Source organism: Coregonus lavaretus (genome assembly GCF_964263955.1).
Source record: "Coregonus lavaretus genome assembly, chromosome: 25".
Classification (NCBI taxonomy): domain Eukaryota; kingdom Metazoa; phylum Chordata; class Actinopteri; order Salmoniformes; family Salmonidae; genus Coregonus; species Coregonus lavaretus.
The window spans coordinates 5989342-6061430 of NC_140012.1; the positions used below are offsets into that span (position 1 = coordinate 5989342).

A 72089-nucleotide genomic window follows, 5' to 3' on the forward strand; every position below is an offset into this window, starting at 1 on the left:
GTATCCAAGTGTTTTTTTTTTCTCTCTCTCTCTCTCTCTCTCTCTCTCTCTCTCTCTCTCTCTCTCTCGCTCTCTCTCTCTAACTCGCCATCTTTTGTAACAAGTGTCATATTGTGTTAGTCCGCTAGGGACCCGTTTTCATTGTATTAAGTTTCTAATCCCTACCTATACCGTGTACGTGTTTGTATCTTGTGTTATCATTTTAAATTAGTTCGTAAATAAATAATGAAATCAATTTGTGTGGTACGGAATGATCAGTAAGACCCGGGTTCGTGCAGACTTAAAGAGTCTACGACTTTCAGAATGAGACTGATATGAGGTAAATGATTAATAAATGACTGCTAAATGTTAAGAGATATCTAGATATCTTTAGAGTTAATTTGGGAAACAGTAACTCGTTTAACAACTTTTCCCATGATGCCCCAAATTCCTAATGAGTTAATTGTTACATTATTAATTTAATCTAGTAACAATTAAACATAGTAGGTAATTATTCGATTAATAATAGTCATCACAATAATGAAAGTCAGGTCACGACAGTAGTGATAAATACAATAACTACACTATACATGTAATGGATATAATAATGGAAGAAGAGTGCCACTGAATAGAATGCTATGAATGGATGACAGTGAAGAAAACAATAGCAGTGCGCAGGAACAATACAAAGGAGAGCAAAGGGACTGTATAAATACACTGCAACAGTGAATGGCAGGCTATTACATAGTAACAGGAAATAGCAAAGGACTGTATGAAATGGAAAACAAATAGATAATAGGAAATGCTGTCTAATTGTTGCAGACAATGATATAAGTAATAACACAATAGTAATGAGATGGAGAAACGAAGCAACACCAGCTATACAAGCACACAATGCAACAATAACAGCAATAAGAACAAATAACAAACGTATATTATTTCACACACCCCAAAGCCATAAATCCAACCACTCTCTCACAATGAATGAACTGGGAAGGAAGAATACCATCCAAGAGGGGATATACCCCTGTGAGAGCATGGGCTGGGCTGGCTGTCCAATCACAACCCAGAAGCAATGCATGCTCAGGGCATGGGCAGGGGTGAGGCACATGGCTACTCCCTGATTGGCTGGGCTGCAATCTAGTGATTTATCACATGATGAGCGAGAGGGGTAAGGATGGGTGAGACCTAGACAACGCGCCACCAGCCAAAGTAGGTAAACAAGTTGTAATTTCTCCCAACGTCCAAGAGGGGGAATTCTTTACAATTGTTTTTAAAATGGGCATGTAGACCAACAAATTGACACATCTTGATTTTAGATGTAAAAAAATTATCCACAAGTAAAACGTAGACAGTTTCACAGTTAAAAATAAAACAGATCTGATCCCTACACAGGCTCAAGGGGAGCCTGGGAGTGCATGCCATCTTCCGGCGCCAGTACTCCGTGCAAGTCTTCAGATCTAAAATCCTTCAGTCCCAAAAAAGTTTCTGCCGCAGCCACAATAATGTCCAGTTTCTTTGACTTATTTTAGACTTGAGCCATACAGTTTATAACTGTGGCAGTGAACACCACAAACTCCACTTTTTTAACACACAGGGTATCTTTTGACTGGCAGCAAACATTTACTACAGGCTGTGGTGTGTCCACTACCATATCTTCACTAGCGTCACTTGTTTTCTCAACTCTTTTAATCGCCTCCACATAGGAGATTCAAATGACCGGTCTATCTTTTGCCACCTCAATCTCTTTCACCCTCAATCTCCGGCACTCCAGGAACTCGGGATCATGATCCCCACCACAATTGCAACTCCACCATCGTCTACACACCGTTCTTCAGTATACTCCGTCCGTCTGCACACACTTGAAACATGGCCAAATCTTTTACAATTTTTACACTGCAGTGGTTTGGGGATGAATGTCACGACTTCCACCGAGGCTGCCTCCCCTCCTTGTTCGGGCAGGCTTCGGTGTTCGTCGTCACCGGCTTACTAACCACTGCCACTCCCATTATCATCACTCCACTTGTCTTGTCTTGTTAATCACACACACCTGGTTCTCATCCCCTCATTAGTCTGTGTATAAGTGTTCCCTCTGCTCCCTTATCTGTGTGGGTGATTGTTCCATGTGAGAGTAGAGTAGCTCGGTTGAGCTACTCTCTTATTGTATTGCCGGGGTAGATTTATTTTCCCCTATGCTTGTATATCGTTTGGAGTATTTCCGTACCGTGATTGCCAGGGTAGAGAGTTTCCCCTGTGCCTATGTTTGTATGTCGCTATCCAGCGCAACTGTGACGGAAAGGAATAAACTCTGTATTCGGTGATTTACCCTCCTGCGCCTGACTCCTTCTTTCACACTCATCACAATGAAAGCTCTTACAGTGTATATTTCATAATCAAGCTTCACATGAGTAGGTCGGTGCTCTTTATAAAAACAAACAACAGGACCGACAGACTTTCTTATTTTTCTCCATTCAACCTGAACATCCATCGTCACCCCTGAGAAGACTCCTTTGATGGGTGCTCTGCTCCGAAGTTCAAAGCACGATACTTCTGTTGTCCGGATTCTTTTGAGGCCCACTGCAATCTTCCTCTGTTCTTCAGAAATACAATGAATCAAAATAAGAACACTCCTGGTCACTCTGATAGACTCCACTTTTCCCAGCGCATACTTCACAATTTCCGACACCTCAAACGGGCTCCCACATATGCATCCTTACTCAACAAATGCATCCCAACAAGAAATGATTCATTATCGTTCATACACGTATCCTCCACTCCAATTTTAGACAATTTCCTTTTTGTTAAATTTTTTACACTACCATTCAGGACGTTCATCTTCACCAACTTTGCTCGACGCGCTGTTTGATTTGAACTCAGCATCCACTTCCGCCATCTCTTCATTGTTATTTGGTCCTCAAACTTGAACTCGAGATATGCCATTTCGAAAAATGTGGCGTCTTTCGCTCTCTCTCTCTCTCTCTCTCTCTCTCACACACACCCAGGACCTGTCTTATTGATATTATCTGAATAGATGCTGATGATCCCAGACACACTCCCTCTCAAGCTGACACAACATCAGTGGAGTAAACAAGTCTCATATACTGTCAGCACAGCTAAGTGTCTACGCCAAATGTATAACACACCTCTTCAGACGGCATCTAAGCTCTCCATATATAGTAGTACACCCTTACCTTAACCATAACCGTAATCATAACCCTTACCTAACCCTAGCCTTAACAGTTTAAAATGTCAACTTCAATGGGGTGATGTCAGAATTGGACATTACAAGGATCCCTGATAGCACTAAACCATAGAATTAGGAATTAGAATACTAGAATGGACATTAAACTTCTTATGACGGGATACATTTCAGCCATTTTGGTCAGGGAGTTGGTCAACCATAGTTTGCCAGTGCTGTGATAAGATATTGTGTAAAATAATGCACTGAATGTTTATTTATTTATTATTATAGATCAGCTTTAATGTTGCAGATAGATTGTGGCTTCCATCAATGCAATTGTCTGCATTATTTCCAATCCCCAATATATTTCCCATGCAAATATACACTACCGGTCAAAAGTTTTAGAACACCTACTCATTCAAGGGTTTTTCTTTATTTGTACTATTTTCTGCATTGTAGAATAATAGTGAAGACATCAAAACTATGAAATAACACATATGGAATCATGTAGTAACCAAACAAATCAAAATGTATTTTATACTTGAGATTCTTCAAATAACCACCCTTTGTCCAGGCAAAATAAATAGTGGGGGTATGCCGTACCGGTAAACGTGAGCCTATCACAATTAACACAACATGCCAAGAAAACTGTAGGCTATTACACCATTATTTTACATGACCACATATCAGCAGCATGGCAAAATGAACGAATTGACTTGAAACCACTCCAAATTGCGTTGTGGTTTGAAGAGCACTTACATTTTGCCAAGGCGGAGATGAGTGCCCGAGATCGGGACCACTTACATATGGACAAGGCGGAGATGAGGGGCCCACATGCAGACAGCAGTGGACACATAAATTCAGGCTACAAGTGTAGGCCTAATGACAATCGCAGAATGTCATTACGATACACGTAGGTGTTTTGTAACAGATGTCTCTTTCTATTCATCAAAGTGCACTGTTTGGATGGTGGAATTATTTTGGCCTTCTAGGCGTCACTGACCTGGTTCATTACCACCAATCCCGGACTGTCTTGTCTCATTACGCACACCTGGTTCCCATTCCCCCTGATTAGTATGTGTATATATGTGCCCTCTGTTCCCCATTGTCCTTGTCGATTATTGTCCCATGTCCGCTGGTCTCGTGAGTACATTGTATTACAGTTTACATGCCGAGTAATTGTGCACTTGTTATTACGGGTCTCGTCCCGTGTATTATTTAGAGGTTTACACCTCACTCTTTTGTTTGGGTTACAGCCCTGTGTTGTACAGTTGAAGTCGGAAGTTTACATACACTTAGGTTTTCAACCAGTCCACAAATGTCTTGTTAACAAACTATGGTTTTGGCAAGTCGGTTAGGACATCTACTTTGTGCATGACACAAGTAATTTTTCCAACAATTGTTTACAGACAGATAATTTCACTTATTCACTGTATCACAATTCCAGTGGGTCAGAAGTTTACATACACTAAGTTGACTGTGCCTTTAAACAGCTTGGAAAATTCCAGGAAATGATGTCATGGCTTTAGAAGCTTCTGATAGGCTAATTGACAACTGGAGGTGTCCCTGTGGATGTATTTCAAGGCCTACCTTCAAACTCAGTGCCTCTTCGCTTGACATCATGGGAAAATCAAAAGAAATCAGCCAAGACCTCAGAAAAAAAATTGTAGACCTCCACAAGTCTGGTTCATCCTTGGGAGCAATTTCCAAACGCCTGAAGGTACCACGTTCATCTGTACAAACAATAGTACGCAAGTATAAACACCATGGGACCACGCAGCCGTCATACCACTCAGGAAGGAGACGCGTTCTGTCTCCTAGAGATGAACGTACTTTGGTGCGAAGAGTGCAAATCAATCCCAGAACAACAGCAAAGGACCTTGTGAAGATGCTGGAGGAAACAGGTATAAAAGTATCTATATCCACAGTAAAAACTAGTCCGATATCAACATAACCTGAAAGGCCGCTCAGCAAGGAAGAAGCCACTGCTCCAAAACCACCATAAAAAAGCCAGACTACGGTTTGCAACTGCACATGGGGACAAAGATCATACTTTTTGGAGAAATGTCCTCTGGTCTGATGAAACAAAAATAGAACTGTTTGGCCATAATGACCATCGTTATGTTTGGAGGAAAAAGGGGGTAGCTTGCAAGCCGAAGAACACCATCCAACCATGAAGCACAGGGGTGGCAGCATCATGCTATGGGGGTGCTTTGCTGCAGGAGGGCCTGGTGCACTTCACAAAATAGATGGCATCATGAGGAAGGAAAATGATGTGGATATATTGAAGCAACATCTCAAGACATCAGTCAGGAAGTTAAAGCTTGGTCGCAAATGGGTCTTCCAAATGGACAATGACCCTACTTCCAAAGTTGTGGCAAAATGGCTTAACGACAACAAAGTCAAGGTATTGGAGTGGCCATCACAAAGCCCTGACCTCAATCCTAAAGAAAATGTGGAAGAAATAATAAATCTTGACAGCTTAACCCTGGAGAGGTACACTGTTAAAATCCACAGAGCTAAGGTCATTATAATATCCACCTGGTTCTCAGCTATCACATTTAGATCCTCTGTGTGATAGCTGAGGTCCTCTGTAGCTCAGCTGGTAGAGCACAGCGCTTGTAACGCCAAGGTAGTGGGTTCGATCCCCGGGACCACCCATACACAAAAAAAATGTATGCACGCATGACTGTAAGTCGCTTTGGATAAAAGCGTCTGCTAAATGGCATATTATTATTATTATATTATTTAGAACATCCAAAATAAGGAGAGGAGTCTATCCACTCATGACCAAATACCGAACTTTTTAAATCTCATCCGTAGTTAAGGACATGATTTTGATTTGGCATAATATGCAGTATATACAGAATATATTTGTGGCTGTATTATTCGTTTTGTCTTTTAGTTTTGTTATTGTCTTGTGTTGTCAATTTGTACAGTATGTCTGTATGTATGCTGTCAATGTGTTATTATTAGAAAAACGTACGATTTGTTTATTTTTTTCTAAATAAAGCAAAACAGTGAGACAGTACTCGCTTTTATAGTTGACTTTGCTCAACAAGAAAACAAGTTTGAGAACAGAGAGAAAGGAGTCCACCCCTGTAATCGGGAGGAAGAGATGACACACAAAAGTGAAAACTAGAGCAGTGAAAGTCTGGTGTCTGAAAAAAGAGGAGAGAGCGAGAGAGAGAGATTCAGATTCGTTCAAATTGACTTATTTGACCCACACCGCTCCCTGTTGTCAGCCCACAGTATTTGACCTTCAACATGATTTATGACAACCCGGTTCCCACGGTAACCCTGAGGAAACTCTCAGCCTCATTGCTTCTTGCCCAATTCCCAGAGAGTGTGAGAAGTCTTGAACCTCTCAAAAGGTGACAACATCTAACCGATGATATCAACTAACTGTCTTTTCAATACATATTCCTTGAACAGGAAAAGACTGCAACAGAATACCCTGATGGCACTGATATTGTTTCAAGATATAGGCAAGTCATATTCTTTGCACTGTCATAGTTGTTACCTAGACTGATGCTCCTTTTTCTTTCCTCTTCCGTGGCCTGATCCTGTCCTAGATTTGTGTGTAACCAGCTTATCTTTGACACCCTGTAGGCCTAGGCTGTCTTAGTTCTGGAGCAGTGGGTCTTGAGTGGAACAAATGCCCAGCCTGAGGGGGATATGATGACGAAGAATTCCCAACAGTTCAACTACTCTACTCATCAACCGTTCTGATCCGTGATTTCTGATGATGCTCTCAAAGGGCTAGTGGAGGACTATGCTCTAAGGTTGATAAGGTTATCCCTGTTATTCCAATCCTATTCCACCAATCCAATCTATTTGATTTGACAAAGATGATTGGATGCTTGCCTGTTGTTAAACATGGAAACACCAACCAGTAGCCTAAATTAATTGAAAATCATGCCCCAAATGTTACCTAATATGGACAGTTGGCATAAGCTTCTGAATTATGCAACAGTCATTGGTGTAGTAGACTGCTCCTATTAAGTAAAATTGGAAGGCAGGCGCTAGGACCCAGTGCACGTTAGAGCGCGCTTCTGCTGCCAGAAGATGGAGACGAGACGGGAGGGAACAAGAGAAAGAGGGGAAGCAAGAGAATTTACTCCGCCCAAATCTGTCCTCGTGAGATAAGACATTTTTGTATGGAGGTCTATGAGAGAGTGTCGAATTACGTGAAGCTTATTTGATCGAATAGAAGTTTCATAATGTTTAGGCTGTTACCAATGTAATGATGTAAGTGGATGCACGTGGCATTCTAGCAACTTTAAGAAAAACTACTTAGTTGTTCCTGTTGTTCACGCATGTATCCACACTCATTGGCTAGAATGGTCCCACCTGATCTCGCCTGCCTTCAATCATTGAGGACATGTATTTCCATTGTTAGAGCGTTCCCTCGGCTATCTTGTAGGCTAAATATAACAGATCATCTTCGGGAACAATGAAAGAGCTGGCTGGTAGTGCTACAGAGAGATGGGGAACAGTTGTGAAAGGGAGAGTAAAAAACAAATCACAGATTCCCTTGCTTGGAGTAACAGACAATACCAGCCTGACGCAAAGGGGAGAAATGGAGACAATGTGAATAGATGCAGATAGAGAGTCGGGTCATTTTCCACACAGGCTGAAAAGTATGCTGGAAATAAATGAATTTGGTGTGATGCTGAATTGGGTCATGCAGACCCCAAGAAAAGCGAAACACACACACACCCGCCTCCCGTTGCCTTGCAGGCTGAGCGAATAATCCAAAACAGAAGAGCGCCTTTACGCACGGAACCAAACGGAGAATTACCAACACAGACGAGAAAACAAGACACAAAGACGGACCTCAATTCAGTTCACACTGTAGGCTATACTTTTTTCAGATAAGATAACACAGCAGAATTGTGCTTTTATTATAAACTGTCATATTATTGACTCATTCGTTAATGTTGAAATATTATTCATTTAATTTAAATCAGAATAGGTCAAAAACAGGACATCTCGTCGACCAGACCCCAGTGAATCAACCGGTCAGTTGAAGATTGCAGGTGCTCCTTGCACGGCGCGAATGCAGGACCACGGAGAAGAGAGACAGGTCGCCAGCAGGTGAGTTTAGTTTCAACATCTGATCGGATTATCACACATAGATCCTTTGAAAGTTACACCATTAACATAGGCTATCCATACATCTTGTAAGATATGATGCAATGGCAACTTAAATCATAAACGCGATGAACCGTTATTTATTGGTCAGTATAGGGTTTGTTTGTTTGTTTGCAGGCCTTGTAGGCCTATGGTGCTTTAGGCTATATGCATCATAGAAAAAGATCCCTAATGTTTTGCTGAAAAAAGTGCATATTTTTTGTGTAGTCTGAGGATTTCCAGTGGACTTGATTGCAATTTGTGGAATATTCATTCAGCACATTGGGGTCATTAGGGCTATTTCCCATAGATTTTAGGAACCATTTTCACTAGACTTTCACTATTCACCATGCAATGTGTTTTCTTTGAGGAAAAGGTGACATCTTCAAGATAGCTTTAAGGGGCAAGGGTATGAGGTCAGGTCAGGGGTCAATGTAAAAATGGTCTCTTCTGAACAAATCTCACAGTGACAACAACGCCATCCTTTTCATCTCAGAAAAATTATTAATCTATAAAATTACCTATTTCCTTTTTTAAATATATTTTTATACACAAATCAGATTTGATGAGCACAGACAGACATTCAAGGTAGACTGGCTATTCAGTATATTCTCCAGGTGAACTTGAATGTGTATTTCTCTCTAGGTGAATGTGATTTAGTTTTCCAACCACACATTTCCATAGTGCCTGTACATTTTAATCAGGCAGGATATCCTTTACCGGGCAGCACTCTGCATCTGTTATTCAGCACCATTATACACAAATAGATCAACAAAGTGGGCACTCAGGAGGCATCATAAAGTGAGTGTACACTCTAGTCAGTGGCGTTAATACCTCACTAGTAATGCCCTGTAATGCATTGAAATGAGTGTCTGACTCTATTGAACAAAAAACAATAAAAGCAGCAAGCCTTCTACGGAGTAATGGACTCTAAATGAAACATGATGACAGTGAAGAGTTGGACATTCATTTAATTCATTTAATACTTCCTTTCCTTGACCGTGCATGGCAATAACAGTACCATACTTTGTTTAACCCTTTACACATGTGGAAATTGGCCTATATGGATAGGGCCACATTTAAATGTTTCTAACAGAAGAAATCTAAAAAGCATATGCATGACCATGGTAGCAATTGAAAGAGAACACTTTGGAGATTATGGAGAAATTATCAGACCAAAAGGTGAGGACACAACAGTTCACCTGACACAAGACTGAATTCAAACATTAAACTGTTGATTTTATGTGCATTTTACATTTACTGTACTTTTCGCAGCATTTGTCAATAATGAAATCTGAAAATACTCTGGAAAGATTCAGTAACATAATAACAATATTCATGGGAATTTTGGGGTAGGTGCAACATAAGAAAAACGAATTACAAAGGTTTGAGTGAGAGGCCTAACTGGTGCCTCCAAGTGGACACATACCTGTCCAAACTGTGCACAGTTTCCTTTGTAATTTCAATACACTTTTATGACTCAAGGAAAGCGCCTTCAACTATAAAGGTGCTTTTTTGAGCTCTCCTAGCCTTGCCGTTGAGGAACTGAAGCAAGCAAACGTATAGTTTTTTGTTTGGAACACAGCCCTGAGTCCCCACCATCACACAATTACTGTTGTTTATGCAATCCCCCCAAAAACATTATATAATAAATCTCAATCTGGGTCAGGGGGGCTTCATTTGAAAGCTTATTCTATTGTCAACATGACTAGCTAAGTTATAGAATATGATCTTACAGTGTTAGGCTTTCACAAGGCACTTCAAACAAACATTGTAATTTTGGTGCGCACAGAATGGAGTCATGAGTGCAAATTTCTTCATAATACGACAAACATACGCTCATTCTGTTTAGGACAACCCAGGGTATGACGCATGTCATCCTTGTAACTGTAAATCAAACATAGTGATCATAAATGTTGATATTGTAAATTACATGAGTTTTGAAATATGGAAATGGGAAGTGCACATTTGGACTCACGGGTGTGTGGTTTGCTTGTATGACATCAAAGCGGTATTTATTATAATCCTCAACTTCTCATCTTTCAGAAAACATCGACTCCTCTCGATTTACAGCATTCCCCTCACTCGGACAGCAAAACATTTGCAAAAGTAGCACAATTAGCGGAAGGAATGGGGCATCTTTTTGTTCTGCGTGGTACACACGTTTAGAACAGCTGTCAGTTGAATCCCATACAGCGCTGTAAAGTGAAGAGCCTGAGCTCTGACATCACATATAGTATGTTACTGTACAGCCACTGAGTTCCAATTTAGGTGCTTATCAGTGACCAAATCTACAACTTTCAACCCGTATACGGGATGACAGGTTGAGTGAGTGTGAAAGGCTACAGATGTCCTCCAGCGATTTATTTTCTTTTTCTTTCACTTTTACTGTTGAAAAGTGATATCCCAAGTATAAATACAGTAAAGTACACACACTAAGGGGGATTTTTTTTTTAGCAAAATAGTGTATTTTTTTGGACACAACTGCAAACTTCAAGTAGCAGGGCATTCAAGGAGTTGGTCTGATGGGAATCCGTGATGTCATCGGCCTCCCCCTTGCTTGAGGAACAATAGAGGAGCAATAGAAATAAGAGGAAAGGCCCACCCTCTCACTTGTGCCATGTCATGACATACCTGGACCACCTATAGACCTTTTCAACTGTCAAAACAATAAAACATTCTATACGCATGCGCAACTAAGAGGTTCCCCAGTAAACATCCGGCGCTGCACTGCACCATAATTGCTAGTTGGCTAGATTGCACAAAATTACAAGTTCGTATTTCTTGATTCAACCAAAAAAACGGAACGACTTACAGTATGTACACACATTGACTTGTTAACTAGTACAACTAGTATTGCTTTAGAGCCCTAATAAAACAAGGTAGATTGGTCCTACTGCTGTTAAAATGTACAAAAGTATATCTGAAATGTAGCCATACACATCAACAGGCGTCGTTTTATATAATAACACAAGAAAGATATGAAGCCCCACTACTACATACAAGTCTATCCGAAATGCAGCCATAGCTGCCGTAGGTCTACACATAATTTGCGCCTACCAACACGCACAGATCAGCTCGACAGGATGAGCACCACATAGGCTATCAAAGATTCTTACAGGCTTCATAGCTTAAGCTTCAATAGATAGAACAAAGGCTACTTTTCGGTCGAATTTCTGACACTATGCAATGAGCGTAACCTACATTAAGCCAAGCCACCACTTCTCCAGGTGCGCAATATTTTCTGTGGTAGCAAACTAAATCAAACTAAGCGCATATTCTATATTCATAGCTGATGTGAAATGTCCTACATGACAGATAAGAGTAAATGCCCATTCAGAGAGCAACACACACACACGCTGTAGCAAGAGAGCAGGGAGGGGGCGAAAAAGTAGGCTGTGTTGTTTTCATAGGCTACTGTAAAGTGATGTCAATACTATCACACAATGACCGTGTGTAATGCAATTAATGATAACAGGGTGAAAATGTGCCTACTTCATTTAGTAGGCTACACACGGTATTGGTCCTATACTTCTGCGACATACAAAATGTACACAAATGTAGGCCTATCTGAAATGCAGCCATATACACAACAACTGTCATTGGGTAAGTGTCAATACAAATCTGCGCTGGCTCCTCCTCACCGAAATCGTCAGGTGTTAGTGGCTGGGGTAACGGAGGTGCAGGTGCTTGTTGTCTCGATCTTGTTGGTCAGCAGGCGGCGTGGGGGATGGGCAGGAATTGCACTTGCTGCTAGGCTCCTCAACCTTGGTGGTCAGGCTAGCATTTACATTTTACATTTTAATCATTTAGCAGACGCTCTTATCCAGAGCGATTTACAGTTAGTGAATGCATACGTTGTTTTTTTTTGTTTTTTTCATACTGGCCCCTTGTGGGAAACGAACCGACATCCCTGCCGGCCAAACCCTCCCCTACCTAGCAGGCTGCTCGGTTTGCTCGGCATTGGTCTCAACATGGTGTTCCTCAGTTTGTTTGCTCTTGGCAGTGCGGATATCCATGCTGAACAAAACTTAGCCAACTAGCTATAATTATTCAGTGCGCCACTACCAAAACTTAACAAAGCTAGCTGTAGCTGTCTGCAAAAGTGAACATCTTTCCCCTCTCTGTGAGAAAAAACCCACCCTGGGATCCAATAAGCTTCCTAAACAAAGTAATAAAGGCGATACCTTATGACATTGCATGGCTAGGTGCCCAATCAGAATGCATTTAGGGATTTTAACTACTAAATGTTACATTATTACATCCCCCCCACAGATCACGAGCGCACACCGGCATATAGCCTCTGTCCCGGTCTGCGCTAATGGCTGGCCCAACGGCGCTACATTGGCAAAACCGGGCATGGTAATTCATTTACCATTTGTTATGTTTATGGGGAAACAAAACTGGGGGGAGCACACATTTTATCTTGGGTGTCCATGCCCGGCTTTGCCACCCCGTAGAGCTGGCCCTGCAGTTTAGGCAGGAGAGCATCCAGGAGAGAGAAGTCAGCGCAGCGTCAGGTGTTCCTCAGTGGGCTACAACAGTGGGAGGCCTGATCAACGATGAGACAGCCTATAGGGAGGAGGTCAGAAACCTGGCAGTGTAGTGTCAGGACAACAACCTCTCCCTCAAATGTGAGCAAGACAAAGGAGCTAATCGTGGACTACAGGAAAAGGAGGGCCAAACACGCCCCCATTCACATCGACGGGGCTGTAGTGGAACAGGTCGAGAGTTTTAAGTTCCTTGCTGTCCACATCACCAACAAACTATTGCTGTGATGTGACTTACTTTAATGTATGACTGTTATTTATCGAATCACCTAACTATGTTTAATTGTCACTCGATTAAATTAATAATGTAACAATTAACTCATTAGGAATTTGGGGCACCACGGAAGAAGTTGTTTAACGAGTTACCATCTCCCGAATTAAACTCTTAGAAGATATATATGTTATATATCGATAACAGTCACTTATTAAATAATTACCTCTTATCAGTCTCATTCTGAACGTCGCATAGTCCTTGAACCTGCAAGAACCCTAACCTTATTGATGAATCAGCAATACACAAATGGGCTTAATTATTTTTATAAGTAAATTTTATGGTTAGGTTTTCAATATATCACAAACTGTTTTTTCATATTGGTTATTGATTTGGACACTTAAAAACTCTGTTTTGACATTGGGTTATTTATCTATGTCTTGTTAACAGAAAGCAGCAAAAGCATCATTTTCAATTTAAGTTTCAAGAATATAAATTTAACTTTCAACATTTATTTCCAAAGTTATGTTTAATTTTTTTAACCTTTATTTAACTAGGCAAGTCAGTTAAGAACAAATTCTTATTTACAATGACGGCCTACACCAGCCAAACCCGGACAACGCTGGGCCAATTGTGCGCTGCCCTATGGGACTCCCAATCACGGCCGGTTGTGATACAGCCTGGAATCGAACCAGGGGGTCTGTAGTGATGCCTCAAGCACTAAGATGCAGTGCCTTAGACCGCTGCGCCACTCGGGAGCCCGAGTTATTGTACTTAATCAGATAAAAACCGCTGAATGAGTCCAAAAACGTGCTGTGATTGATTTACTTTTAGGATATACCAGAAATATACCAGAAATCACCAAGATAGGCTAGCTGCAAAGTAAAAATTGGCTATATTGTCAAAGTTCAGGAAAACAAAAATGTGCTTTTTGTTAGGGTTAGACATTAGACCTATGCACTGTTACTGTAACATTATTTTTGTAGTCCTACAACCAACTTTAACAGTAAACCAATAGCATGTAACCAATTGGAGATATACTGTACCCTTCAATGTCTCTTCAGGACTTGGGACTTTCATTGGGACCTTAATCCGCAGACATTGTTTAGCAGCTTTCACAGGTCTCTGTATCTGAGGTTAGGAAACAAAGAAATTAGACCAGGACTTGCTTATTATTCTGAAGCGATATACATTTGATATTTCGCTGCAATTGTGTTTTCGTATAGTGATAGCTAGTTCTCTCTTTGGGACTGGAAATCTGTTCATTATCTAGCTAGCTTAGCTACTAGCAAGGTAGCTAACATTGCTTTTTTAGCAGATAAAGCTATCTTTGTGTCATAAAAAAATTATTGGATGGCTGTCTATCGTATTTATATGTAGCGAGCTAGATAACGTTACCTAGAATAGATGGTTAACTTGATAAACAACTTACCCATGTGCTACACATTATTGTGGTGCCACCACCTCCTGCTGCTAACGTTCCTATCCATGAAGGTACTTCATCCCGCTGCGATGCTTCTTTAGAAATCTATCAACTTTAATTTTGAAAAATAGATTTGTTCCCGGTCGTAAGGATCATCCCACCCTCGATTAATATGGTCAATATACAAATGCTGACCTTGAGAAAACAACTAGACTAAATTAACTAGCTTAGCTAGCTAGTTATTTACAGCCACAACGGAACAGCTGTTATTTACAAACACACCGATAGTTATTTGGGTTTCAGGGTTCACTTGTGCTCCTCGTCAAAAAGCCTTTAAGAAGTTGTATTGAGATGTGCATTTGTTAAGTAGATCAGGTGTTAAACGAGGTGAAAAGGAGACTGGAGTGCCACTTTAAGTGTTCACTAGCAGCTTTGTAAAGCCAATATGCAACTGTACTGTATGAATGAATCAAAACACAGTTTCACCCTCTATACCGGAAAACTGTTCAGTCCCATACTGTATTATTCATGGTAGCCTATCATACAATGGAGCATACTATACTGTCAACATTATGCACACCACTGCCCTGTTTGGCAATTGACACTCAGTGCACTGAGCAGTACTGTATATCTACTGTAGCCTATGTCCTGTGTAGTGTGTAGACAGGGGGCAGGTTGGACACGAGAGAGCTGGTAGGATGGTACAGCATGACACACTTTGGTGGCAGGTAAAGCGATATACTTACAGTGTAGCTGCATGGATAGGCATGATATTAGATCAGCCCCCGGCGGCATCTGCAGCGGCTGCATTCCATTCGGAATCGACAAGGTCAGAAGAAAGGGGAAGAAAGTGAGTGATAGAATTGGACTGGATTGGATTGCAGCCCCTCTGGCTCAGTGACCTCAGCAGTCAACACAACAGCAGGGATTGATGTCACCACAGGGTTGGCGTTTAGCAGTAGGATCCCCCCATCGTCATGGTAATCCATCAAGGTCTGGTTCTCTGGTTACATTGGTCCCCTCCAGCAGATGTCCGAATGCTGGCCAATGGCCAAATTCCTCCTCATATAATCCAGCCAAACCGTGTCTCTCTCCCAGACCGTAGTAGGCTCTAGTCTACTCCAGTACAGCTGTGGAGTCACAGTACCCCAATCCATTTCACATCAAAGGGATTAATTATCCTCGAAGCCTCGGGATTTTGTGTTTCGCTCCGATTTCATGTCCTCAAATCTATAGTGTCAGCCATGACATGAAACATTCCTACACTGTAGAATACATGCAAGGTGAGGGAGTTCTATAATCGACAGGATGTTTTCCTATTGGCTGGTTGGCTGGCTGAGTGCAGCTATTTGACTGTTGAGTGGTTTTGTGTGTCTCTGTCTTGTTAATTGCTTTTGTTTGATGTAGACTAGCTATTTCATGTTGAATGGTGCTCTGTAGAACTACAATCAGGGGTCTCCAACAGGTCGATCTCGAGCTACCAGTAGCTCGCAGCCCACATATGTGTAGCTCGCCAAACTATTCTGAAAGTACATCTATTTTTCACGTGTTCCACCACAAACTGTCATAAACAAATCTCATAAGTATCATACACATCAAGTTCCCGGCTACTATCCAATCAAATCCACATTAACATTATTCCACCCCTAGTTAGCCAAAATTGGCTTAAAAAGCCAAACGTAACACAATATCTGCCAAATAATTTCCAGCAATATTGCCCCTGTATGTCTGTGGTACGCGTGTTTGTCTACCATTCACTTTGTGTAGCAGAATTATATCATGATTGTTTGTATCAATCGGGTGGGCTTTTGTTTAGCAAACTCTGTCATGACAAATGTCTCGCAAAATGTGCAATTAAAGAGCATTACACAAAAAATGTGAAAGCTAGGAAAAAAATGTATGATTAGCTCATGACATATTTCAGAATTTAAAGTAGCTCTTATGCTCGAAAAGGTTGGAGATCCCTGCTCTATGGTTTGTCGAGACCGGTGTGGAATGACTGGCCTGCACAGGGCCCTGACCTCAACCCTGTCGAACACCTTTGGGATGAATTGGAACACTGACTGCGAGCCAGGCCTAATCGCCCAACATCAGTGCTCGACCTCACTAATGCTCTTGTGGCTGAATGGAAGCAAGTCATTCTAGATTGCAGCCGGTAGCAACAAGAAGAAGCGCTGCGATGTGTGTGGACCCAAGAAGGACAGGAAGACACAGTACACATTCATCAAGTGCAAGAAATACATTTGCAACACACACACAGTAAAACTGTCCCTCATGTGGTGTATGCACTCACTAACTGTAAGTCGCTCTGGATAAGAGCGTCTGCTAAATGACTCAAATGTAAATGTAAATGTAAGTCCCCGCAGCAATGTTTCAACATCTAGTGGAAAGCCTTCCCAGAAGAGTATAGGCTGTTATAGCAGCAAAGGGGGGACCAACTCCATATTAATGCCCATGATTTTGGAATGAGATGTTCGATGAGCAGGTGTCCACATACCTTTGGTCATGTAATGTTTTTTTATTTATTTTTAATAACAATTTTAATTGAATTTCAATCACGGTAAGGTACTTAATTGTTACCCAGAAATGATTTGATATTGAGATAAAAATGGCTGCGTTGGACCTTTAAAGTGTAAGAGAGAGACGTCCACTTGAAGTTGCCTAGCTGCATCTATTATCAGGGGAGACAGTTCCCATGGAAATGTATGTTAATTTCACACCAATATGAATAGAGATGAATAGACACTCAAACACGAGAACAGAATTGTACAGACAGAGCATTACAGTGAATATGGGAGAAAGATGAGACGAGGAAGGAGGGATCAATTTTAGATTCAAGACAAACAATATTTACACTAAACAATGCTAAGTTTAGTAAATAACAAAGAAGACACAGGTAACTGCCGAAATAATGGAAACACTTGAGTAAATGAGGGATACAAAGTATATTGAAAGAAGGCGCTTCCACACATGTGTGGTTCCTGAGTTAATTAAGAAATTAACATCCCATCATGCTTAGGGTCATGTATAAAAATGTGCCAATATTTTTGGCTACCATGGCTATGCTTGCATAGGTTGACAATGCCCCCATCCACAAGGCATGAGTTGTCACTGAATGGTTTGATGGACATGAAAATATTGTAAACCATAGGCCATGCCCGTCTCAGTCACCAGATCTCAAGCCAATTGAACACTTATGGGCGCCTGAGACAGCGTTTTCCACCCCCATCAACAAAACCCCAAATTATGGCATTTCTTGTGGAAGAATGGTGTTGCATCCCTCCAATATAGTTCCAGACAATTGTATAATCTATGCCAAGGTGCATTGAAGCTGTTCTGGCTCATGGTGGCCCAACTCGCTATTGACACTTTATGTTGGTGTTTCCTTTATTATGGCAGTTACCTGTACAGAGACAAAAAAAGAGACCATTTGGAATTAGTCTTGCAGGATTCAGCTCTATTCTCATCTCAAGCCAAGAGTTTGTTCAGTTAAGGTCGTCTGGCTATTCCACTAGCCATCTCGTGTCTATGCATGTGGAGGTCCAAGCTGTTACTATAGACCATTGTGTGTGTGTGTGTGCGCGCACCCTTACACAGGTTATGGCTGTCTGTTAGTGTGGACCAGAGGAGGCTGGTAGGAGGAGCTATAGGAGGATGGGCTCATTTTAATGGATGGAATGGAATCAATGGAATGGTATCAAACACATCAAACATATGGAAACCACATGTTTGACACCATTCCGTTTATACCGATCCAGCCCTTACAATGAGCCCGTCCTTCCAATGGCTCCTCCCACAAGCCACCTCTGGTGCAGACTATTCTGGACCTTAAAGGGTATGTTTTTGTCTCTTAGGGGCATTCTGGGCTTTAAAGGGAATGTCTTCCCACTGGGCACACCACGTCATTTCAACATGGAGAATTGGGTAATATTTGGCAGATATGTTAATCAATGAGATTCCAACCTATTTTGACCCACTCAAAAAGACTGCCAAAAGTTTGTTGAATTCCCAATGTGTTATCACTATGCTTTCAACCATCTAAAAGCACCACCAAATTCAAATGGAAAATCAATGTCAGATTTGTGGTTTACTTGTCACCTAAATGTGTTATCACTGCACTCTCAACCATTTAAAAGCACAACAAAGTTAAAATGGGAATACAATGTCAGATATTTTGTTTATTTTTACAAGAACTTAATGTGTTATCACTGTACTTCATGTAATAGCATAACCAAATGACCTGGATTGCATTTGAGATTACATTGAAGTACATGGTGCAAGTGATCAATGCCGTTTGAGATTCTGCGCAGATTATTATAGCAATTGTGAAGATTTCCATAGACCTGCGACCCTGAACATGCAGGCTTTCGATGATTACATAAGGAGACATTTAGTGTAACAGTAACCTCAAAATGTGGCCATGGATGTGCTACTCATTTTAAGGTTGAATAAATACTGTTACATTAGTTTGTAAGATAGACATAACATTAGACTATTTACTGTCTTTTTTTAAATATTTTATTAATTTATTTATTTGTACATTTGTTTTTTATTATTATTCTTATTATTTTTTGTATTATTATTGTTTATTATTATTTGTTTGTGGGGGGGGGGGGGGGGGGTAGAAGGATTAATTTTATACTATCCCAGGTATTCCTTAAAGAGGTAGGGTTTCAAGTGTCTCCGGAAGGTGGTCAGTGACTCCGCTGTCCTGGCGTCGTGAGGGAGCTTGTTCCACCATTGGGGTGCCAGAGCAGCGAACAGTTTTGACTGGGCTGAGCGGGAACTGTACTTCCACAGAGGTAGGGGGACCAGCAGGCCAGAGGTGGAAGAACGCAATGCCCTCGTTTGAGTGTAGGGACTGATCAATTGAATTGTGCTTGGTTGTCAACGTAACCAAATATCAACATTTGAAGGAGAAGTGTATTCTGCTTGGATAGCTCCATCTGTGCCACTGAATCTGGCTATAATTCCAGTTTGTCTATAAATTCATAATTGATATGTTGGACTCACGTTTCCCTTTCAACCAAAAATCAAAGTTAAAGAATAAGACTAAATCAAATCAAACTTGAATGCACTTTAAATACATTTTGATTCGATTTAATCCTATCTTTAACTTTGATTTTTGGTTGAGATGGAGACGTAAATCCAACATATTTATTATTAACTTGTAGATTCCATTTGAAATCAACCAAAGCTAGAAACCCTAGGCCGACATCTATTGTCTATTTTTTGTTTAATCCTGGGCTGAATTTAAACAATAGCTGTTGATGACTTCCCAAACACTATATAGGCCTAATTAGCATCTTTTGATGATATATGATTGAGTAAGTATGGTTACATTTCATTTGCTCTGTTGAACCTACCCTTTGGAATGACTTCGATAGGAACAGTAAATGTATTAAGTGGAGATTTCTCAGCAATCACTCTCACGATAGCACATTGGTTATAGTCAGTGACAAATATCAAAGCTAAGAACGGCTTGGTTAAAACCTTGAATGGGAGACCGAAGGGATAGCTGTAGATAGATCAACTCTCCAGTAGGAGGTGCTGCCCAGACTATAGTTTTTTTCTTATAGTGGATATTACGTTGAAGATCTGACATTGTTTCAAAGGTACAAATTCAACATATTTTATATAAGGTTTGTCTATGTTGAAAATTGGTTACCATGATGAATGACATAATCCTGTGGTTGAAATTTGACCCTCAAAACAAAAGTTTAAGTTTATGACTTTTTTTTCAAATCCAATGTATTTTCCACGTCGATTCCACATCACAATACGTTGAAACAATGTTTATTTAACCAATTTCTGCCCAGTGGATTGTCTGTTAGGGTTAGCGATGTAGTGCTGCACTGACTGCTGCTGGAGAGGTTGTTTTTCAGTTCACAGCACATGAAACAATGCAGAAAATATGTAATTGCTGCATATGGTGATCTCTAGAGTTTAGAGCAATGAAGGTTCAGAGGTACTAAGAATGACATGAATAGGGAATGAGAGAGACTGGAATATATCTGCAATCCACTCACCCATTTTAATGGCAGCCATACTGTATTATCTAACTGACATACCTATATTGAAGTGTTTTGATCCAAGTAGTGACATTTGTGTATGAGTCATTTGAGTGTGCAGGCTCTATTCAGTTATTTTACTGGCTCAATAAACTCAGGGACAAACCCTATATATCCATGCTGCCTCTCTTTTATAGCTGCTGAGGACAGAGTAGCAGAGGGCAGTATGGGCCTTAGCTGAACTAATGCTGAGTTGTGAGGAAAGAGACCCGGTGGAGATGCTTGGCCTCCCTCATGCAGCGCCGCAGCTGCTCTCTGGGAGAGATGGGAACAAAATGGTCCTTTGATAGTGTCACTGCAGGACTGTGTGCACAGGGGCACACACACACACACACACACACACACAAATGAGTGCACAGACACTCACACACAAACAAACACGTGCGGTACACACACACCAATACACGTGCAAACTGAGCTCAGATAGTCACACACTTGTACACACTCAAACATTCACAACACATTCAGTACACGCATTCATCCAAACCCAGACTCACACATAACCCTCTATCAACACACCCACAAAGCACTTTTCAGGATCCCCGTTTCCCGGTTCCCATTTAGAACATTATACTGCAGCTGATGCCATCTCTCTTCCCCTCATCCAATTCTGGGTCTCTTAATCATGTTCTGTAAAGGAAATGAGGTGGCTGCGTCTTGGGTTCGGAGGTGTTTTTGTCTTAGTGGAGGCTGAGTAATGCGATTAGATTTGATGCCGGAGTGTTGCATGTTCCTCCCTGGAGCCCTACGCGGCTGCAACTACAGCTAGCCAGCTAGAGTTTAAGGAGTGCCAGTAAACAAACAGTCCCTCATCTACTGGGTTCATTATGATTGATGGGTTAGGAGCAGGATGGGGAGTCCGGTCTAGTCAATCAGTTTCTACGTTTCAAAGTTGTTTTTTTTCAATTGAACCCAACCTGTTCAAAGCTATTTTTTTATAACAGCAAATGGGCTACATATACAATGAGTATACAATAACATTTTAAGGACACCTGCTTTTCCATGACATAGACTAACCAGGTGAATCCAGGTGAAAGCTAGTTGACGTGTACCTATGATGAAAATTACAGGCCTCTCTCATCTTTTTAAGTGGGAGAACTTGCACAATTGGTGGCTGACTAAATAATTTTTTCCCCCACTGTATGATCCCTTATTGAAGTCACTTGTTAATTCCACTTCAATCAGTGTAGATGAAGGGGAGGAGACAGGTTAAAGAATGATTTTTAATCCTTGAGACAATTGAGACATGGATTGTGTATGTGTGCCATTCAGAGGCTGAATGGGCAAGACAAAAATATTTAAGTGCCTTTGAACGGGGTATGCATTGTCTATGCAGTATACACTGCATAGACACTGCACTGTACAGTTTTCACTCCTAGGCAGAAGACATGCTGTGACTTATATTTATTTTTCTGTCTTGGCTCTAATCGTGACTGATTTAAAGGAGTGTATGTGTTCTTATGGAAGACACTTAGCAAGGCACACTGTTATAATTTGGCCTTGTTTAGTCCCAGCGTGTGAAGATCTGGCGGCTCCAAATAGTTGCATCCTGTTTCAGTTTCTTCCCTCTAATTAATCATATAATATTTATTACTTTCTTCACACAAGATAGCTGAGTAATCTTAATTGGACGAGAGAAAGAACAAAGAACAAAGCTGGGCTGCGGAGGGAGGGAGGGAGGGAGGGAGGGAGGGACAAAGAGCCTTCAGTGAACCAGCCTCTGTGTGTGTGTGTGTGTGTGTATGTATGTATGTGTGTGTGTGTATGTGAGAGAGAGATTGCTCGCTTACCAATGGCCCATCTGTGTGTGAAATACACACTGAAGGGTGTGTGTGTGTTGTGATATCCATGCACAATAGATGACATCTCCGTGTGAGATCAGCCTTATCAATAACCCTATCTGTGTGTACAATACGTAACCAAACAGCACATAAAAACAGTCACGCACAATGACAATGGTAGAGATTAATACGTTTGTTTCTATGTTTGTTAGGTCCGCCTTGCATTCCAATTAGCTCATCTTTTGTTTCATAGAGCGTAGCCTAATGATTTAAGCTTTGCTGCCCTATACGACCTCCAGTGGTGGAAAAAGTACCCAATTGTCACACTTGAGTAAAAGTAAAGATACCTTAATAGAAAATGACTCAAGTAAAAGTGAAAGTCATCCAGTAAAATATGACTTGAGTAAAAGTAAAAAAGTATTTCGTTTTAAATATACTTGAGTATCAAAAGTAAATGTAATTGCTAAAATATACTTAAGTATCAAAAGTAAAAGTATAAATCATTTCAAATTCCTTATATTAGGCAAACCAGATGGCACCATTTTCTTGTTTTTTATATTCACGGATAGCCAGGGGCATACTCCAACACTCAGACATACAGTGCATTCGGAAAGTATTCAGACCCCTTGACTCTTTCCACATTTTGTTACGTTACAGCCTTATTCTAAAATTGATTAAATTGGTTTTTTCCCTCATAAATCTACACACAATACCCCATAATGACAAAGCAAAAACTGGTTTTTAGAAATGTTTGCAAATGTATTACAAATACAAAACTGAAATATCACATTTACATAAGTATTCAGACACTTTACTCAGTACTTTGTTGAAGCACCTTTGGCAGCGATTACAGCCTCGAGTCTTATTGGGTATGACGCTACAAGCTTGGCACACCTGTATTTGGGGAGTTTCTCCCATTCTTCTCTGCAGATCCTCTCAAGCTCTGTCAGGTTGGATGGAGTGAGTCGCTGTACAGCTATTTTCAGGTCTCTCCAGAGATGTTCGATCGGGTTCAAGTCCGGGCTCTGGCTGGGCCACTCAAGGACATTCAGAGACTTGTCCCAAAGCCACTCCTGCGTTGTCTTAGTTGTGTGCTTAGGGTCGTTGTCCTGTTGGAAGGTGAACCTTCACCCCAGTCTGAGGTCCTGAGTGCTCAGGAGCAGGTTTTCATCAAGGATCTATCTGTACTTTGCTCCGTCCATCTTTCCTTCGATCCTGACTAGTCTCCCAGTCCCTGCCGCTGAAAAACATCCCCACAGCATGATGCTGCCAACACCATGCTACACCGTAGGGATGGTGCCAGGTTTCCTCCAGACATGACACTTGGCATTCAGGCCAAAGAATTCAATCTTGGTTTCATCAGACCAGAGAATCTTGTTTCTCATGGTCTGAGAGTCCTTTAGGTGCCGTTTGGTAAACTCCCTTTTACTGAGGAGTGGCTTCCGTCCAGCAGCTGTACCATAAAGGCCTGATTGGTGGAGTGCTTTAGAAATGGTTGTCCTTCTGGAAGGTTCTCTACAGAAGAACTCTGGAGTTCTGTCAGAGTGACCGGGTTCTTGGTCACCTCCCTGACCAAGGCCCTTCTCCCCTGATTGCTCAGTTTGGCCGGGTGGCCAGCTCTAGGAGAGTCATGGTGGTTCCAAACGTATTCCATTTAATGATGGAGGCCACTGTGTTCTTGGGGACCTTCAATACTGCAGAAATGTTTTGGTACCGTTCCCCAGATCTGTACCTCGACATAATCCTGTCTCGGAGCTCTACGGACAATTCCTTCGACCTCATGGCTTGGTTTTTGCTCTGACATGCACTGTCAACTGTGGGACCTTATATCGACAGGTGAATGCCTTTCCAAATCATGTCCAATCAATTGAATTTACCACAGGTGGACTCCAATCAAGTTGCAGAAACATCTCAAGGATGATCAAAGGAAGCAGGATGCACCTGAGCTACATGTTTAGTCTCATAGCAAAGGGTCTGAATACTTAGGTAAATGTGATATTTTAGTTTTGTGTTTCTAAAAATCTGTTTTTGCAATGAAAGAAAGATGTGTGTAGATTGATGATTTATTTATTTTTATTTTTTATCCATTTTAGAATATGTCTGTAACGTAACAAAATGTGGAGGTCTTAAGGGGTCTGAATACTTTCCGAATGTACTGTAATTTACAAACAAAGTATTTGTGTTTAGTGAGTCCGTCAGATCAGAGGCAGTAGAGATGGCCAGGGATGTTCTCTTTATAAGTGCCTGAATTTGACCATTTTCCTGTCCTGCTAAGCATTCAAAATGTAACTAGTACTTTTGGGTGTCAGGGAAAATGTATGGAGTAAAAAGTATATTATATTCTTTAGGAATGTAGTGAAGTAAAAGCAAAAGTTGTCAAAAATATAAATAGTAAAGTAAAGTACAGATACCCCAAAAAGTACTTAAATAAATATACTTTAAAGTAGTACTTTAAAGTATATTTACTTAAGTACTTTGCACCACTGATTACCTCCATGCAGGGCTTGAAATTAACGTTGTCCCGGGAACGGACGATAAAACATATGTCTGTGTCCCTGTGCCCAAGAAAGCGGAGGTAACCTGCCTAAATGACTACCGCCCCGTAGCACTCACATCGGTAGCCATGAAGTGCTTTGAAAGGCTGGTCATGGCTCACATAATAATAATAATAATAATAATAATAATAATAATAATAATAATAATAATAATATCAACACCATCAGCTGCTGGACAATGAAAGAAAGATTATTTGAAAACCAATAGAATATGAGAGAAATGCTGGTTTCAATGGCATAAGGAAGTGTTTATAAAATAATTCCCTCAACATTTCTATGGTCTGATTTTGGCTAGGCTACTTTGAAACAAGGTAAGACATGCCTCATAAAATGACATAAAACCTCCAGGTTTTAAACAATTAAGTTTATGGTTAAAATAGTACTCATATAGGAATGGGTAATTGTTTACAAGTTGATTTTCAAGTAGGATAGCAGCCTACACAAGAAATAACCAGTAGCGGTGCGTGGTTAAAATCACTGGGAAGCCAATCCAGAAACAAGTGCCATATTACATTCCTACAGTATGTGTTGTGATAATTGCGTTGTTTGCTCTGTAACCTGTTAGTTCTTATGCATTGACATCGTGATAAATAGCCCTAAGGCCGAGACAATAAGAAGTGGCAGAATAAATTCAACCACACATTTGTTTCATTACAAAACCGGAGAGCAACATCTATCCGGTGAAGTCCACAAAACATATTGCATGTAACAAACAGTTACATGACCTACAGCAGGTCAAGCAAGGTAATGTTTCAGACCTTTTCAGACTACTAAACAACTATTGATTTAGAACCACGTAGAGTTACAGCAAGTCGCAAAGAAAACAGGAGCTGCTTCCACTATTCCAGCACCATTTAAATTTCAACATCATCTAATCACCTCTGTCTAATACAGTGACAACTAAAAGATACCAAAAACGATTTAGTCCAATCAACATAAGCTAAATAATGTGGCTGTCCATGGTACTGATTTCTCTCTCTCTGTGTGTGTGTGTGTGCGCGCATGCGTGCGTGCAAGCAGTGTTGTGTTCGAGACCACCTAAAGCGAGACCGATTCAAGACCAAGACTGGAGAAAATCGAGTCCGAGTCAAGACCAAGACAGGAGGGGGGGCGAGACCAGAAAAATGCAGTCCATTTCAAGACCATGAAATCATAAGTTCAAAATGTCCAGTATTTCTGTGTTCATATTTCAGAACAACATATAACATATCTGTTAGACATTCAAAATAGTGAAAAATGCATGCTGAGCCACTCTACAAATTATTACTAACCCAAACACAGTGGGCAACAATGGGCCTTCTACGCCCTTCAGAGAAGGGTGAAGGATTTATAAAATAATTATTACAATAATATAATAATAATGATTAATATTTTATTATTTTCAGTGTTGTTCTGATTTAATCTCGTCAGTTTTTGTTGGAAAGGAAAGGGTTAACACTGAAGAGATCAGGATTTTTCTTTGCTGGTCTCTGGAGAGATAAATCTAGCTAGCTAAGTCAGCCATTGTCTAGGCCAGGGGTGTCAAACTCATTTTAGCTCAGGGGCCACATGGAGGAAAATCTATTCCCAAGTGGGCCGGACCGGAAAAATCATGGTATATATAACTTAAAAACAACAACTTCAGATTGTTTTCTTTGTTTTAATACGATCAACATACAACATAAAGCTGGAGCCTGAGGACATAGTGTCCAGAATAGTACAAGCACAACATCACTATTAATCATAAAACACGTCAAGTTTATTTGAAAATTCTAAAGAAAAAGAACACACAAACACACAATGCCTCAGTGATTAACAGAACTGTTTCACAGATCGCAGAACTATATCAGGGTGTCATTTCTCAGGCAGAAATGTAGATAAAAATAATGAAATCCTGTTCCCCAAACAAGTGCAAGAACCACAGAGTCAATAATAGGTTAAATATACAAATAAAATAAAATCAATTAAAAACAATAGCACATCAACATAAAAACATATAAACATAAAGCTGGAGCCTGAGGACAGTGTCCAAAAGCACAACATCACTATTAATCATAAAACACCTCAAGTTATTTGAAAGTTCTGAGGACAAAGAACACACAAACACACAATGCCTCAGTGATTCACAGAAGTATATCACAGATCACAGAACTATATCAGGGTGTCATTTCTCAGGCAGAAATGTAGATAAAAATAATGAAATCCTGTTCCCCAAACAAGTGCAAGAACCACAGAGTCAAGAATAGGTTAAATATACAAATAAAATAAAATCAATTAAAAACATCAACATAAAAACATATAAACATAAATCTGAAAGCGTTGCTCAAACTCCCGTAACAGTCCCGTTATTTTATCTTTGAACCGCTTCATGTCTGCCATATGTTGGGTCGCGCACACATTTTTCAGACAGGGGAAGTGAGCTGCATTACCACCGGCAAGTTGCGTCTCCCACAATGACAGCTTCAACTTGAAAGAACGTATGCTGTCATAATACTGCGTGACAACTTTGTTGCGCCCTTGCAGCTGTTTGTTCAAGTTATTCAGGTGCTCTGTAACATCCACCATAAATGCAAGGTCCTGCATCCATTCTGCGGAATGAAATTCTAACACTGGTTTGCCCTTTTCTTCCATGAACTGTTCAATTTCTTCTCGTAAATCAAAGAAACGCCTCAGCACAGCACCTCGGCTTAACCATCTTACCTCAGTGTGGTATGGCAGGCCATAGATGTGGTCTTTCTCTCTGAGAAGGCTGTCAAACTGACGGTGATTCAGGCTTCTGGATCGGATGAAATTAACAGTTTGGATGACCACCTTCATGACGTTATCCATCTTTAATGACTTGCAACACAAAGCCTCCTGGTCCAAAATACAGTGAAAAGTCAAAAAATCACGTCCTCCATTTGCAGATTGCACTTTCTCTCTGAACTTTGTCACAACGCCTGCTTTTTTCCCGATCATTGAGGGCGCACCATCTGTAGCCAGGCTGACAGCGCGGGACCAGTCCACTCCGACCCTGTCCAGCGCGCCGACGAGTGCGGTAAAAATATCAGCTGCTGTCGTTGTATCTGTCATCGGCACCAACTCCACGAACTCCTCGGTGACGGTCAATGTGTCATCAACTCCGCGGATGAAAATGGCCAGTTGTGCAACATCTGTAATGTCCGTGCTTTCATCAATTGCAACCGAAAACGCAATAAATGACTTTACTTTTTGCTTCAACTGGCTGTCCAAATCCACTGAAAGATCGGAAATCCTGTCTGCAACTGTGTTTCTTGTCAGGCTGATATTTGCAAAAGCCTGCCGCTTTTCAGGGCACACAATCTCCGCTGCCTTCATCATGCATGTTTTTACAAATTCACCCTCACTAAATGGTTTTGAAGCCACTGCGATTTCATTAGCAATGAGGTAGCTAGCTTTCACTGCAGCGTCACTGATGTCTCGGCTGTGAGTAAACACAGACTGCTGTTTCTTCAGACCCGCCAACAGTTCATTCACCTTCTCTCATCTCCGCTGTCCTTGAAAGTTGTCATATTTGTCGGCATGAAGACTCACATAGTGGCGACGAAGGTTATATTCTTTCAGCACTGCAACATGCTCTGAACACACCAAACATACAGCTTTCCCATTCAATTCCGTGAATAAATAGGATGACAATTTTTCTTGGAACACTCTGCACTCTACGTCCACTTTTCTCTTTTTTGACAGAGACATATTGGGGCAATGAGGGTGCCAAAGCACATAATGTTAAAAGTAGAAGCCGTAATAAATATCGCGGGCAAAAAAAAGTAGCTCATTGGCTGCACGTGCTTGACCTACTTGCTCTGCCCCGGTATAAACAGTTTGCTTGCTTAACACAATTGCTATTGCGCCATCCAGTGGACGCAATTGGAACAGCAGTTTATTTTATTGAAAAATTGCAGCGCATTTTTATACTTTACAAAAACAAAAACAAATTTTTTTATTTTATTTTTTATTTTATTATAATTTGTTTTTTTCCGAAATCATCTCGCGGACCGGATTAAACCCGTTTGCGGGCCTGATCCGGCCCGCGGGCCGGACGTTTGACACCCCTGGTCTAGGCCATCAGAAGCTAGATAAAGGCATCTGCCATTCAACTGTATTAGGGCAAAATGTTGAAGTGACAGTGGAATCAACCAAACACATGACGTGAAGGCCAACAGGTCACTGCACAATAGCGAGCCGTAGTTTTCCCACTGTCTAGCTAGCTAGCTTTTGTTGTTGGCTAGTTTGCAGCAGGTGTTATCAAAGAGGATGTTGTTGCTAATTTGTTTGCTTCTCCCTTTTCAAGAATAACTTTCAACAAGAAATTAAGTTTCAAATGATCATCATCTGGTAAGTGGAACTGTGTTTTTTATTGAGGCACGCTTGCTGTTGTTAGCCATCTTTTGACATGACATCTTATTACAATCTGTTCATATACACCCCCAGCAATTATTGCTATTTTTTAAATATCTGACAAGCGACCACTTAGATATGGTCATTTTCACGTTTTCATAAATTCTTAGATTGTTTGGGAATTACATATACAAAGGCATTTGTGAAAATTCTATAGCAATATAGTGTGGGAAAGCGGCTATGCGTTTGGAAAATTAATAGACACTGCAGTAAATAAAACCGAATAAAAACATCTGTCTTGTCCAGGACCGGAGTTTACACAGACCGGTGCGCTATAGCCAATCAGAGCTACAGTAGGCCTTTATACAAACCAGTCATTTGCCACACGGGCCTGGCATCATTCACTTTGAACTGGACTGCGTGTTTACAGGCAGTTGCAACAACGCGACTTTAAATCATTAGAACGAATTCGCCAAAAGCCACAAAATACATGTGAATGGATTTCTGCAAATATGTAAACACCACGGGAGTCCTCTTGGGAACTTTACAGTCTCTCTCCCTCAGTTATGCACATCAACAACAGCAAGATCAATAACTAATGCTAGCCAGAGCAAGATGAGCTAATATCTAATGAAGGAACATTAGGTAACGCTTGAGAGGGTTTTTCAGCTAGTTGGCCGTCAAAATTGCACTGATAAACGATGGGGAATTGTAGCCTCGTTGTCTTTCTGAAGCTTGCCTGCCAATGCATGCTTGTCCCAACCAAGCAGCCAAGCTAACTGGCTAAAGTTGGCTAGCTTGCTAGCTAGCTACTTCCAGACACAAATAAGAGAACACCTCGCTCTGACCATTTTACTCGCCGTAGCAGAGTTGGCTAGGCTGTTTACATGTTATCTACTGCATTCTTGACTAACTATTACTTTTTTTGTCTACGCTTACTGACACCTTTAATATTCAGCGGGTGTTGCGCATTCATAAATTCATCAGTTGTTCTGTGCTCTGGCACACTCAGACGAGAGTGCTCTGAAATCGAAGTAGATAGCCAGAGTGAATTTGTGAGTGCAAGAGATATGCTAACTGGATAACAGTCGTTCAAGTTCTTGCTAGCTAACCAAATGGCACCTGCATCTCTATCTTTGTATAGCCACCGAAAAACAATATGAGGGGAAAAGTCAGTCACTCACCCACTCCTCTAATGGCATGAGATGACATCCTCCTAGCAGCTAGCTATCTAGCTAATGTTAGGCTCCGTGTTTTTAGCTTGATACATAAATAGATACGATAGCCTATTAGCCACGTTATGACTGACTTGTGATCATTGCCCTTGCTAGTTTGATTGCATTGACAATCCCAGCCTTTTTCCAGAATATTGAGTCATTAAAACTGAAACGGAGCATCCTGAATGGAGGCAGCAAACAATGTACCAGGCCATCTGTGATTTACAACATAGCAATATTTATGGGACTACCAAGAAATGTATTGGTGAATTATATTAATCATGCATTGAACTGCATCCATCTATTCTGCCAACAATGCCTTACTGTAAGTCATGGAACATTGAGTCAAATACAACCTATTTTTAAAACCTCTTATAAAGTTGGTTTTGTAGCATAAACTGGGAATTAGATATTTTTGACTGATAGTATGATTGTCTGTTTGTTTCATATTGTAAGGAATCGGGGGTTGGCTGGGTCTAGACAGAGTCTGACACTTCCCCGATCTACAGAGAGGGGGAGTCATCAGACTCGATCTGGTTCACCTGAGTTCTGAGCACACCTGTCAGTAATTAGTGTAGGATTTAAGGTGTGCTCAGAAGCTCAGTCGGCGCGAGGTATTGTTCCATTGTGACTTGCTAAGCGTTTTGTTCCGAGAGAGAGAGAGAGAGAGAGAGAGAGAGAGAGAGAGAGAGAGAGAGAGAGAGAGAGAGAGAGAGAGAGAGAGAGAGAGAGAGAGAGAGAGAGAGAGAGAGAGAGAGAGAGAGAGAGAGAGAGAGAGAGAGAGAGAGAGAGAGAGAGAGAGAGAGAGAGAGAGAGAGAGAGAGAGAGAGAGAGAGAGAGAGAGAGAGAGAGAGAGAGAGAGAGAGAGAGAGAGAGAGAGAGAGAGAGTTTGTTGTTTTTGATTACCCGTGTATCCGACCTGTGCCTTGTTGTTTGACTCCCCGAATTGCTTAATCCTCTGCTTGTCTACCCCAGTGATTACCGTCCTCTGATCCTGTGCCTGTGCCCCGACTACGACTAAGCCCGCTTCCTTGGTACCTCTGCCTGCCTCTGCCTGGCCCGGTTTTGACCACAGCCCGCCCGACCACGATTAAGCTATTCCCTTGTCTGTACTCAAATAAAGCATCGCTATTCTGCGATTGGATCTTACCACTCTTACCACAGAATACCTCGCCATTACCATGGATCCAGCGGAATTACAGAGGCGATGGGAGATACAGGAGAAACGGATGGATGAACTCCTGCAGCTACTCAACGCTGGTGCGGCTGAAGGCACCACCCCGAGCACGGTCAGTCCTCGTCATGCACCTCCGATTTCTCTACCAACAAGGTACGACGGGGAACCTGGCAAATGTCAGGGGTTTCTACTCCAGACGTCCCTGTATATGTCGTATAATCGTACTATGTTTCCCGATGACCGTAGCAGGGTGGATTTCATGATTTCTCTGCTAACGGGAAGAGCACTGGATTGGGCTACTGCGCTTTGGGCAGCTGAGGTCCCCGAGTTGAATGCGGAAGTTCAGTTCAAGAGACTGTTCCAAGAGGTGTTCGACCACCCAGTATCTGGGCGTAGTGTGGGAGACCAACTATGCGAACTTCAGCAGGGCCGTCGCACAGTAGCCGACTACGCTTTAGAGTTCCGTACTATAGCAGCCGGTAGCGGATGGAGCGAGACGGCTTTGCTCACCGTTTTCCGAAGAGGGCTGCGCAAAGACGTACAGACTGAGTTGGCTTGTCGAGGAGATATCACTGCGCTACATGAGTTTATCAAAATAGCCACCTCTATTGATAATCTGATAGTGCAACACAAGGTATCCACAGTCCGGGAGCCCTCGATCACTGGTCCTATGCAATCGACAGAGCGGAGGAGAGAATCTGAGGAGAAACCTATGCAACTGGGACGGTCACCTCTACAAGGTTCGGTGAGACAACAACGTCGGCAAGACGGACTATGCCTGTATTGTGGTCAGTCGGGTCATTTCGTTCGTCAATGTCCGGTACGACCAAACCGTACCCCAGGATATCGCCTCGGAACTGCCAAACCGGTGAGTGAGACTCCAGTTTTGAACATTACATCTAAACAAATGTATGTGCCAGTTACCTTATCTGTCGGAGAGAAAGTGCGCAGGTTGGAAGGACTTATTGATTCCGGAGCGGCTGCCAGCATTCTGGATAGGGGTCTTGCTGAGGAGTTGGGAGTTCAACTTATCCCAATTCAACCTCCCCTGCGAGTCAACGCGCTAGATGGTGAGCCCATGGGCACTGGGTTCATTACGCACCGTACAGAGGTAATCAAGTTACAAGTGGGCTCCATACACCATGAGAACATCTTATTTTTTTTGTCATCTCCGCTCCACGGGAGCCGCTAGTTCTCGGCCACCCCTGGCTCGTCACCCATGATCCGGTCATCTCCTGGAAATCTGGCGATATCACGGCTTGGAGTGAGGTATGTAGGGCAGAGTGCCTCAATTTACCGTGCAAAATGTCTACTGTGGAGGATGCGCAGGGTGCGATGTCTACTGTTGTCCCTACAGAATACCAGGATTACGCGCAGGTGTTCTCCAAGGAGAGGGCTACCGTGTTACCACCTCATCGGGCCTGGGACTGCGCGATTGATCTGCTATCCGGGGCTACACCTCCTCGTGGAAGAATCTACCCGTTGTCACAGCCGGAACGAGAATCGATGAGCAAGTATATTGATGAGGCACTACAGCAAGGGGCCATTCGCCCATCTACGTCTCCCGCCGCATCCAGTTTTTTCTTCGTGAAGAAAAAGGATGGCGGACTGCGTCCTTGTATCGACTATCGAGGGTTGAACGATATTACCATCAAAAATCGTTACCCTCTTCCGTTGATTCCAGCAGCCCTCGAGCAGGTGGGACAGGCCTCAATTTACAGTAAACTGGACCTCAGGAGTGCGTACAATCTGGTGCGTATTCGAGAAGGGGATGAATGGAAGACCGCCTTCATCACACATCGAGGACATTACGAATATTGTGTCATGCCCTATGGACTTACCAACGCGCCCTCAGTATTCCAGGCGTTCATGAATGACATTTTCAGGGACATGATTGATCGCTTTGTTATAGTGTACATTGATGACATCCTAATATATTCTAACTCTCTGAGTGAACATGTGTCCCATGTACGACAGGTTCTGGATCGGCTTCTACAACATTCTCTGTTTGTGAAGGCAGAAAAGAGTGAATTCCATGTCACTACGATTTCCTTCCTGGGGGCCATACTCACTCCCGACGGGGTTAAACTGGATGAATCCAAAGTGCAAGCGGTACAAGACTGGCCTCAACCCCAGACGGTGAAAGAGCTCCAGAGATTCTTAGGGTTTGCCAATTACTATAGACGGTTTGTGCGTAATTTCAGCACAACCGCAGCGCCCCTGTCAGCGATGACCAGCTACAAGGGTCGCGGTCTGAACTGGACGGAGGGGGCAGTGCGTGCGTTTGAGACGTTGAAACAACGCTTTACCACCGCTCCTATTTTGTGTCAGCCGGACCCTACCTTGCCGTTTATCGTGGAAGTGGACGCCTCGGAGATTGGAGTGGGAGCCGTGTTATCCCAACGCCAAGGTGAGCCGCCTAAATCATGACCCTGTGCTTTCTTTTCAAGGAAACTGAATTCGGCCGAGCAGAACTACGACGTGGGTAATCGTGAATTACTGGCGGTGAAATTAGCACTGGAGGAGTGGAGACATTGGTTGGAGGGAGCAGAGCATCCGTACCAAGTGCTCACGGACCACCGCAACCTGGAGTATCTTCACAGTGCTAAACGTCTGAACTCCCGACAGGCAAGGTGGTCTTTATTCTTCAACCGTTTCCGATTCACTGTCTCTTATATCCCCGGGTCCAAGAATGGTAAGGCGGACGCGCTTTCCCGACGGTTCGAGCGTGCGGAAAGATCCGTGGAACCAGAACCTATCCTTCCCATGAGTTGCCGTGCTGGTCCTGTGAGGTGGGCTATCGATGACACTATTCAGGAGAGCCTACAAGCGGAACCAGCCCCTCCAGAAACCCCGGTGTCTAAGGTGTTTGTACCAGCTCCGCTTCGACCGCAACTGATGGAATGGTGCCACACGTCGCTGGGATCTGGTCATCCCGGAATCACTCGAACTACCCGACTCATCAGCCGAAAATACTGGTGGGATTCCCTCACCGATGACTTCAGAGACTATGTCTTATCCTGTCCAGTATGTGCTCAGTCTAAGGTACCTCGTGCACTACCGGAGGGTAAGCTGATGCCATTGCCAACTCCGCAGCGACCCTGGTCGCACATTGCTATGGACTTTGTTACCGACCTACCCGAATCAGAGGGCCATACTGTAATTCTCGTGGTCATCGATCGTTTCTCCAAGATGTGCCGGTTAGTACCCATGACCCGTTTGCATAACGCCACTCAGATGGCTGAGACTATGTTTACCCAGGTGTTCCGGCAGTTTGGTGTCCCGGAGGATATTGTTTCCGACCGGGGACCCCAGTTTGTATCCCGGGTTTGGAAGGCCTTCTTCGAACGCTTGGGCATCTCGGTTAGCCTAACCTCCGGATATCATCCCCAGGCCAATGGGCAGACAGAACGGCTCAACCAGGAAATTGGGAAATATCTACGGCAACAAGGTTCGCGGCAGCCGCAGGAGTGGAGCCGGTTCCATCCTTGGGTAGAGTATGCTCAGAACTCACTCATTCACACCTCCCTACGCCTAACGCCCTTCCAGTGTGTTCTAGGGTATCAACCACCTCTGTTCCCGTGGGATACCGCATCAGGGATGGTACCGGCGGTGGACGAGTGGTTCCGTCGGAGTGCGCAGGTCTGGGAGACGGCCCATCAACATCTCAGTCAGGCCTCCCAACAGCAAAAGACCTACGCCGACCGACGCCGGAGACCTACTCCCACTTATCAACCCGGGCAACGAGTGTGGCTGTCTACCCGGGACCTGCGGTTCCGACAGAACTGCAAGAAGCTCCAACCCAGGTACATCAGTCCGTTCAAGGTACAGAGACGTATTAACCCTGTCACCTACCGTCTGTTACTCCATCGACACTACAGGATAAACCCTACGTTCCACGTCTCCATGTTGAAACCTGTCCACTATAGCCCGATGTACCCCCCAATCGCTCAACAACCTACTACACCACCTTTGGAGGATGAACAGGACACCACCTATACAGTCCACGAGATACTGGAGTCAAGACGGAGACAAGGGGGCATCTAATATCTCGTGGACTGGGAGGGATATGGACCTGAGGAACGGTCCTGGGTCCCGGCTAAGGACATACGGGATCCCGCTCTCAAGGCCACTTTCCACGCTGAGCACCCAGATCATCCAGGACCCCGACCCAGAGGAAGACCACCCGGTAGAGGTAGAAGGCCGTCAGGAGCCGGCCCTGGGGAGGGGGATACTGTAAGGAATCGGGGGTTGGCTGGGTCTAGACAGAGTCTGACACTTCCCCGATCTACAGAGAGGGGGAGTCATCAGACTCGATCTGGTTCACCTGAGTTCTGAGCACACCTGTCAGTAATTAGTGTAGGATTTAAGGTGTGCTCAGAAGCTCAGTCGGCGCGAGGTATTGTTCCATTGTGACTTGCTAAGCGTTTTGTTCCGAGAGAGAGAGAGAGTTTGTTGTTTTTGATTACCCGTGTATCCGACCTGTGCCTTGTTGTTTGACTCCCCGAATTGCTTAATCCTCTGCTTGTCTACCCCAGTGATTACCGTCCTCTGATCCTGTGCCTGTGCCCCGACTACGACTAAGCCCGCTTCCTTGGTACCTCTGCCTGTCTCTGCCTGGCCCGGTTTTGACCACAGCCCGCCCGACCACGATTAAGCTATTCCCTTGTCTGTACTCAAATAAAGCATCGCTATTCTGCGATTGGATCTTACCACTCTGTCCGAGTATTCTTTACACATATCTGCAAAGTGGTTAAAATGCGGTCAGTTCCACTTTAAACTTTTGGTCACCGGTTACTTTGTGTGCTAAACGGGAAATGTTTTTTGCAATGGGAAGTAATAGTTGTACATTTCGTTTGGGAAATGCTTAATGGTTGTGTTTTTGTATTCTTATGCTTGGGACCTACTGGCTTATTATGTCCGAGTTTATAGACTGCTTATCCTTTAAAATCATGCTGCGTGTGACTGCTGTCTTTCCATCGGCCCTATGTAGTGGTGTAGTGGTGCCTGAAGAAGTGGTAACTCAAATTTGGCCAAAGAGTTCCCAAACGGCCTGCCCAGCGAAGGAAAGGCACCCTGTTTGAAAGATCTTATGTTTTTTTATGAGTTTTCCTATAGAATTTTCAGATTTTCACTCTCAAAATCACACTATTTGTTTAATAGAAAAAAATTAAAAATGTGATGGTCTAAGTCCACAACGACGCTTAAACCACATCAATCTGATTGGGTGGGCCTGTCAGGGCCTGTCTCCCCAGTGGGTGGGCCTCTGTCCACCCAGGACCATCCATGTCTACGCCCCTGACACAAACAGCACATGATGACAATTGCACATCACAAATAGCCTACTAATCAACACTTTGGATGAAACTTTTCAATACCTGGTTTGCAAACCCATTGTTGCCTTAGTTAGCGTTTACTGATAGATATCATAAGTTGAAACGTCTTTCCTACCCTACCGGCTACGGATGTCATTCTTCTGTGAACTGCTCCATGCCAAAACCAGTTGAGAGCTGCACACTCTTGCTGCCTGCAGATGATATTCCACTGAAACTAGGCTATGTGTGTGGCGCGCATGTGAATATATTTCACGTGCTTTGCGATTGCGTAGGCTATTTTGTGCATGATTTCTCTTTTGTACTACATAATTGATCAATCGTATACCTCCACTACACTACTTTGATACGCATCTGTAGGGGTGAAGTAGTAAGTACAGTATATGCAATGCCCACTGAAATAAAAGTGGGTATACGGTTTACTGTTTATTTACTGTTTTACAAAAAGTGCACTCCTACATGAGTGTGCTGGTATTACGGTTTCTGTGCTTTCAGAATCACGAACCTGTCACACACTGAAGGCCTATAGGTTCGCCACTGCGCAAACATGTCTATAATAGATATAAAGGCGTTTAAGATACTGTATTAATGTTTCAAGAAAGGAGTGTATATATTTGTCCTGGCGAAGCGGTTTTATGCGCTGACTGAATGGAAGCTGTTATTTATGAGTTTTTTACTTCATTGGTCTCGGCTGGTCTCGGGAATTACGAGTCCTCACTGTACAAGACCGAGTCAAGACCGAGTTCAAATGCATCCGACACCGAGACAAGACCGAGACACTCAATATGTGGTCTCGAGACCGGACTCGAGACCATGGCTAATTTAGGAAAGGGCCGATTTGAGCTAGCTAGCCACCGGAGGACAACAACACAACAAGATGCAACAATTCAAGTTTTTTTGTTGTCAATAATGACGTTTGGTTTGTGATGTGATTGGTCTGAAGCATAATCCAAACTGGCTTCCCTTGACACTTTTTTTGGTGCAACAGGACCATTCACAGCTGAGCTCACTCAGTTTAGCTCAAAGCTAATTGGCTATGATTTAATTATTTTTGTATCAAGGGAGGCCAAATGCTCGCTGGCTTCCCTTGCATTCAATCACAGATAGAACAATGAGACAGATATTTCACCGGATGTATAAATGTGAAGCATCCGCTTGGCGTTTCCATTCACTACCAAATATGGTAGTGAGAGGAAGCCCACTGGCCGGCAGTGGGAGAAGATGGAACAAGATGGATTTTGGGCGACATTCTGCACATTTTCTCATCGATTAAACATTTGATTTTAGTTATTGCACACACACACTTCACAGAGTAGGCGTTCCCTAACGGAAATATGCAGATGCATGCTAGAATGCGCCAATAGGATCTTGCTAGCTCGTGCTTGGCTCTGGCCACCTCCTTGCTTGTTCTGCCTCTATGACTAATTTGTTCCCATTGGAAACGACAGGCTGTGGTCTATCTTGGTTTAGTTATAATAATCTTTGATTCAATGCTATGGGCGGCAACAATGTCATACTCTTTCTGACCAGACAGTATCAGATAGATACGCTACACATACGTAGACAGAGGGGTGCTGTTTCGTTCGCTCAGATGCTTTCTCCGGTTAGATACGATCAGCCTCTTGCATATTTAAGGACATTTATGGAACACAGAGAGATTAAATATGTATGTTTTTTTTCTTGGTCAATTTTTGGGGGAAGCCTGGCTTCACTTGGCATCCATGAATACACGTCACTGGAAATAACTAATATTGATAATGATCTAGACGTCACCTTCATTACATCCCTGTACATACAGTCTACTACTCAATGGGGAGGGCTTGAACACCAACAACACGTGACACAGTGCCTTTTGCTCCTGCTTGCCAAGCACTACTGTTCGGCAACAGCGTGGGAAGTAGCTACCTAGTAGTAGCCAATATCAGGGTGACAGTCACAGAAAGCACACGTATATACATTTTCATTTACATTTTAGTCATTTAGCAGACGCTCTTATCCAGAGCGACTTACAGGAGCAATTAGGGTTAAGTGCCTTGCTCAAGGGCACATTTACGTCATTTAGCAGACGCTCTTATCCAGAGCGACTTACAAATTGGTGCATAGCCAGTGGGATAACCACTTTACAATATATAACACATGAAGCAACAGTACACCCATCATCAGTACTTTTAATCCAAAATAAACAATCGTCTGTTTTATAACTCAACATTTACAATTATTTGTGTAAAACTAACAGTGAAATGCAACTCAGACTCATCCTCTGGCTTCAAAACAGAAGTACAAAGTATTGCGGTACACATACTGTAGCTCAATGTATGGTAGTTGCAAAAAAATAAAAAATACACAGCTCAATCAAAACCTTCTAATTTATAGCTGAGTGCTTTCGACACACCCACTCCTTGCCACACGCCCACTACTTACTTTCCTTTCGACACACCAACTCAGGTCGCCATATTGGGCTGATGTCCACACCAGGGTTTCTGTTAGCCTGTAATAGCCGGCTTTTGTCCGATTTTAAAATTAGAAAAACCATGAATAAAATTGGCGCTGGCCAATTGTCCGGGAGAAGTAGAAAAAATCTTATTGCGAAATAAGCCATTTTAGTATATTAATTGATGGAAATACCAGTCGGTGTAAATACATTTTACTGGTCATGCTTATTGGTTTATAGGTTAATTCGCATCATTTACTGGAATTAAATTGGCGCGTGTGTACAGTATATTCGTTATGTATCTTATTTGTCACACGGGTACAGCATACAGATACAGAGCCTTTGATTGGAAAATCTGTCTGACAGCTGCAAGAGCTGCTGCAGAATCGTATGGTGCTTTCAAGACAACTGGGAACTCAGAAAAATACCAGTTCAAATCATGACGTCAGTGATCTTCAGTTTGGAAAGCCGGAGCTCTAGAAAGAGGCCCGAGTTCCCGAGTTGGAATTCCGAGTTGGATGACCGTTCAGAACGATTTTTTCCAATGGGAGTTTTTTTTTTTGTCTTGTCTTGAACGCACTGAAGTCGTAAGTTGGCGATATCCGAGTTCCCAGTTCCCAGTTGTTTTGAACTCAGCATCAAACGGCAACAGAAGGCAGACTTCATCAGCGCGTTACACACCACTTTGCAATGAGCTGGAGGCAGTTTGCATTTTGAAAACATATACTTAATATGTATTAAAACGTTCAGGTTTCAAACAGTTAAGAGGCATGTCTTACCTTGCTTCAAAGTAGCCTATTAGATCTCCTCTCTTTCTAAGGATATTTTTTGATCTCTGTCACATGAAACGCATGTGCCCTTTTGACAAAAGTGTTTTCCCACTAATTGCAATTATTGAAGGTACATTCGCGCATAGCCTACTGTGTTGTACGCATTGCTGCGCTTATAATGTAAATAAATAATCGTTTGTCAACATTTTAAGCTAAATGTTCTGATCTGTTGCATCAGTCGTTATTTTTTATGTAGCCTAGGCCTATTGGTTGGATGAATTTGGGATCTATCGTCCCACAACTGTCCCAGAGTCTGTTTGGAATAGGATATTTCTTTCTCGACAATAGATTGACATACAGTGGGGGAAAAAAGTATTTAGTCAGCCACCAATTGTGCAAGTTCTCCCACTTAAAAAGATGAGAGAGGCCTGTAATTTTCATCATAGGTACACGTCAACTATGACAGACAAAATGAGAACAAAAAATCCAGAAAATCACATTGTAGGATTTGTAATGAATTTATTTGCAAATTATGGTGGAAAATAAGTATTTGGTCAATAACAAAAGTTTCTCAATACTTTGTTATATACCCTTTGTTAGCAATGACACAGGTCAAACGTTTTCTGTAAGTCTTCACAAGGTTTTCACACACTGTTGCTGGTATTTTGGCCCATTCCTCCATGCAGATCTCCTCTAGAGCAGTGATGTTTTGGGGCTGTCGCTGGGCAACACGGACTTTCAACTCCCTCCAAAGATTTTCTATGGGGTTGAGATCTGGAGACTGGCTAGGCCACTCCAGGACCTTGAAATGCTTCTTACGAAGCCACTCCTTCGTTGCCCGGGCGGTGTGTTTGGGATCATTGTCATGCTGAAAGACCCAGCCACGTTTCATCTTCAATGCCCTTGCTGATGGAAGGAGGTTTTCACTCAAAATCTCACAATACATGGCCCCATTCATTCTTTCCTTTACACTGATCAGTCGTCCTGGTCCCTTTGCAGAAAAACAGCCCCAAAGCATGATGTTTCCACCCCCATGCTTCACAGTAGGTATGGTATTCTTTGGATGCAACTCAGCATTCTTTGTCCTCCAAACACGACGAGTTGATGTTTTACCAAAAAGTTCTATTTTGGTTTCATCTGACCATCTGACCTCTTCTGGATCATCCAAATGCACTCTAGCAAACTTCAGATGGGCCTGGACATGTACTGGCTTAAGCAGGGGGACACGTCTGGCACTGCAGGATTTGAGTCCCTGGCGGCGTAGTGTGTTACTGATGGTAGGCTTTGTTACTTTGGTCCCAGCTCTCTGCAGGTCATTCACTAGTTCCCCCCGTGTGGTTCTGGGATTTTTGCTCACCGTTCTTGTGATAATTTTGACCCCACGGGGTGAGATCTTGCATGGAGCCCCAGATCAAGGGAGATTATCAGTGGTCTTGTATGTCTTCCATTTCCTAATAATTGCTCCCACAGTTGATTTCTTCAAACCAAGCTGCTTACCTATTGCAGATTCAGTCTTCCCAGCCTGGTGCAGGTCTACAATTTTGTTTCTGGTGTCCTTTGACAGCTCTTTGGTCTTGGCCATAGTGGAGTTTGGAGTGTGACTGTTTGAGGTTGTGGACAGGTGTCTTTTATACTGATAACAAGTTCAAACAGGTGCCATTAATACAGGTAACGAGTGGAGGACAGAGGAGCCTCTTAAAAAAGAAGTTACAGGTCTGTGAGAGCCAGAAATCTTGCTTGTTTGTAGGTGACCAAATACTTATTTTCCACCATCATTTGAAAATAAATTCATAAAAAATCCTACAATGTGATTTTCTGGATTTTTTTAACGATGAAAATTACAGGCCTCTCTCATCTTTTTAAGTGGGAGAACTTGCACAATTGGTGGCTGACTAAATACTTTTTTTTACCTACTGTAGGCTAGAAGAAGGACGGCACATCGTTGCATGCAGGACTTGCATGTTCTGTTAAAATTAATGACCATATTCGAAATGTGATTTTTGTCATTCTGAGCATCTTAGGTGGACGCCCTAATCAGGTTACACACCCAATGCATATGGATCCGGTAAATTACAATTTTGTCGGTCAAATGTCTGGCGCCACATTTTCCTGACGGAAACCCTGGCCCACACCAATGCTGACATGAGGGAGGCACTAGAAAATGTAACTTTAATGAGACTTTTAATTAGCCTACATAAATAAAGGCTAAATGCCAGTCATGTTTGACAAATATAATGGAGGATAATTAACATTAATGTCTAAAGGCTTGATTCTTTTCACATACTGAACTCAAGGCATGGTTCGTTCAGATCAAATGGTCACAAGAGCATAGAGAAAGGCCAGTGCCTGTTGCGCACTGCACACATCAATCTGAGCGGACCACACATCTTGCAATTTGAGCAGAGGCAGTCAGCATTTTGAAACGATTTAATAGTAATGTTAAATAATACATATTGGCTGTTAAGCCAATTATATTATATTACTGTTGCCTGCCATATTAGTTTAATGTGATGGTAATGATATTTGTTTTGGATTATTATTATTAGGTGGAGGTTGCTAGCTAAAGTATCTTCTAGCTTTTAGCTAGCTAGCTAGCTGCTCTGTAGCTATGTAGCTTGACTTGCTAGAAAGTTAGAGAAACAAGTTGTGGAAAAAGTCACTAAACAAAACATTTTATTATCAACTGAAACAATATGTTTCTCCTGTCTTGATTGAAAAGGTCATATTTTCCCTAAATAAATGCGATCTCTGACGAGAGACTAGGCTCTCCTCCATCTTGTCTTGGGTTGTAAAACTCTGCCTTTGCTCTCCGTTCAGTAGAGGAACAAGATTGCTTGAAGATTACATATGGTGTAATGAAATACATCACGATGTGTACGGGGCATAATTATTTACGTACAGGTAACTGCCAAAATAAAGGAAACACCAACATAAAGTGTCTCAGTAGGGCGTTGGGCCACCACGAGCCGCGAGAACAGCTTCAATGTGCCTTGGTATAGATTCTACAAGTGTCTGGAACTTTTTATACATGACCCTAAGCATGATGGGATGTTAATTGCTTAATTAACTCAGGAACCACACCTATGTGAAAGCATCTGCTTTTTATATACTTTGTATCCCTCGTTTACTCAAGTGTTTCTTTTATTTTGTCAGTGAATATTATTCCAATATTGGCCTTTTTAGAGGCACATTTTTTTAAATGTGAATTTCTGGCTCAGTTGATAGCCACATTTATCTATTTCAGTGGTACTGTTATTAGCCTTTTAAATCACTGTGAATTACATAGGTTCTAGAGTAGACCCATGTTGGTATATCAAAACATAAAAAGAAACAAACGGTTGAAACTTCACTTCAGGACGATTCTGGGACGGTGATGAAAACTTTTTACGTCTCGAGCCCTGCCGCTATGTCCTCTAATGGTCAGTCTATCCTATTGCAAAGTCTTACCAAACATCTCAGCAGCAATTTTATCAGGGTTCAGCAAATTGAGTCAACAACCAGCATTCCAAAAGCTAGCCCAGAACTGCAACAAGCCAAATATGTTTACTAGGCACAACTAAAGTAATCCCTTTACTCCCGCTACGCTATCGATTGTATGGAAATGCATATGTACTGGAAGTTTGGGAGGAGAGGCAGTTGAAAATTCTCCGGAACGTGCCCCCACAGCCTTTACCATTTCTGTGTCAGCTGTTTCCATCCCTCCATCCACCTGCCCAGCTCCATTCTCGTGTAAGAGTCATTTATTGTCTGCATGAGTTCCTGGAAGTTCAGCGACCTCTGTCTACACTCTTAGAGAAAATAGTTCCAAAAGGGTTCTTTGTGGAGGGAAAGGATTCTACCAATACAGTGCCTTGCAAAAGTATTCATCCCCCTTGGCGTTTTTCCTATTTTGTTGCATTACAACCTGTAATTTAAATTGATTTTTCTTTGGATTTCATGTAATGGACATACACAAAATAGTCCAAATTGGTGAAGTGAAATGAAAATAATTACTTGTTTCAAGAAATTCTAAATAAATAAATAAGATCTGGTGCAACCAATTACCTTCAGAAGTCACATAATTAGTTAAATAAAGTCCACCTGTGTGCAATCTAAGTGTCACATGATCTCAGTATATATACACCTGTTCTGGAAGGCCCAAGAGTCTGCAACACCACTAAGCAAGGGGCACCACCAAGCAAGTGGCACCATGAAGACCAAGGAGCTCTCCAAACAGGTCAGGGACAAATTTGTGGAGAAGTACAGATCAGGGTTGGGTTATAACAAAATATCAGAAACTTTGAACATCCCACGGAGCACCATTAAATCCATTATTAAAAAATTGAAAGAATATGGCACCACAACAAACCTGCCAAGAGAGGGCCGCCCACCAAAACTCACGGACAAGGCAAGGAGGACATTAATCAGAGAGGCAACAAAGAGACCAAAGATAACCCTGAAGGAGCTGAAAAGTTCCACAGTGGAGATTGGAGTATCTGTCCATAGGACCACTTTAAGCTGTAAACTCCGCAGTGCTGGGCTTTGTGGAAGAGTGGCAAATAAAAAGCCATTGCTTAAAGAAAATAATAAGTGTTCGCCAAAAGGCATGTGGGAGACTCCCCAAACATATGGAAGAAGGTACTCTGGTCAGATAAGACTAAAATTGAGCTTTTTGGCCATCAAGGAAACGCTATGTCTGGGCAAACCCAACACCTCTCATCACCCTGAGAACACCATCCCCACAGTGAAGCATGGTGGTGGCAGCATCATGCTGTGTGGATGTTTTTCATCGGCAGGGACTGGGAAACTGGTCAGAATTGAAGGAATGATGGATGGTGCTAAATACAGGGACATTCTTGAGGGAAACCTGTTTCAGTCTTCCAGAGATTTCTGACTGGGACGGAGGTTCACCTTCCAGCAGGACAATGACCCTAAGCATACTGCTAAAGCAACACTCGAATGGTTTAAGGGGAAACATTTAAATGTCTTGGAATGGCCTAGTCAAAGCCCAGACCTCAATCCAATTGAACATCTGTGGTATGACTTAAAAATTGCTGTACACCAGCGGAACCCATCCAACTGGAAGGAGCTGGAGCAGTTTTGCCTTGAAGAATGGGCAAAAATCCCAGTGGCTAGATGTGCCAAGCTTATAGAGACATACCCCAAGAGACTTGCAGCTGTAATTGCTGCAAAAGGTGGCTCTACAAAGTATTGACTTTGGGGGGTGAATAGTTATGTATTTTTTTATTATTTCTTGTTTGTTGTACAACAAAATATATTTTGCATCTTCAAAGTGGTAGGCATGTTGTGTAAATGAAATGATACAAACCCCCCAATAAATCAATTTTAATTCCAGGTTGTAAGGCAACAAAATAGGAAAAATGCCAAGGGGGGTGAATACCTTCACAAGCCAATGTAACCTTGTTTATCTGAAAAATCATTTTTGGAAGACAATGGTTCTTTTTTAAGGCAAAGAGTTCTACCTAGAACCTTTTATCATCCTAAGAACCATTTTTGGAAGAAAGGGTTCTTTTAATGATTCTTCGGAAGGCAAGAAGGGTTCTACATCGAACCATTCTGAATCTAAATAAGCTTTTTTATTGTATTTTTTTTATTTATTTTAAATAGTGCCTTAGCATCAGGAATTTGAGTAATGTGAGTAGTTAAAAAATGTAGGTGTGAGAATGTTTTAAACTGTACCCATATGGGATTGGGAACATTTGTGCATGTAACTGGTATTCCCTTAATGAATCCTTTTACATATACAGTACTGAAATACAGTGGGGTCCAACATTATTGACACCCTTGATAAAGTAGTAAACATCATTATTCACGATTCATTCAGGATTATCCGTAATCATGGTAGCATCCATATTAATTTAGAAGTGTTTAGAAACATATTCTATTCTTATTTACAATAATAGTGACTCCAAAATGACACACTACATTATTTACCATTAATTTCTATTGGGCACAAAATAATCTGAAACACAACCAAAACGAACTGCAAATGCATCCAACAGGTTTCTAAGTCACAAGCTTGATGTAGTCATTGCATGCTAGAAACATGGGACCAAATACTAAACTTTTGACTACTTTATTTATACGAATCATGAGGGGTGTCAATTTTGACCCACAGGATTCTGAGAAATAAATGTACAACATCTCCTTCTCTGAGCAATTGTATTAGTATACAAAATGTTTTTGAGCATACAATATAGCTCAGTATTTGAATTATTTATTTTATACAGTCAATATTTCTCATCTTTATCAAGGGTGTCAATAATTTTGGACCCCACTGTAGTTGATATCTTTGTCATGATTTCTGTCTTTTAAATGAGTATTTTCTGTGATTTTATTGAGCAGAGAGTAGGAGAATGGAAGGGAGTATGAATGAACCAGCAGTATATTGTATGTTACACAGAAAATTGGCCAGTTTTACCTAGTGTTGATTTTTCAGTGTAACATTTCTAGTGTTGATTCACTTTCAGGCGTTAAATTAACTTAACACTCATTGGTGTAAAATAACCCCAGTGTTGTTGTTAGCACAAAGACAGGTGAAACAGATCAGGGTGTGACACATTTGTTGATTAATCCTAGCAACACAAAGATAAATAACATAAATGTTTCTAAACTAATCCAATCTGTTTGTAGTTAGACTTGTTGCATCCGTTACTAAGATGATTGGTCTAGTTTTTTATGATTTCTAAGTCTAAGTGATCAGTCTTCCCTACCCTTGCAGTTATTCTAAATGCAGGTTGCGGGTAATTATATGTTCCAATTGAATATCCTCACTCTGGCTGGTTTCCAATAGGAATTACACATCACTTTGCAAGCCAGCATAATGTGACTTGCAGGCCTGATGTAGCCTGTAAACCAGGAGTTTCAGACCACTGTGTTAGGGTATAACTAGGCCCTCAGAAGGCCTTATGATATATGTAATGTATTGTCATAAAGAGTTTAATTTTAAAGGCTAATAAGGCTAGTGGAACCGTTCATAGCGGGTTCTAGGAAGAACCATTCAAAGATAAAAGGGTTATCGGTAGAACCCTTCATAGAGGGTTATAGGAAGAACCTTTAGTTTAGATGATAAAGGGGTTCTTGATTTAAAAAAAAAACATTTATAGAGGGTTCTAGGAAGAACCCTTCATAGAGGGTTCTAGGTAGAACCCTCTGTAAAGGGTTCTACCTAGCATCAAAAAGGGTTCCCCTATGGAGACAAGCCAAAGAACCCTATATTGTTATACTTAGCACCTTTTTTTCTAAGAGTGTAAGAACCATATCTAACTGCCCAGAGGGACTCTATGTCAAATATGTTTACCAAGCACACAACCTTGCAAAGAAACTTTGCAATGACAGGAATGTCTGTTTTTGTGACAACTTTGATTTACTGTGGGAGCAACCGGCACTTTTTAAAAGAGACGGGATTCACCCTAACCGCAGGGGTTCCAGGATTATTTCCAGCAACATCGCAAAATGTTTTAGAGACTGACGGACAGGGTCTGGTAGTGCTCCAGTTCTCCCTGTCAGAATAAGCAACAGAGGACTTGGAAACCATATCAACTCCTGTAGAAACGGCACTATGGTTATTGTGGGTAACCTAATTTATGTTCCTTTAGCTCTGCCTTCTAATCTCCTACCATTCTGATAGATTGGACACTGTCAGAAAATGTGGTTGTAACGTTAATAATTTGGTTACCTCGTGGCCGATGCCCCAGGGGCAGTGTGGCCCACACTCATTGAATATGGCACTTTTTAACCCAGCCACCACTCCCCCTCTTCGGAGGACACATATATTTCTTTGTTTTTACAGCTTTTCTGCTACATATACATACATTTTACATCTACATTTTACATACACATTTTACATACATGGTACTTTTATATACAGCAATCACATAACAGTAATACATCAGCCACTCTCAGTCAATCCCACCGATCACCATAGACCACCCTCGTTTGGCGCTTTTAAATGTTAGAGCAATCACAAGTAAAACCTTTCTCATGAATTACCTCATTACTGAGCGCAAAGTTGATTGGATGTTTCTCACTGAAACATGGCAGTCATCAGACTGTAGTGCCGCTCTTATTGAAGCCTCCCCCCCCGGACTACAGCTTTTCTATCAGAAAAGGGGAAAAAGGGGGTCGGGACAGCCTCATTTTCTACTAATGCTCTCAGCTGTAAGGACATTTTGTTTGTCGACTTTGGGTATTTCGAGCATCATGCCATACTGTTTAAATGTCAGCCACCAGTGCTGGCCATAACCCTGTGTAGGCCACCAAAGCACTGCCCCACTTTCTTTACTGATTTATCTGAACTATTGTCTATTGTCCTTGAGAACTATGAACCATACATAAAAAAAAAAAAAAAAAAAATGATGCACGCATGACTGTAAGTCGCTTTGGATAAAAGCGTCTGCTAAATGGCATATTATTATTATTATTATTATTATTATTATTATTATAAGCTGGTTGAGAGAATGCCAAGAGTGTGCAAAGCTGTCATCAAGGCAAAGGGTGTCTATTTGAAGAATCTCAAATCTCAAATATATTTTGATTTGTTTAACACTTTTTTGGTTACTACATGATTCCATCTGTGTTATTTCATAGTTTTGATGTCTTCACTATTATTCTACAATATAGAAAATAGTAAAAATAAAGAAAAACCCTTGAATGAGTAGGTGTTTTAAAACTTTTGACCGGTAGTGTATATAACAAGGCAGTTACAAAGGCACTATGAATGTATTTTCCCTGGTTGACACAGACATGCTCAGGAAAGTGATATCACAACTTAAGCCTTCTACCTGCCTCCTCGATCCAATCCCCAACACTCTCTTCAAAACTGTTTTTAATTGCATATCTGAAGAAGTGCAATCTATTGGTAATCACTCCCTGTTTACAGGCACTTTCCCCACTCCACTAAAAACTGCTATGGTGAAAACCCTTCTGAAGAAATATAATCTAGATTGTTCAGCTTTTAGCAATTGTCGGCCAATCTCCAACCTTCCATTCTTAAGCAAAATTCTGGAGAAATTGGTTTTTAACCTATTTAACCGGTCAAGAGTTTTCTGTCACCTTTGGTGAACATAACTCAGAGAAAATACATATCACATGTGGCATTCCACAAGTTTTAATTTTGGGTCCGGTACTGTTCAGTTTATATATGTTACCCCTTGGCAGCGTTATCAGAAAGCACAGCATTGATTTTCACTGCTACGCAGACAATACCCAACTTTACATTTCTGTGTCACCAGAGGATTTTAGCTCCATGGATAAATTATTAGACTGTATTAATGATTTAAATACTTGGATGGCTCACAACTTCCTCCAGCTAAATCAAGAGAAGACCGAGGTACTTATTGTTGGAGCCAAAGCACAGAGAGAGAATCTAGCTGCACATTTTAATTCACAGGCAATAAAGATAACAGAGCAGGTAAAAAACGTAGGTGTTATTTTAGATTCTGAACAAAATGTTTTATCACGTATTAGGAATGTGACCAAAATAGCTTTTTACCACCCGAGGAACATTGCCAAGGTGCGGCCGTTTCTCTCTCAGGCTGATACAGAGAGACTCATCCATGCTTTTATTACAAGCAGGCTTGACTACTGTAATGCTCTCCTGTCTGGTCTACCCAAGAAATCCATTGGTCAACTGCAAAACATACAGAATGCTGCAGCACGGGTATTGACCAAGACCAGACGGAGAGCCTGTGAGTTTTAGAATTAATTTTAAGATTATTCTATTGGTTTTTAAATCAATCCACAATTGTGCACCCCAATAAATATCAGACATGCTTTTAAGTTATGTACCCAGTAGGTCCCTCATGTCCTCTGGCACTGGCCTTTTAACTATCCCAAAGCCTAGGACCAATAGGCATGGAGAGGCAGCCATTAGTTACTATGTCCCCAGCCTCTGGAATAGCCTGCCAGAGAACCAGAGGGGGGCTGAAACTGTGGAAATATTTTAAAGAGATCTTAAAACACATATTTTTTTGCTTTGCTTTTCCTTAGGCTTTTTTAGTTGTTCAGTTTGTGTCATTCTTCTGTTTTGTATCTTATGTTTGTTGTGTAGTAAATATTTCAGCTTTTATTTTCATTGTTTTTTATGTTGTTTTTTTCCTGTAAAGCACATTGCGTTGCATTTCATGTCTGAAATGTGCTGTATAAATAAAGCTTGATTTGATTTAATTTGATCCCTTTCTGCTCCTCTTCCACTGCATTGATTGTATGCAAATGAAGATGAACTCAAACTTTCGGTTATAGTCATTCACTTGCACATAGTGTGCATGCATGCACACACACGCAGACATGCACACACACGCAGACATGCACACGCACACACATACACACACACTGAACGACATTCAAGGTCAAGTTGTCACATTTATTTGTGGTATCACCAATAAGCCTGCTGTATTTAGCGTAACACCGTTTTTCTTGCCTCAGACACATGAATTTATGTTGTCTGTCTGTGTTCTGTTCTATCCACAGTCTGCCCCACAGCGTCAAGGCGAGCCTGTCTCTGTCTCCGTTGGGGGTGGGCAGTGGTGGGGGCTCTCCCACCTCCAACGTGGGCTACTGCGGTGGTGGAGGGGTGCCTGTGGAGGACATGCAGGCTCTGGCCATAACCTCCCTGCCGGCTGCAGACATGGCAAAACACTACGAGCACATCTGTGAGCTGGGCAAGGGTACCTATGGCAAGGTGGACCTGGTGGCACACCGCACAAAGGGTGAGTCAGAGGGCATGCATGTGAAGGGACATTGTTAGGGGCAAAAGTTTCCATAGAGTTTACACAGTCATACTACAATGTGATCAGAGAGCCAGAGGGTGCCATAGAATGAAAGCTAAATCAAGGGTTCAATGAAAAATGGCACTACAGTGACGGGGCATTGTGAGGTCAAAGGTCACGATACTGTAAGACTTCAGGGTGTAAGGGCTCTTAATTACAAGGTTACATGCCATTAAGGTGAAGAGGGCACTAGACTGGGTAAAAGTGCAGGCCTTAATGCTCAAATGCTCCAAACAGCAAGTTACAAGTGACCAAATCGGATTTGTGTGTGTTGAGACAGCAGTCATTTGCTGCAAAGGCTATTCTAGTTGTCATAGTAATGACGGGTATGTGTGCAGTGATGTAGGCTGATTGGTGGTTCCTATCACTCAGAAGTTATGTAGCAAGCTAAGGCGACAACAATGCCTGCCATGGACATTTCCCAGTTGCTTTGACTGTTCAAAATCATAGGGTAAGAACACTTTTAAAGCCTCAAAGGATGAGATGATCCAGCTTTCAAAACGAGTCATTTTTGGCTAGCCACAGCAGTCAACGAGGTAGCTAGGTAGCTGTTTAGCTTTCTAGCACATTCAGTAATTTGTTTGTAAACTATTAACAAGTCAGTTATCTACCACATGTTCTTGTCAAACTGTCAACAGAGTAGCTAGCAAGCGACAAGATATGCCAAATAACAGTCTAAAAACCACTTGAGGGCAAATCAATCAGATTTGACCATTCAGACACAAGTCACATGGCCAGGAATCAGATTTGTATCTGACTAGGTGGTTTGAAATGTGGCTTGAAATATCAGATTCCATGTGCTTTTTGGCTGTTCAGACTGCAGGAAAAAGAACAGATTTGAATCGTATGTGCAAATAAATAGGATTTGAGTCACTTCAAACTACCAATGTGAACACGGCTTAAGAAGCTCTGCTTCCACAGCTGTGTGAGTAGTCAACAGCTGAGGGTGTGTTTCAGAGCACAGAGGAAGCTGGAATCAGATACACAGAATCAGATAGCACAGGCATTTAGTTCAATTAACTTAATAAGTGTCAGTTAAGTTTATATTGCCTTGCCTAAGATATTGCTCTGATACTATACAGCAAGGTTTTTATAATAAACTGAAACTAAAACTAATCATGAAAAAACAATTTAGTAAACTGAATTAAAATAATTAACAAACCAGTTTGAAAAACGAAAACTATAATGAAACTATTATCGTTGACTTCAAAACGAACTAAAATAAAATTGTAGTTTTTCTTCTAAGCTTTGGGGAGAAAATCTAATGGGGTTTTCAACTTACTGAATCTGGCGGGTAAATGCTGCCAGGAGATGCCGATGTTTCAAATAGGTCTAGTTTGTGCATCACTATTAGTCTCTCTAGAAAGACAGGTTGCTTGCCTGTCTTATGATACTTCAAGGTCTGGGATATCCGAGACGACATCACTATCACTAGCTATCACTAGAAATAATCGCTAGGTAGCTAACTTGATTCTTCTTACATGTCCTACTGAGGTGAAAAAGCATTGGATTGTTGTAAATATGGGCGAGAGAGAGTTTCCTTCCACCATATTTTTTGCACCAGTTTCAGCACTGTTCCTTTTAAATCCTAGTCACATTGACATTTACTTTATAATTTAAAGGGCCAATCAGCAGTTGAAAAATAACAAAGCGTTTTCCCCGCCACAAGCTGAGGGATGGCTCTGGAGAAATGTAACCTCTCTCAAATTCATAGACAGAGCTATGGAAGCACGAACTGACTCAACCTATGACCTGACCTATCACCTTATGTATTGCTGCCCCCTAGAAAATAAACACACACAAAAACTATACAACACAAATGGCTCCTAGCCTGGCCCACGTATACTAAAACGTAATAATAAAAAAACGAAATACAACTGAAACAGGTCTGAAAACTAACGGAAACTAAACTGAATTCCAAATACAAATCCCAACACTAATAGAAATAAAAACGAATATAAAAAACAAAACTATAATTACCTTGCTGTACAGTATGTTGATACAGTATGTGAGTTATTGTAATGTTGTTAACTCAGGTGTGGGTGTGAGCGTGTGCTTGTTTCTGTGTGCGTGCGTGTCTGTCTTCTGAAATGTTGCCAAACAAATTTCCCTATGGGACATTAAAGTATTCATTCATTTATTCTGTCCATCTCTGTGTGTACATATCAGGCACCAAAATGGCTCTGAAGTTTGTGACTAAGAGCAAGACGAAGCTGAAGAGCTTCCTGAGGGAGTACAGCCTGACGGGAACACTGAGCTGTAGCCCCTTTATCATCAAAGTCCTGGACGTACTCTTCGAGACCGAGGATAGCTACGTCTTCGGACAGGAGTATGCCCCTGCAGGAGACCTGTTCGACATCATTCCTCCCCAGGTACTGTACTGGATCATACTTATCATCTCCCCACCAATCACTGTTCTCCCACACCCTAGCCAATCAAGCGCAGTGTTTCAAAGCGCTGTGCTTCTGTGATTCTGGGATTGGAGCCTTGTCCCTACTCAGACTTGAGCTGCTCCTTTAGTGTACTGTAGGGCTCTCGTTTCATTTCAGTGCTTTTCAGTGGAGGGACTGGTACCCAGACTCAAAGGTTCTTACTTTAGGGTGTTAAAGATGAGTGCAACATAACGCTTAACAGAGCCTCTTTGTCCCACTTTACTCCCTCTACGCCTACATTCTGTTTCTTTCTCATTTCATTTATTGTACTTCGTTTACCTCCCCTACTGTACAATCTCAAACTAATCTGTTCACCCCTTTCTCTTTCTTCCCACCTTCATCCTCTCCTGCTCCCTGTAGGTGGGTCTTCCGGAGGAGATGGTGAAGCGCTGTATGCAGCAGCTGGGTCTGGCTCTGGACTTCATGCACAGCAAGAACCTGGTGCACCGTGACGTCAAGCCCGAGAACGTGCTCCTCTTCGACCGCGAGTGCCGACGCGTCAAGCTGGCTGACTTCGGCATGACGCGGAGACTGGGCTGCCGGGTGAAGCGCGTGAGTGGCACCATCCCATACACGGCGCCGGAGGTGTGCCGCGCCAGTCGTGCCGAAGGCTTCCTGGTGACCACCAGTCTGGACATCTGGGCATTCGGAGTGCTTGTCTTCTGCATGCTGACTGGCAACTTTCCCTGGGAGGCAGCGCTGCCCGCTGACGCCTTCTATGATGAGTTCCGGCGCTGGCAGCGGGCGGGGTGCCCCACAGCGGCCTATCCATCCCAGTGGCGCCGCTTCACTGATGACGCCCTGCGCATGTTCCAGCGACTGCTAGCTCCCGAACCTGAGAAGCGCTGTGGCGTGAAGGATGTCTTCTGCTTTGTCAAGTACGAGCTGGTCAGCGAGCTCCGACGCCGTGCCTCCTGCCGAGCCAAGAGAGGTGAGAGGTCCAGTTCATCTGGTGTATGCCCTGCAGGCTGCACCTCTACCTCCTCTTCGTCCTCCTCCTCATCGCGCTCCCACAGACACCCAGAGCCCTCCACCCCCCCAGGGACGACCTCCCTCTTGCGCCCAGCGCCCCTGAAGAGGAGCGTCCTCTCTGACCCCCACTCCCTTCGAGAGGAGTCTCCTGGCCAGCACCACTCTTCTCCAGGGCGAGAGAAGACCAAGAGCCAGATGGTGATGGCTACTGCCATAGAGATCTGTGTCTGAGAGAGACGGGATGAGCAGCGGTATCTGTGGGTGTTGCCATGGCGATATGAAGCCGTGAAAGGTACTAGCGACGGCCATGTTGACTGGAGTGAAAGGTTGACGTATTAGAACGCTGCCGAGAAGAAGCCCAATGTCGAATTCCTGACTGTGACACAGAAATTGGTATCATCACTCATGGCAGTGCAGTCTTGGACAAGTCATCACTAGCGCATGCGTTTGTCATTTTAATTTGCGACCTAAGACTGTTTTCTGAGTTGGAGAAGCGACATTCAAGAGTCCACTGACTGACATCGTTTTTTTCACAGCAACTCGTTCCACTGTTCAGCCATTTTGCTTGTTAGCACACACATTACACAGTTACTATGACAACGGGACATTGCTCATCTAGACTTTCTGGACTGAGGCAGGAACCTGCTGTCAGACATCATCTCAGGACATCTCAGCGGGTCACTTCCTGTCTCACAGTGACTTCCTGTTGAGGGTTACAGGTGATTTCCTGTAGTAGACCATTGTTTAAAAGGACACATTTCATACTGTAACAGTGTGCTAATTGGTTCATACAGGCACAGACATCTTCCAATGTGAAAAGAAATGAGAAAATATATAATTGCTTCTATAGAATACAGGGAGTGCTTATTTTATACTTGCTGTTTTTTTGTGTGTGTGTATGTGTGTGAGTAAGGGGGGGGATGTGGGTGTGTATGTATATGGGTGTGTGTGTTTGAACAACTAAAGCGCAATCTCTTTGTAAAGGGGGAGAAATGAAAAAAAATGAAAAAGTACTTTATACTCTAAATATTTACTATGTTAAGCGGCACACTGTATTATTGTCAGGTAGTTCAACCATGTAGCTCTGCTAATATTTTTTTACTACTGGGAGAGGAAACGGGGAGCAATGTACTGAATGTAGCAAAATAATATGACATGTATGTACAGTATATGAAAATTGTAAAAGTATAATGCTCTGTAGTGGTGAATCATGGTGCCGGAAATGGGGTGGACAGTAGCAGCCTTTAGAGGATGGTTGGGATCGGACTAGGGCCTATTGGAATAGTACTATTTAACACTTGTGTGATGTCTCTTCCTGAGCACATTCTGAACACTGTGACCCCATCATGACCTTAGCCCATCTTGACCATCAACAGTCCCCTTCCCCTGTCAATACAACTCAATTCAATCAAGTACTTTACTGAATTACTGCTTTACTGCTTTACTGCTTTACTGCACACATGCATCCTGTATAACATGACCAAAGCAATTCCAATACAGTGTTTATAGATCCCATGTTCGCTCCAGGCTCCTCAAATCCCCAGCCAACCACTCTTCGTCCTTCACCTCCCTCTTTCTCTCTCTCTCACTCGCTCTCTCCCTTCCTCCCTTCCCCATCTGCCTGTCTTTCTGCTGCACCTGAGTCTCTGAGCCATGCTGTGTTGTCTGGTAGGATGACCTCTCTCTCCCCCTTTGGCATGCTGTGGGCTGATGATCGATTGATGCCGCCACACAGCGAGAGTCTCAGCTAGCGAAAAAAGAAAACTAATGATGCAAGCATCTAAAAAGGCACACTGTGTGCTGCTTTATCAAGCGTTCATCTCTATTTATCTGCTAAGTTGCTGCTGCTGTTATGTCAGACAGGTGTGTTTGTGCGTGTCCCACCCTTCTCTTCTTTCCTTTCCCCGATGACAGCCCATCATCCCTGTCGCTATAGTGACAGTCAGTGTTTTTATGGTTAGTTTGTCAGCTCCTGTCCACTCCTGAAACGTCAAACATAATTGGCTGGTCTGGTCGTTCTGCAACTACATCTCCCAAGTATGAGTAACAACACAGCCCTGCTAGCCATGAGTTCTCATAGCAATTGCCTTCATTGTGTATTACATCACATATACTGTGTAGTATACAGTATGTCTGTTCTACTATCTCGTCAATCATTCTATCACATACAGTGAGGGAAAAAAGTATTTGATCCCCTTCTGATTTTGTACGTTTGCCCACTGACAAAGAAATAATCAGTCTATAATTTTAATGGTAGGTTTATTTGAACAGTGAGAGACAGAATAACAACAAAAAAATCCAGAAAAACGCATGTCAAAAATGTTATAAATTGATTTGCATTTTAATGAGGGAAATAGGTATTTGACCCCCTCTCAATCAGAAAGATTTCTGGCTCCCAGGTGTCTTTTATACAGGTAACGAGCTGAGATTAGGAGCACATTCTTAAAGGGAGTGCTCCTAATTTCAGCTTGTTACCTGTATAAAAGACACCTGTCCACAGACGCAATCAATCAATCAGATTCCAAACTCTCCACCATGGCCAAGACCAAAGAGCTCTCCAAGGATGTCAGAGACAAGATTGTAGACCTACACAAGGCTGGAATGGGCTACAAGACCATCGCCAAGCAGCTTGGTGAGAAGGTGACAACAGTTGGTGCGATTATTCGCAAATGGAAGAAACACAAAATAACTGTAAATATCCCTCGGCCTGGGGCTCCATGCAGAATCTCACCTTGTGGAGTTGCAATGATCATGGGAACAGTGAGGAATCAGCCCAGAAGTACACAGGAGGATCTTGTCAATGATCTCAAGGCAGCTGGGACCATAGTCACCAAGAAAACAATTGGTAACACACTACGCCGTGAAGGACTGAAATCCTGCAGCGCCCGCAAGGTCCCCCTGCTCAAGAAAGCACATATACATGCCCGTCTGAAGTTTGCCAATGAACATCTGAATGATTCAGAGGAGAACTGGGTGAAAGTGTTGTGGTCAGATGAGACCAAAATCGAGCTCTTTGGCATCAACTTAACTCGCCGTGTTTGGAGGAGGAGGAATGCTGCCTATGACCCCAAGAACACCATCCCCACCGTCAAACAAGGAGGTGGAAACATTATGCTTTGGGGGAGTTTTTCTGCTAAGGGGACAGGACAACTTCACCGCATCAAAAGGACGATGGACGGGGCCATGTACCGTCAAATCTTGGGTGAGAACCTCCTTCCCTCAGCCAGGGCATTGAAAATGGGTCGTGGATGGGTATTCCAGCATGACAATGACCCAAAACACACGGCCAAGGCAACAAAGGAGTTGTTCAAGAAGAAGCACATTAAGATCCTGGAGTGGCCTAACCAGTCTCCAGACCTTAATCCCATAGAAAATCTGTGGAGGGAGCTGAAGGTTTGAGTTGCCAAACGTCAGCCTCAAAACCTTAATGACTTGGAGAAGATCTGCAAAGAGGAGTGGGACAAAATCCCTCCTGAGATGTGTGCAAACCTGGTGGCCAACTACAAGAAACGTCTGACCTCTGTGATTGCCAAAAAGGGTTTTGCAACAAAGTACTAAGCCATGTTTTGCAGAGGGGTCAAATACTTATTTCCCTCATTTAAAATGCAAATCAATTTATAACATTATTGACATGAGTTTTTCTGGATTTTTTTGTTGTTATTCTGTCTCTCACTGTTCAAATAAACCTACCATTAAAATTATAGACTGATCATTTCTTTGTCAGTGGGCAAACGTACAAAATCAGCAGGGGATCAAATACTTTTTTTCCTCACTGTATACTATGTACATACATCTGTTGTACTGTTTACATTTGTCCAAATCTGTCCAATTCACCTTCCTTAGTCCTCCATCGTCTCTAGAACACCTACCTGCTAGTCATGAAGTCAGTGCCCTTGTCTCATGTCATACTCTAAGGATGACCGTAGTCAGAGGAGATTGGTGGTTCATTGACCTCACTTTGGGCGGAGATGTTCTGTGATCACTCATAGGGTGAAGCATCAGTCTCCCATTGGTTGTAGAATGTGTAATAGCTCTGCCTTAGGTCCCACTCTCCGACTGTGCAATACTATAATTAATGACAGGGGTAGTTTAGAGACACTTGAAATGGCGGTCCAAATGCATGCATAACTTATGTAGCCTCCACTTATGACAAGGGACATACACTGTTTTGCTGTGTGAAATTGTGAATATTTATAGTTTTGTTCGATATCAAACAACCGTATACATCAGAACAGTGTTATGTCAGTTGTCATAAGTGTCAAGTTTTTGTCACAGACTGTTATAACAGGTTATGTAGGCATTATGATCACATTGTGTAATGTACATTTTAGCTTTGTAGCCTACTGTTTACCTCAGTTATGTCCTGATCCTACTAGCTGGTATACACCGGCATTTTGAACTATGTAAATGTGCAAATGTATTACGTCTTTAACACGCAAACAAATAAAATGTTTAATATTGAGTTCAAATCAAACTTTGTGTAACAGAACTGATACAAACTAATTGTATTATTTTAGTCAATATGTTAAAATGACCAGTTGCATTAACATCTACAAATGGCTGAATGTCTTTGTTTATCCCCTCCCCCTCTTCCCCGCATTTAATTCTACTCCGTCTATATGTGTATGCAAATCCAGTCCAGCTTTAGATGTTTCCTTTCGACTGCACATTAGCAGAAGGTCAGCTCAAAGCGGGTCTCATTTCCTGACGCTTTGGTCTGGTGCATGTGCAGACCGCTTTAATAAACTGACTTCCTGCTGAAAGAACAATTAACACATCCATAGATAGGAGTTATCTGGCGGTCCTCAAATAAGTGGGATTAGAGCGAGGCAGTAGGAATATCCCACCACAGACGAGAACAATTATCAGGCATTAGCGGTATAGTCATAATGGGGCTGAGTTGGACGTCGGGGAAATGATGGGTTGTAGCAGCTACTGTGCTAAGCTAATCAGGTCAGACAGTACAGAAGCACTGGAAAGGTCAACGTGGCAGAGAGAGAGCTGGAGTTAGCGTGTGGAATAGCCTTTTCTCCTGCTCTTTGAAGGGCTGGTGACCTGAGGTAACTAGCTACAGTAGCTTAGCGACTGATCTGCAGGCTAATTGAGTTAGCATTAGACGCTCTTGCTGGAGAGAAATAGGGTTTCTAAACCCAGGCTGTGTGGAGCTGATAGGCAAGAATGGATGGAGCCTAGATGTTTCATGGGTGGATGGAGTTGTCGAGCTCAGTGGAGGTACTGTGGTGTTAAGCCCTGGCTTTGTGGAGATGCTAGCTAAATGAATTGCTATGTGGCAGAGGAGGCTGGTGGGAGGAGCTATAGGAGGACAGGCTCATTGTAATGGCTGGAATGGAATTAATGGAACCGAGTCAAACGTGGTTTCCATATGTCTGATGTGTATGAGACCGTTCCATTCATTCCATTCCAGCCAATACAATGAGCCCGTCCTCCTATAGCTCCTCCCACCAGCCTCCTATTCTAGGAGGCAAGGCAGTTAGCAGAAGTGGAAGACTGGTTTGTGAGCAAGGGTGGTCAAAGGATGGTATTTGGCAGTGTCGTTGTACTCGAGTCCGGTCTCGAGACCACATATTGAGTGTCTAGGTCTTGCCTCGGTGTCGGATACATTTGTACTCGGTCTTGAATCAGTCTCACAGTGAGGACTAGTAATTTATTCCCAAGACCAGCCGAGACCAGTGGAGTAAAAAACTAATAACTATCAGCTTCCATTCAGTCAGTGCATAAAACCGCTTCGCCAGGCCAAATATATACACTCCTTTCTTGAAACATTAATATCTTAACAGTCTTTATATCTATTATAGATATGTTTGCGCAGTGGTGGGACAGGTTCGTGATTCTGAAAGGACAGCAACCGTAATACCAGCGCACTCATGTAGGAGAGTGCACTTTTTTGTAAAACACAAAGGGCAAGTGGTGTAGTGGAGGGTATAAGACTTACACCCACTTTTTTTCAGTGGGCATTGCGTATACTCACTTCTTAATCCGTATTGATGCGTATCAAAGTAGTGTAGTTGTCACGAACGCTGAGAGACGGGTCGGACCAAGGTGCAGCGTGAAAAGCGTACATGTTTATTAACTAAATAAACATATAAACCAAAAACAAGAAACAACGTAACGTGAAGTCCAAAGGGCTATACACATACCAGTCTAACAGGAACAAGATCCCACAATACACAGTAGGCAATGGGCTACCTAAGTATGATCCCCAATCAGAGACAATGATCGATTGCTGCCTCTGATTGGGAATCATACCCGGCCAGACATAGAACTAGAAAAACTAGAACCTACACATAGAAATTCTAACATAGATACTCACGCCCTGACCAAACTAACTAAAGACAACCGGCCTCTCAAGGCCAGGGCGTGACAGTATTGGAGGTATACGACTTATCATTGATGTAGTACAATAGAGAAATCATACACAAAGTAGCCTACACAATCGCAAGGCACGTGAAATATATTCACATGCGCGCCCAAAACACACAGCCTAGTTTCAGCTATGAAGACTGTTCTTACTGCATGGAAACCAGAGTTTGGCCCCCAAGACAAGGTTCCTCTCATCATTATCCATACTCGAGCCATCTCTCCCTGGTACCTTACATTACACAAACACCAACTTGTCACGACTTCCTCCGAAGCTGCCTCCCCTTCTTGTTCGGGCAGGCTTCGGCGTTCGTCGTCACCGGCCTTCTAGCCACTGCCGCTCCATATCTCATCATTCCATTTGTCTTGTCTTGTCAATTACACACCTGGTTCATATTCCCCTCATTAGTACATGTATACAGTGAGGGAAAAAAAGTATTTGATCCCCTGCTGATTTTGTACGTTTGCCCACTGACAAAGACATGATCAGTCTATCATTTCAATGGTAGGTTTATTTGAACAGTGAGAGACAGAATAACAACAAAAAAATCCAGAAAAACGCAAGTCAAAAATGTTATAAATTCATTTGCATTTTAATGAGGGAAATAAGTATTTGACCCCTCTGCAAAACATGACTTAGTACTTGGTGGCAAAACCCTTGTTGGCAATCAGGTTTGCACACATCTCAGGAGGGATTTTCTCCCACTCCTCTTTGCAGATCTTCTCCAAGTCATTAAGGTTTCGAGGCTGACATTTGGCAACTCGAACCTTCAGCTCCCTCCACAGATTTTCTTCGGGATTAAGGTCTGGAGACTGGCTAGGCCACTCCAGGACCATAATGTGCTTCTTCTTGAGCCACTCCTTTGTTGCCTTGGCCGTGTGTTTTGGGTCATTGTCATGCTGGAATACCCATCCACGACCCATTTTCAATGCCCTGGCTGAGGCAAGGAGGTTCTCACCCAAGATTTGACTGTACACGGCCACGTCCATCGTCCCTTTGATGCAGTGAAGTTGTCCTGTCCCCTTATCAGAAAAACACCCGCAAAGCATAATGTTTCCACCTCCATGTTTGATGGTGGGGATGGTGTTCTTGGGGTCATAGGCAGCATTCCTCCTCCTCCAAACACGGCGAGTTGAGTTGACGCCAAAGAGCTTGATTTTGGTCTCATCTGACCACAACACTTTCACCCAGTTCTCCTCTGAATCATTCAGATGTTCATTGGCAAACTTCAGACGGGCCTGTATATGTGCTTTCTTGAGCAGGGGGACCTTGCGGGCGCTGCAGGATTTCAGTCCTTCACGGCGTAGTGTGTTACCAATTGTTTTCTTGGTGACTATGGTCCCAGCTCATTGACAAGATCCTCCAGTGTAGTTCTGGGCTGATTCCTCACCGTTCTCATGATCATTGCAACTCCACGAGGTGAGATCTTGCATGGAGCCCCAGACCGAGGGAGATTGACAGTTATTTTGTGTTTCTTCCATTTGCGAATAATCGCACCAACTGTTGTCACCTTCTCACCAAGCTGCTTGGCGATGGTCTTGTAGCCCATTCCAGCCTTGTGTAGGTCTACAATCTTGTCCCTGACATCCTTGGAGAGCTCTTTCGTCTTGGCCATGGTGGAGAGTTTGAAATCTGATCGATTGATTGCTTCTGTGGACAGGTGTCTTTTATACAGGTAACAAGCTGAGATTAGGAGCACTCCCTTTAAGAGTGTGCTCCTAATCTCAGCTCGTTACCTGTATAGAAGACACCTGGGAGCCAGAAATCTTTCTGATTGAGAGGGGGTCAAATATTTATTTCCCTCATTAAAATGCAAATCAATTTATAGCATTTTTGACATGCGTTTTTCTGGATTTTTGTTGTTGTTATTCTGTCTCTCATTGTTCAAATAAACCTACCATTAAAATTATAGACTGATCATGTCTTTGTCAGTGGGCAAACGTACAAAATCAGCAGGGGATCAAATACTTTTTTCCCTCACTGTAAGTGTTCCCTCTGCCCCCTTGTCCTTGTGGGTGATTGTTTCATGTGAGATGAGTGTAGCTCGGTGGAGCTACCTGTACTTTGTATTGCCGGGGTATATTTTCCCCGTGTGCCTGTATTTGTTCCAGTGCGCCTGTTTTGGCACTGGACTGTTGACGCTATCCAGCGTAACTGTGTACTACGGAATAAACTCTGTATTCTGTGATTTACCCTCCTGCGCCTGACTCCTTCAAATCACACTCTCACGCAACTCATTCTATGGAATGCATGCTGTAGGTTTTATCACCAAACCTCCATAAATCAATTGTCAGCTCCAGATACCCCTATCTCAAGTAAAACCCATGTCCTTGACATTCTGCAGGGATCTGGAGTAGAACCCATCCCTTTTTCAAAAACACAGCATTGGTAGAACAGTATATAATTGTTAATTATTAATATTAAACAAAGCAGGTAAACATGTTACATGTTAATTTTTCTCTCACAAACCCCCATGACTTGAGCGGCCAGCTCCAGAAGGACAACCATCTCTGCAGCACTCCACCAATCAAGCCGTTATGGTAGAGTGGCCAGACAAAAGCCACTCCTCAGTAAAAGGCACATGACAGCCCACTTGGAGTTTGCAAAAAAAGTCACTTAAAGACATTCAGACCATGAGAAACAAGATTCTCTGGTCTGATGAAACAAAGATTGAACTCTTTGGCCTGAATGCCAAGCGTCACGCCTGGAGGAAACCTGGCACCCTCCCTACGATGAAGCATGGTGGTGGCAGCATCATGCTGTGGGGATGTTATTCACCAGCAGGGACTGGGAGACTTGTCAGGATCGAGGGAAAGATTAATGGAGCAAAGTACAGACAGATCCTTGATGAAAACCTGCTCCAGAGCGCTCAGGATCTCAGACTGGGGAGAAGGTTCACCTTCCAACAGGACAATGACTCTAAGCACACAGCCAAGACAACGCAAGAGTGGCTTCAGGACAAGTCTCTGAATGCCCTTGAGGGGCCCAGCCAGAGCCCGGACTTGAACCCGATCTATCATCTCTGGAGAGACCTGAAATTAGCTGTGCAGCAACTCTCCCCAGCCAACCTGACAGAGCTTGAGAGGATCTGCAGAGAAGAATGGGAGAAACTCCCCCAAATACAGGTGTGCCAAGCTTGTTGCGTCATACCCAAGAAAACTCAAGGCTTTAATTGCTGCCAAGGTGCTTCAACAAAGTACTGAGTAAAGGATCTGAATACTTATATAAATGTGATATTTCTGTATATTTTTACAATATAAAGCAAAAAGCAAATTGTAATTAACTTGTACATAATTAATCATAACAGTCATGGGAGCCTGGGACCTGATAATCCGGACAACTATACTGAACAAAAATATAAACACAACATGCAACAATTTCAACAATTTTACTGAGTAACAGTTCATATAAGGAAATCAGTCAATTGAAATAAATTCATTAGGCCCTAATCTATGGATTTCACATGACTGGGAATACAGGTTTTAAAAATCTGTTGGTCTCAGATACCTTTAAAAAAAGTAGGGGCTTTATCAGAAAACCAGTCAGCATCTGGTGTGACCACCATTTGCCTCATACAGCGTGACACATCTCTTTCACATAGGGTTGATCAGGCTGTTGATTGTGGCCTTTGAAATGTTGTTCCACTCCTCTTCAATGGCTTTTCGAAGTTGCTGGATATTGGCAGGAACTGGAACACGCTGTCGTACACATCGATCCAGAGCATCCCAAACATGCTCAATTGGTGACATGTCTGGTGACAAAGCATGATCAAATTAATTAACAAGCTACAGTAATTTTGAGGAACATTGAGAAGTAGTTTGGTCAATTTCTGATGAAATTAACCAGTTATCTACCTTTGATAAGCAGGTAGCTTATCTCCCATGCCAATTTCAAGTGTTTTTAAACTAATATCTGACTAAGTCTGAAATATTAAGTTATTTCAGAATGAAAGTTGCCTGGCTAGTGCATCATGCTTTTTGACATTATGTTAGCTACCTATCCCCAGTTAGATAATGTGTTTTCACTTATTGCATCTGCATGCTTGTTTGGTTCTCCCTGGTTTCAGCTTTCAGCTTAACCTTAATGTAAGGTTAGGGTTAGGCATAAGGTTAGCAGTGTAGTTAATGTTAGGGTTACGGTAAGTGTTAGATTTACAATAACATTTTAAGAAGATAAATTGTAGAAATAGGTGGGCTTTATGACTTTGTGACTGTGGTAACTAGTGACGACCGTTCTCCCTGGAGCACTCGTTGGCTACTCTTTCTAAATAGTATAACCTGATCTGTTCAAAACAGTGGCAGCATGTGCAGTAGTGGTCATTCAGTTTTTGACATGCAAAAGAGAAATAGGTGTATTTATGCTGTTGTTCAAATACACAGATCGCTTTATATATCTTCTCAAAGAAACTTCTGGTAGTTCAAAAACTTAGCATCATATTTATGTTATGCTGCTTTGTTGACAACTCCAACCACCTTGTGCCCCCGGTATTCAGCCAATCAGTGGCCACCGCTGTTCTCCAGTACTATTATATGCTTTTTAGCCAGTAGTTCTGAAAGTAGCACTCACGAGCCAAAAGTGGTCCCCGAAAATTGCGTACTACGTCACATATGTGCAGATATGAGCACCACGTCATCGCTCTCTCTCTCACTCTGCTGTGTGTGCATCTTGCTAGCTATCACTCAAATTGGGAGGGGCTGAAGCTCATTGGCCAGAACTCGAATTGCTCGGGGGCCCGGCTAGCCCACATGGGGGAAAATGTAGGGAAAATGGCACAGCACAGCTTCCAGAAAAACAGTCGCTTTCAAACTAGGGATTTTGTGGCTAATTGAGGTAAGACAGTAATTCTGCTCATAGTATGTATGAACTACACATTGACACATCAAGGTTTTAAAAAATACTTAGTTGTCACCAAAGTTATGGAGCATGTCTTTAATAAAATAGTCTATTGAAGCACCCATTCATCAATCTAAGTAAAATCCCCATCAAAATCGGTCAGTTTAATTAAGCTAGAGATATCAGGTTTTTTGCATGGATAATCCACCACATCCGCCTGTCAGCCTTCCGCATCTGCAGTGGAAGGTGACGAGTGACAGCGGTGTTTGTCAGACCATGAGACATCCCGAAAATCGGTCTTCTCATGAACATGTCTGTAGCTTGCAAACGGTTTGGCCTACAAATGATTAAGACCACTCTATGGAAAGGGGAGACTCTCACAAACATGATGGTGTTCTCTACCAACGGATGGAAGTATGGCGGTAGTTTTGTGCCAACAAAAATAAGGGGTTGAATATGTGTCACAATAAAATTAAAATTAAATATATATATTTCCTGAGCTTTCTTATATCTTCTAGATATAGGACCAACACTTCAAAACCTTATTCCTTAATTTTTTGACTGTCTTTTTTGCCATTTATGAATGTGTTATTCAATGCGTTACATATTTTTTGGGGATACCTAAAGGGGTCCTAAAATTCTAAATCAAATAGCTAAACATAGGTTAATTTCAACTCGAAAACATCATAAATATGGATTGATGTAATATTGTGGTAATATTACCTCAGTGTTTGAAAAATGGACCAGAGACTAAACTGGAGGCTTGCTGGTGAACTGTGAATGCATCTGTAGCCATACAGCTGTTGTGCCTTTGAGGAGGCCTCGTAACCTGGTTTGCTTCAGTAAATATCCAGCTGTACGAATGGGTAACTATGTGAAATGTAGCGCGAGTGATTCACTACGGTTAAAAGGAAATAATTAGCAGCGTAGTAAATGCAAATCGTATTATTTAAATGTTTTCACAGCACGTTTGGGTGAAGCACGGGATGTTTAGGTGAAACGTAGTTAGAAATTCTATGTGATGGTGGATGGTATTTTATAGTAATATTTAGACATTTCCACAACAGTGGAGCATCAGACACACTGTAGAAACTAGACTCCATCTCTGTGGAAAAGAGGGAACAATATTTTGCCATAACAGTGGGAAACCCTGATGAGAAATCAGTTGGTTCCATAAGTCACCAGACCCTCATATCTAACCAAGCCACCCAAGCAGACTGTCACGTTCGTTCATCGACGGGTCAGACCAAGGCGCAGCGTGATATGCATACATGTTTATTTAAAGGAATAAACAACCGACAAAACAACAAAACGAAATGAAACATGAAGTCCAAGGCAGCACAACACAACATACCTTTGTAGCTCAGCTGGTAGAGCACGGCACTTGTAACGCCAAGGTAGTGGGTTCGATCCCCGGGACCACCCATACACAAAAATGTCTGCACGCATGACTGTAAGTCGCTTTGGATAAAAGCGTCTGCTAAATGGCATATTATTATTATTATTATTATTATTACCTTAACTGGAACAAGATCCCACAACCCGCTAGTGCCAATAGGCTGCCTAAGTATGGTCCCCAATCAGAGACAACGAGCGACAGCTGCCTCTGATTGGGAACCACACAGGCCAACATAGATCTATACATACTAGAATGTACAACATGGACAAACACAGCAAGGAAAATACACACCCTGACTCAACATACAAGCGTCCTCTGAGTCAGGGCGTGACACAGACATGGACAGTGACAACCTATCCTACCTGTCCCAGGCCTTTGGGATTATCTCCCTACTGGAGGTAGAAGTGAATCGAGGTGAGATGAGAGGCAGGATAAGGAGGAGCTGAGACAGAAACTGGCAACGGTCGAGAGCATCATGAGGAGAGCGGTAGCTGACATCAGGGAGAAGCTACAGAAAGAGTTGTCAGCAGTCATAGAATTGCTACAATACAGATACCACCATAAAAAAATACCATCCACACTCTAAGAGAACAACTGGAGCTTAGCGCAACCCTCACTACCACATCTTCACATCCCCTCATCAGCGGTACCACTGCTGCTCACAGTGACCCACCGGAACTCACACAGACTCACGCTGAGACCCTCAGGAGAGAGGAAGACACTGAAAGGCCACCTGTGATCCCCACCCCACTCCCGCCAAAGAACATCACTACAGACAAATGAAATCAAATTGTATTTGTCACATGCTTCGTAAACAACAGGTGTACACTAACAGTGAAATGCTTACTTACTCATTGTGTATTTATTCCTTCAATATTTTTCTCTCAAATTGTTGGGAAGAACAACGCAGAGAGAAACATATCGAAAAAGATAAATACCACGAGGAATAAATACAGAGTGAGTAACGATAACTTGGCTATATACACAGAGTACCAGTACCGAGTCGATGTGCAGGAGTACGAGATAATTGAGGTAGATATGTACATATAGGTAGGGATAAAGTGACTAGGCAACAGGATAGATAATAAACAGTAGCAGCAGTGTATGTGATGAGTCAAAAGAGTAAGTGCAAAGAGGGTCAATGTAAATACTCATTTACATTTTAGTAGACGCTCTTATCCAGAGCGACTTACAGTTAGTGAGTGCATACATTTTTCATACTGTCCCCCCGTGGGAATCGAACCCACAATGCTGCCGTTGCAAGCGCCATGCTCTACCAACTGAGCTACAGGAGCTACTCCGTGTAGCTACTGTATTTTGTTAATTACATTTGGTAGTCATGACTTGGGGGTAGAAGCTGTTCTGGGTCCTGTTGGTTCCAGACTTGGTGCATCGGTACCAATTGCCGTGTGGTAGCAGAGAGAACAGTCGATGACTTGGGTGGCTGGAGTCTTTGACAATTTTTAGGGCCTTCCTTTGACACCGCCTGGTATAGAGGTCCTGGATGGCAAGAAGCTTGGCCCTAGTGATGTACTGGGCCGTATACACTGCCCTCTGTAACGCCGTACGGTCAGATGCCAAGCAGTTGCCATACCAAGCGGTGTTGCAGCCAGTCAATATGCTTTCAATGGTGCAGCTATATAACTTTTTGAGGATCTGAGGGCCCATGCAAAGTCTTTTCAGCCTCCTGAGGGGGAAGAGGCGTTGTCGTGCCTTCTTCACGACTGTGTTGGTGTGTGTGGACCACAACAGCAGCACTAAGGCAGAGCACCCTGTCCAGGTAACAACAAACGTTCCCACTACTTTGGAGAACGTTCCCTTTAGAGTCTCATTAGGTCATTACCTAACGTTTTCATAGGAATGTTCCAGTGATGTGCAAGGACTGACTGTTTCCAAGAGACCATTCCCTTAATGTCAAATAGAACTTACCCAGAACATGGTTACCATGTTCTCAGAATATTCAATATGAATGTTCTAGACACGTTTCATTAGAATGTTGCAAAGATATTCCAGTGTCCAGTGTTCTGAGGGTTAAAAACTCTAAAATGCTATTTAGAGAACAGCAAAAACTAACATAAATGACCCCAAGCATTAATTGTCACCGCAATATTAGGTTTAAAGGTCTGTGGAACTGCATGTACAATGTCAACCACTACTCAACCTCATCATAAATTGACTCATTTAGGCTACTTGTGGAAAAGTGCATACAGTGTAACATGAAATACTGTAGATGCATAATACACGCTATGAAGTCACAACAAGGCCGACTTCAAATGCCGACATCAATATGAAAGCAACTGGTGCATAAAACAGCTGACCTTGAATGCAACTATGCCAGATAAATACTACACACGCATTGAAATAAATGGAATAGTCTACATCAAAGGACTTACTTAGGCCTACAATTGACAAGGACACATGAAGACAAACAAACTCAACCAAAGAATGACAAAAATCACGAATTACAAAATAAACATCTATACATTACTTTTTGAAGGGAGCTAAAGCCACGCACATGATTCAGCACAGCTGAATGGACAGCGCCTCGGTAGCCTACAGGTAGGCATACTGGAGCTCCGTAGAGTGGTGCTGAATGGACAGCGCCTCGGTAGTCTACAGGTAGGCATACTGGAGCTACGTAGAGTGGTGCTGAATGGACAGCGCCTCCGTAGCCTACAGGTAGGCATACTGGAGCTACGTAGAGTGGTGCGAATGGACAGCGCCTCTGACCAGTAGCCAGCTATATAATTATTTTGTTTGTGGGCAGTTATAATTTTTTGGGGCACAGTTAGATCAATGCGTACAGTGCATTCGGAAAATATTCAGACCCCTTGACTTTTTCCACATTTTGTTACGCTACAGCCTTATTCTAACATGGATTAAATTGTTATTTTTCCTCATAAATCTACACACAATACCCCATAATGACAAAGCAAAAACAGGTTTTTAAATTCATTCTAAAAAATGGAAATATCACATTTAAGCAAGTATTCAGACCCTTTACTCAGTATTTTGTTTAAGCACCTTTTGCAGCGATTACAGCCTCAAATCTTCTTGGGTATGACGCTACAAGCTTGGCCCACCTGTATTTGGGGAGTTTCTCCCATTTTTCTCTGCAGATCCTCTCAAGCTCTGTCAGGTTGGCTGGGGAGCATCGGTGCACAACTATTTTCAGGTCTCTCCAGAGATGTTAGATCAGGTTCAAGTCCAGGCTCTGGCTGGGCCAATCAAGGACATTCAGAGACTTGTCCCAAAGCCACACCTGTGTTGTCTTGGCTGTGAGCTTAGGGTTGTTTTCCTGTTAGAAGGTGAACCTTCGCCCCAGTCTGAGGTCCTGAGCGCTCTGGAGCAGGTTTTCATCAAGGATCTCTCTGTACTTTGCTCCGTTCATCTTTCCCTCAATCCTGACTAGGCTCCCAGTCCCTGCTGCTAAAAAACATCCCCACAGCATGATGCTGCCACCACCATGCTTCACCGTAGGGATGGTGCCAGGTTTCCTCCAGATGTGACGCTTGGCATTCAGGCCAAAGAGTTCAATCTTGGTTTCATCAGACCAGAGAATCTTGTTTCTCATGGTCTGAGAGTCTTTAGGTGCCTCTTGGCAAACTCCAAGCGCGCTGTCATGTGCCTTTTACTGAGGATTGGCTTCCATCTGGCCACTCTACCATAAAGGCCTGATTGGTGGAGTGCTGCAGAGATGGTTGTCCTTCTGGAAGGTTCTCCCATCTCCGCAGAGGAACTCTGGAGCTCTGTCAGAGTGACCATCGGGTTCTTGGTCACCTCCCTGACCAAGGCCCTTCTCAACCGATTGCTCAGTTTGGCAGGGCAGCCAGCTCTAGAAAGAGTCTTGGTGATTCCAAACTGATTCCATTTAAGTATGATGGAGGCCACTGTGTTTTTGGGGACCGTCAATGCTGTGGGACCTTATATAGACAGGTGTGTGCCTTTCCAAATCATGTCCAATCAATTTAATTTAACACAGGTGGACTCCAATCAAGTTGTAGAAACATCTCAAGGATGATCAATGGAAACAGGATGCACCTGAGCTCAATTTCGAGTCACATAGCAAAGGGTCTGAATACTTATGTAAATAAGGTATTTCAGTTTTTTATTTATTTCTAAAAACCTGTATTCGCTTTGTTGTTATGGGGTATTGTGTGTTGATTGATGAGAAAAAAATAATATTTAATCCAATTTAGAATAAGCTGTAACGTAACAAAATGTGGAAAAAGTCAAGGGGTCTGAACAGTGTTGCCAACTTAGCAACTTTGTCGCTATATTTAGCGAGTATTCAGACCCCTCTAGCGACACATTTTCAAAAAATCGACCAGCGACAAATCTAGCGACTTTTTCTGTCTTATTGGAGACTTTTGGAGACTGACGTGAAAGCACGTATCGTTCTTACTCTTCTCAACGAGCAGCGGGTGCTGCCGTGGGCCCCACCCCCGTCCCAAAGCACTCACAGGCGGCCCAGTCCTCGCGCAGCAGTCCCTCCCAGCTGCAGTCAGAGCAGGAGATGTTCACCCCTCTGCATCCAGACTGCAAATGAATCGCGCATGCGGGAAGCCGCCGCTGGCTGATCCCGCCCTGGCTTACATACAGGGCGGGATGTAAATGTAAAATGTTCTTTGTCTAAAATAAATCACTGCACAAAAATAAATCACTGCATTTCACTCACACAGCCTCAGTCACTTACTCACCTCGTCCACTGTGTGTGTGCCTCTCTGTGACATAAGCTAAACATCTAGCTGGCTAGCTCATCATGTCTCAGTCTAAACTGTACACTTAAAAATACAGAAAGGAGTGGGAATCAAACCCTGAATTCAAAGGCTGGTTGAAGCCGTTTATTGGAGATGATACACGGGCATACTGCCTGTATTGTAAGGCTGATTTCTACACCAAACTTAAAAACAAACTCAAAAGGCAAAGCCTTATAACAGTTCCACCCAAAACAAGCTGCCATTTATGGTTAAAGAAATTTACTCTGCAAAAAAGGCTGAGGCCACCATGGCATTAGCTATCGCTGAACACCGTTCCGGCATGTGATCACATTGGAGAAGCATGTAGAGCTGCTTTCTCAGACTCCAGTGCTGCTACCCACTTCAAAATGCACAGGACAAAGTGCACAGAAATGATTAATGGTGTTCTAGCACCA

The 72089-nt window shown here is 42.5% G+C and overlaps 1 protein-coding gene across 1 annotated transcript; it reads left to right on the forward strand.

Annotated features, from left to right (window-relative positions):
* Nucleotides 1-8222: 8222 nt before the first annotated feature.
* LOC311100398 (serine/threonine-protein kinase SBK1-like) lies at nt 8223-54554 on the forward strand (the record flags this gene model as incomplete). The annotated part of the gene is made up of 4 exons (XM_084141289.1): nt 8223-8260; nt 50621-50859; nt 53089-53291; nt 53712-54554. 4 exons carry the CDS (start codon nt 8223-8225, stop codon nt 54552-54554), a joined length of 1323 nt encoding a protein of 440 aa, XP_083997415.1.
* Between the last annotated feature and the right edge of the window lie 17535 nt (nt 54555-72089).